Here is a 60,948-nt window from a genome sequence, read left to right as displayed (position 1 = left end):
TCAGAAGTTGGTTTCCCAAAGACAGGATGGAGGGAAAACCCTGTCCTCAGTGTGGGGTGCAGCTTGAGCCCAGGATGCCCGCCGAGAAGAGCCTCAGGACCTGACACACCGGCCAGGGAAACACTTGATGTCATCATTTTTATTCACTTTCTCTTTTTGAAAATAAGAGTAACATACAATATATATTTTCTATTTGTATATATTAGATATAGTTACTGCGGGGGTCAGACAACATCCCTGGCCACTTGGAGGCAGTTTTCAAATCTGATTTTTGGGGAGGGAAAGAAGTGTCCATGACTGCCAAAAGCAGAATCTCTTTATTATCAAACAGCAAAGACAGGAAAACCTAATGCGCTGTCAGACATTGAGACTGGGAGGCAGGGGAGGGCAGCCGATGCTGGAGAAGCCCCAGGAACCCAGGCAGGAAGCTCACCCGCAGGCCCGCAGCCCCATCCCTTGGCCCTGTCTCTGCCCTGCCCTGGGCTCCCCAAGAGGATGCCAAGGAATGTATCGAGGCAGTGACGGTCTTCAAGAGCAGGGGGTGGGGACGACATGGCTGCTGGGGGAGCAGGAGCCCAGGCAGGGGCTCTGGGGGCTTCTGTGTGGTCTTGACATGGGGGCAGTCACAGGGTACCAACTTGTGGACGGTGGGTGGGTGGTGCAGGCCCAGAGCTCACCTTGGCTAGCTCAGCTCAGCTCCTGTCACACCCATGAACCCTGGAGCCCCTGATCCTGATACAGCAGCTTTTCTGGTACCCAGGGGACCCTCCCCACATACCCAGGACAGGCTGCCAGAGTCCACGCAACTTGAGGCAGCAGTGGGAAGGCCTCTAACACCAACCCGAGAGACAGCAGGGCCTATCCAGCTGGGAGCCTGAGGAGAGCGCCACACTCATGCCCAGGCACAGGCGGAGGAGGGGACCCTGCAGCCTTGCATTAGCTTTCACTGCCACTCGGGCTGTTTCCTTCACTCCCCTCACCTGACCCCACGTGAGCAGCAATGGAAGAGGGGTGACCAGAGCATGGGGTACACTGAGCTCTCCCCCAGGAGGGGGACCACTCTGCCCCAAGGACCTGGTGGCCCCTGCAGTCAGGGCCAGGGAGCCCCCTGGATGGCCAGGAGCCCTGCCCCCTCCCTCCCATGAGGAGGAGGTGCTGCTACCCCCGGCGGCTCTTCGACAGGGCTGGTAGGAGGCTAGGTGGGTGCTGGATGCCTCAATTCTTGAGGATGGTCTCATAGGCCTGGTAGACGTGCTGGGACACCTCTGGTGCTCGACACTTCAGGGATAGCTGCAAGGGGAGAGGGGCAGAGGAGAGAGCACTCATCCCTAGGCTCCTCCGCAGGAGGAACACCAGGGGGGGGGAGAGAGCAGGTACCAGATGGATGAACGTGACATGCCCACGTGGCCTGGTGGCAGCTGCGGCTGGGGCAGATGTGAGGTAAAGCAGAGGGGGTGGCCATCACAGCCAGCTGGGTGGGGACCAAATATACTTGCAGCCCACACACCTGCTGTCAGCCTCGCCACCAGAGCCCTACCGGCAGGTGATGTGACTCATGAGCGTAAGCTACCAGGAGGGCCTGGCCTTCCACAGCCCCTGGAGATCTGGGGTCCTCAGGACAAAGACTGACAGGAAACCCTGAAGGGGCAGAGGGCTGGGAGGGAGCAGGTGAGGTGCCCAGGGCTTGTTCCTACAAAGACTGCCTCTGCGCTGACGGAGGAGTACGCCCCACGATTCCAGGCAGAGGAGGGAGAAACCAGCCACCCCTCCACTCAAAAGTAACAGTTCTAGAGGATGCAATTAGGAGGGGGCGGGGGAGTCGAGTTCTGGAAGCGGGCAGCAGTGGCCCCCAGGGCTCTTTGCACACTGTGTGTGGAAGTGGGGGTGTCGGCTCCTCAGGGGCTAGAAGCACGGGTACATGAGCAGCCTATCTGCACTTCTGCTTGGCTTTGGGAACAGCAGAGTGAAGTGAGGCCAAGAGATGGGGGTGCACAGCATGGCTGGGGAGGGGGGGTGGGAGGAGGAAGAGAAAAGCAATCTGCTAACCTCCAAGTCCTGCACCACGGCGCCAGCAGGGAAGGTGGACATGCAGCAACCAAACACAGGGAGACGGAAATTACCACCACCGAAGCCACCACCGCACCCTCTCCCACCGTAGTGCCAAGGCCACCAGCGGGGCCAGAGGAGGCAGTGTCTGCAGGTCTGCAGGGCCATGCCTGCCAAACCCAGGGGTGCAGGGAGAAGCAAAGCCTGGGGCTCCCCGTTCCCGGGAATAGCAGCATAGGCTCCAGGACAACCAGGCACACATGGAGGCCATCTCCCAACTAGGTCTGATTCTGAGGCTGGGGACCACAGGCGGCTGAGAATCAACATCCTCCTGGCTGGGCACTCAGGCACTGGCATGACAGCAGGGCCAGGGCCTGTTCCCAGCAATGCCACTGCCCAGGTGGGAGATGCCTGGTGTCTTACCTGATAACTTGAGGGGGTTCACTGTAAGTTTCTAGAAAGGTGTTTTCAGAGACAACCGAGTCTAATTCACACCAGGCTCCAAGGGACCCTCAGCACAACCCCATCAGAGCCACCCCACTGGCCTGGTGGCAGAGCTCCAGGACTTCCGGCAACTGCAGGGGTTCTCACCATGAAGCTGGTGTTGCCCGGCTGGATCCGTAGCTCTGCCAGAACCCAGATGCCGTTGGTCAGTTTCAGGGACTGGTAGAGCATGTCCTGGCCCTCCACATTCCTCTTGGCGATGGTGAAGATGTTGCTGCTCTGTAGCTTGCTGCTCACAGTCTCTAAGGAGTCAGACAGGGCCCAGGTCAGCGAGGGGGGGGCTGGGAACTGGCAAGGCCCAGCAGGAACCAAGAGGCTGGGCTTAGGTTTGGGGAGTCCTCACCTGCGTTGAGTGCACAGTCTCTGATCTGGAACTGGGCTTCATTCTCATTGGGAATATCTTTCCATGTGGCCAGGAACATTTGCCGATCTGCAGGGTGAGTGGGGTTGGGTAAGAGATGGGACCCTGATACATGGGTGGCCCCTCAATGGCATGTGGCAGGAAATGGGTCTGGTCTTTACTGTCTGAGGACAGGTACAAGCTCCTCCACAGCCCCTTCTGCTTCTCCAAGCAAATCCTTAGCTCTGTGATGAGGGCACCAGGGATGTTCCCAAATGACCCCAAGTTTCCCACCTCTCTCCCCCTCCCCACTCCCACCTCTTCCTCCTCTGGTTCTGAGCCACCTGCTTGTTAGTCATGGCCTGCCTCCCAGGGCTGCTGCAGCGAGAGATGACGTGGGCCCAGCACTCCCCACAGGCTGGGCAGGGCTGAGCCCCTACTGCACTGCCTTCTCCAGGTTCTGGCCCCAGCACACAGGATGTGGGCACCAAGCATGTGGCATGATCTGTTCCTCCTACAGCCTGTAGGACAAGGCTGAGGGGCAAGTAGGAGAGCCCACAAGCAAAAGATCTCCTGTGTGGCATAAGCCATCTGCCCAGCCAGGGCTAGGGGCCCCAGCTACGCCGCCTGCTACAGGCTCTGCAGAGGGATCCACCATGGGGCAAGGCCATCCACTGATCCTTGGCAAACGCCAGGTTCCCAAGCCAGTCTCTGACTGCAGAGACCCCAGGGACTCCTTCACGACTCACCCATTTTCCCATCCTCCACAAAGAGGATGTGCAGTGGGTATAAGGTGCTGAAGTAGAAGACATCAATGTTGTTTTTCACAGCCACCTAGGCACAAAGAGGTCCCCAGTCAGTCCCGGAGGCTCGACACCCTGACTCTTGGGCTGACACCACCTTTGAGGCCCAAAGGAGGGCATTCCCGAGCATGATCCTCCCCTTGTTCCCTCTGACCTGGGCCGCCCCTGGCACATATGTAGCCCAAACCAGGACTCCACAGACCAGCCCTCTGCTGCCACAGCTGGGTCCCCTGGGTCCCTGGGGCCAGCAGGCAGGGAAGCACTGAGGTGCCTGGCCCTGCTGGAACACACCTGGAGATTGTTCAGAGGCTCCATCTTCATGACTGAGCCCACTGTGTTAAGAGGCAGGGAGGTCTCCACCGTCTGGTTGGGGCTGAGCGGCGCATGCACCTGGAGGGGGGCGGCGGGGGCCAGGCCAAAGCTGGGGAGAGAGAAGCCCCCGTAGGGATGGCAGGGGAGCAGGTGCTAACACACGCCAGGTGGGCTCTTTAGGCCAGAGTGGGCACAGAGGTGAGCAAGGAGCCTCTTCACCAAGCTGGCCTTGCCCAAACTCTAGGCTAAGGGCAGGACGGGCTCCCGACCACTGCCACACCCCCATGGCTGTGGAGACAGGAGGCAAGAGCCTTGTGCCTGCCGCTCTGCCCCACTCTCGCTGCAGACTGAAGCACATCTCTTCCCTTCTCCTCTGGATTGGGGCCTGGGCAGGTCCAAGTTTAGTACAGCCTTGCCCTGCTCTGCCCTTGAGCAGCTCCAACCTGACACCAGACACTGATTCTTTTAACTTGAAAACTCAGTGGCTACCTAAGTCTCTGCTGCCAACTCCCAGCTCCCGGGAGGGGTCTGACTACCTTAAATGAAAGCCAGATTTCACTGGGCCAGAAATGGCCACAGAGATTCAGGAAAGTCTTGTTTATCTGTAGAGCAGTGTGGACAAGAGCAGTATGTGGGCAGATCCCACAATCAGGAGGACCAACCCTTGGTGTGAGAGACACCCCCACTGTAGGCTCTTGGTAAATTACAACAGCATGGACTGTGACCTGAACTGAGGCCGTGGGGTGGTCACGCTGGGCATGTGCTAGCACAGCAGTTTCTATCCCCATAAAAACAGGCAGATGTCATCCCATCTTCCAGGTGAGGACAGGGAGCCTCAGGGAGGCACAGACTCATGCCCAGACCATACAGGGTGAGTGACACTGCTAAGATTCAGAACTCAAGCTTCTGGATTCCCGCTGTGCTCTTTACCCACGAGGCCAAATTAGGCCTACCTAAGAAATAGCAGGAGGTGACATAGGAAACCCCAGGCCTGCATGGTGGCTCAGCAAGTCAGGCCTTCCTGGGACCTCTACCACTGCCACTGTGGACTTCTGCAAGGCCCTTGCCCTTTCTGAATCTATTAAAAAGGGAAAATGGCATTAAGTTTCTGGGCTGTCAGGTGATTCCATTAAACAACACTCCAAAAGCACTTGGCCCAGGTTCTGATACCCAGGAAGTCTTCAACATACAGGAGGTTTGTTATGAGCAAGTGTTGGGACGATCCCTAGTACTTGAGTGCATGTGTGGCCTCTAGGGTCCTCTGAAAGAAAGTGGCAGAGCTGCCCTCGCCTTCCTGGCCTGCCCAAGGGTGGGAGCCCCAGGAACTCCCTGAGGAAGCAGCCCCTTCAGTCAACTTCTTAGAGGCTCAGTTTGCTCATCACTGGAGCTGCTCAGGAAGAAGAATCATCAGGAGGGGCTGCTTCGGTTCCCCAGAGAGCCCTAGCCTCGCTGCCTCACCAATCCAGCATAGTGCCCTATGACATGCAGTGTGGGGACCTGAGTGGGTGAGGATCCTGGAGCAGCCACCACTCATTCCCAGAGGAATCTGATCTTGTGCCACTGGGGGGTGGGTTGGGGTAAGGAGGCCCGCTCTCCACCTGCTTTCTTAGAGTTGCTTCCTGACACAAATTTGACTAGGGTCTGGGAAAAGAGGATTGAGCTCCTGACAGTGGGGGGACAGTCCCCTCCTGGTATGGAGGAAGCCTGTTAAAGGGTGGTTGCTGGGTTGGAGCTGGGGAGCAGGTTTGCTTTCTTTTTTTTTTTTCTTTTGGTACTGGAGATTGAACCTGGAGTGCCTCACTGAGCTACATCCCAGTCCTTCCTTTTGTTATCTTTAAATTTTTTCTTGGTACCAGGGATTTGAACCCAGGGGTGCTTAAGCACTGAGCCACATCCCCAGCACCCCACTCTCCCACTTTTTAAATTTCGAGATAGGCTCTTGCTAAGTTGCTCAGTGCCTTGCTAAGCTGCTGAGGCTGGCTTTGAACTTGCGATCCTCCTGCTTCTGCCTCCCAAACTGCTGGGATTATAGGTGTGTGCCGCTGTACCTGGATACCTTTTGAGGCAGGATTTCACTAAACTGCTGAGATTATAGGCCTGTGCTTCATAGAGCTGGAATTTCTTTTTTCTTTCTTTTTTTAAAATATATTTTCTTAGTTATAGGGGGACACAATGTCTTTATTTTACTTTAGGTGGTGCTGAGGATCGAACCCAGTCACTGAGCCACAACCCCAGCCCACAGAATTGGAATTTCTAACAGCAACATTTCTCCAGCCATCAAAGGAAGGCAAAAGTAAGTGGGGGACACCCTTCCTGCTCCTCCTGGTACTCTTGAGTCTACATAAAAAGGTTGAGTGGCGTGGAGATCACTGTTGTGGAGTTTGGCCTGAGAGTGGTGAGGAACATTTATCTTCTCCAGGCCCCCTGTGGCTGCCAGCTCTGCCTGCAGGCCAACAGACTCTGGGCAGGCTGGCCTTGGGAGCTCACCTGTTGCGGTTGAACTGGATGGCAAAGTCCGTCATGACCTGCAGAGCCTTGTTGGTCAGCTGCAGGTCCATGGAGATGGAGCCCACCTGGCGGGTGAAGGTGCCTGAGATCTCCAAGCCCTTGGCCTTCATGGCTGGGAGCCAGACCTGCAGGGAAGACCGGGGTGGGGCTCTTACATGTCCCTTTCTCTGACCCAAGCTCAGTAGCCCACCTGGGGGCTCCTTTTTCTTTCTCCTGAAGGGACCTTGCAGACTGGCCACTCCTGCCATCTCAGGATGATAGTGATCCCGTGGTTCACCTAGGGCCACCGCATGGTGTGGTTGCCATCAGAATAGCTGGGGATGTGACTGGTGCACCCAAGGGCTTATCCAGGTCTTCAGAGGTCAAAGAAAACACTTAGCAAGCAGGGCTGGGGAAGGCAACCAGACAGGTGAGCCCTGCCAGCCTCCTGACAAGCCAAGGACAGAGCTTGGATTCTGGCCAGAACCTGAGTTCTTTCTGTCACAGTCTGTCCTCCCTTACAGGATGCAGGACTAGCCTTTCATTGTCAAAAGTGGCTAAGGACAGTACCCAAGAGGACCTCTTGTCTGGAAAGCCCTTGATGCCTGGCTGCAATTGTCAATGGAGTCTCAGCCCAAGAGCTGCTGCCTCCAGGAAGCCAGCCTCCAAGCTCCTTCCCTGTATTTATGTCCCAATGATGGGAAGGCAGATAAACTTGAGCCTGTGTGCCTGTCTCTCCTGCTCCCACAGAGCTCTTTGAGGGAAGGCTCGCTTTTCTGTTTTTATATCCTTGGCTCAGAGCCTGCTGTGGAGCTGGCATTCAGGGAGTGTTTGCTAAATAAACAGTAGGAATCACAGCAGTGCCTATTAAGAGTCACATAGGACCCTTGGGGTCACACAGATGCCTCTCAGGCTGTTAGTCTCCCATGGCTGACTTACTGACCCCTCAAAATCCTAACAGCTTCCACAAGTGTCCATAATCCTCATGCTGAAGTCATGCAGCCCAAATCCTGTCCATGCCACCTGCCCCTAGGATCTTCACTTCCCAATTCCTCCACTGAAGCCACCTATGTCTGTGCCAGCAGACCTCCCCAGCTAGGGCAGCACCACAGGGGTCTGTTCCATTCCCCTTCCGCCAGCAGCTAGAGGCATTTTGTGAAATTCAAATGTGATCATGGCATCCTTGAAGACCCCTTCTAACCTTGCAATGGCCTCAAAAGCCTGGGGCTGCTCCAGGCTCAGCGTGCCCCAGCTCCTGGGAACCCACACCTCCCCATCCCTCTGCTTGGAAGGCACTTCTCCACCCCCACCATATCTGGCTGACCCTGGGCACCTTTTGCATGCCCTGGACAGATCTGTGAGGGCAGAAAGGACCATTTCCAGTTCTAAGCTCTAGACTGTGACTGAGCACATAGGAAGCAGTCAGAGAGCGGCCGAACCTGGCCCCAAGCCCAGCTTCCTAGAGGGCTCCCCCCCAGCCCTGCCCCATAGGTCGCATGCCTCCTCTTTTTTTAAAAAATTCCTTTTTTATAGTATTGAGATACTGGCTGCTGGGCAAGCACTCTGCTGCTGAGCCACATCCCTATCCCTTTTTAATTTTTATTAAACCCCTCTGGGTTGCAGGAGTCTTTGCTGGTCTGTTTTTCTATCTTGCCTTATGCTTGTTATATGGGGCTTTCAAAGGGTATGGGTCAACCTCATGCCCTAGTGTGGACAATCTATGGAGTAATTAGTCAGCTGATGCAATTTACATCATACCGCATGCCCTCTGTTCTCTGGTCCTGCTGATGATTCTGACAACCCATGCATGACATTATGGCAGACACATACGTGGTTCTCACTTTGGGCCACAACGTTGCATTCAGTTTCAGACTGTCACTTACCAGTTATGAAACTGTAGACAAAAGCATTCAGATTTCTCAATCAAAAAATGGGACTCACTATAACATAAGGCTGCAGGAGGCCTCCGTGGGATGGTGGGTGCTGGGAAAGGCTGATGCAAAGCCTGGTAAAGAGCCTGGTACACCAGTGTGCCACTAGTGTCAGAGCTGCTGTCTGAGGGCCTCTTGGGGTCCAGACTCTGCTGGGGGGCTTGCCTGGGGGATCTGCAATGGCCCATTAAGAGTCACATAAGACCACCATCACTGCAGGTACAGCTGGCATATCGTGAGTGAGGTTACGTGCTGGCCCTTCAAAACAGGTCTCACTGTGTCCCCAAAGCCTACCTGCCTTCTGCTCCGGTGAGGGAACCTCAGAAGAGAGGGACTCTGGCAGTTACAGCTTCTGACATGAGCGTTGTGAGGGGATTAGGCCAGATATGTCCTTTTTAATGCTGATGATGTGCTCTCCTTAGTCCCAGACTCACATGTTCTCATGCCCTAAACCCAGTTCTCCTTTCCTTGGCACCCTCTGTCCTGTGTCCCCATCTCAGCACCTCTGGTCACCTGGCTGCTCAAGTGAGAACCACCCCAAGCCCTTAAACATCCTGATCTTCCCATCTCCCAGGGAGCTCTCAAGTCCAGCCTCTGTGTCTACCCCCAAAGCCACGCCCCTCACCCAGACCCTCAGCAGTGCCCATCCTCCCTGCCAGTCTCCTTGAGTGGGCTCTCTGCTTCTGCTCCTCCATACCTTCTCTGGAACCTGAGTATCTCTCTCAGGGCAAATAAGACCATTTCATCCCTCAGCTTAAATCCTTCCTGGATTTTATGCCTGGATCAAGAGTAAACACTCAGCTTGACCCCGTGGACCTGCCCTTCCTTGCTAATCTCCCACCCAGCCATGAGCCTTAGGGGATGTGCTGCCCTGGGAAGCACAATGGATACTTGTGAGGCATCTCCAGACTCTGCTGGGGGTCTGCCTGAGTGACCTGGCCACCATCACTTGCATAAGGGGGGTGCTATTATGATTTGTGGGTTGGAGTCAGGGATGCTGGACATGCTGTCCTGGGACAACAGTCCTGGTGACAAGCACCTATCCTGGGTATCTTTGCAGCATTTCCTGCATGGAAAGTTCTAGGACTATAACTCAAGGGGAGCCTGTTCTTGGTCTTTTTTAGTGGGATTCAGTCACTGTTTCAGAAATTAACAGTACTGTTGGCCACATCACTCAGGGTGCCCAAGCTTCTAATACCATCTACAGCTGTCACAGCCACAGGGAAACTTTAACACGTCTTTTTGGGGTAGGTGGGTGTGCCCAAGCATTTACATTGAAATATGGGTTTGTATTTTCATCTTTTTGTCTCCTTCACCCAGTGATAGTGTTGGACTATTTTTGAAATTCTATGTGTAGATAGGTTGAAGAGTCTACCAATTTTCTTTAGGGACAGAAAGGGGGCACTATAAAATGTCTTATAGGCCGGGCACGGAGGTGCACGCCTGTAACCCCAGCAGCTTGGAAGGCTGAGAGGAGGATTACAAGTTCAAAGCCAGCCTCAGCAATTTAGCAAGGCCCTGAGCCAGTTACAAACAGGCTGGGGATGTGGCTCAGCAGTTAAATGTCCCTGGGTTCAATCCCCGGTATTAAAAAAAGAAGTCTGTAACTGAAGCAGTGGGTCTGAAGCACTGAAAAAATACTGTGCCTGCTCAGTGCCCTGACAAGGTCAGGAGCACTCACCCGTCTCTCCCCTCCAGGCCTTGCTATGGGCAGCTCCCTGGCTTTGCACCCTTCCTGCATTTGCTTAGCTAATTGTGACTGTTCTGCAGGCCTATGCTCAGCAAGCCCTCTTCTAGGAAGCCCTCTTCTAGGAAGCCCTCTTGGGTTCCCAAGCTGAAGTTAGCTTCTCTTCCTCTGTGCAGCTATGGCCCAGCTTCTCTTGCCCTGCCAGCTTGAGCCAATTCCCCGGCCCAGGCCTTTAAGGAAGTCTACATACCGGTCTCTATAATTTTTCTGTGTTCCTGCTGTGACTGAAGGCAAGGTACTTACTGCTTTGGGGGCCACGTAGGATCCTGACAGGGTGCCCACACCACTGGTCAAGTCAAAGAGGTCACTAAGGCCACTGCTGATGGGTGCTCCTAGTCTGGCTGGTACTGCTGCTGCTGGGGGTGCCCCAAAGCTCGGGTCTCCAATCTGGAAAGGAAGAGAGAGAGATCAGAGGCAAGCATCAAAAGCAGGGACATCAGGGGCATGGCAAGAGTAGTCACTTGAGTTTAGGAAACAGTGGAGATGGGGATGGGACAGCTCTCCACATCAACTCTAAGTTGTAGAAACAAGAGAGTGAGATAGTTGAAGGAGAGATGATAAGCCCTCCCATGCCCTATAAGCCTTGAACCTCAGGGGGGTGACCCATGGATAAAGGAAGGACCCCAGACATACTACTGGGTAGGATGTACTAAGCAGACCAGAGATCCTCAGGATGACAAGGTAATTTGAAATGGGGTGGAAAAGAACACAGTGAAAAATTCATGGTATTCAGGGTCCAGTGGCAACTGGATGCCAGGAGGTCAAAGCAAAGGCTGGACCAAAGGCCAGGGCTCAGCAAGGAGGGACAGCTATGACATCACCCACCCCTTGGGATGCTGGGCTAGTGCTCTGAGGAGGAGCAGGGAAGAAGGCTTGGTGACACAGGGTTGAACCGTACCCCTTCAGGCTCATCCCCCATCTCCAAGCAGAAGCAGCAGGGTGGAGAGAACAGGCAGCAACATGCAGACAGAAAAGCAACACAGAAACAAGAAAAAGGGAAAGAGGAAGATTAGTCAACTGTGGCTCCAACCAAGATGAATTTGGTTTGAGGCCCAGAACCCTGTCTTCTTATGGGAACTACCCCCGTGGCTTTACCCACCACCCTAGTGGTGCTGACTGCCACACGCCTGCCCTTGTGTTGGGCACCTGAACTGAATAGGGCAAGAGAAGGGCTTGGCTGTCCCATACCACCTGGCTTTACCACCTACCTAAGAAGCCTGGGGAGACCCTGGGCTCCTCTAACCACCCACTCTTCCAAAGTGGAGGGAAGTTCTATTCTGATCTCTCATGGGCCTCTCTCAGAGCCCTGGCTGAGCTGATGTCCCCAGCTGGTGTAGCCTGAGGATGAATGGATGCTGGTTTGGTTCTAAAGCCCTGAATAAAGCAAAGGCAACTGAGGATTCAGGATCAAAGGAAGGGGCTAGGAGGGGCCTGTGAGCAGTCCAGCAAGGGGGCTGAATCCTATCTCTGCTGCTTAGTGCTGTGCTTACAGGGAAAGTTGTCTAAGCCTCAGTTTTCTCATCTGTAAGTAGGAGTGACACAATCACCTTCAAGGGCAGGCATAAAGACTAAATACAGCGAGCCTGAGGCACTTGGCTAGTGTGGCAAAGGGAGAGTATTCAATAGATATTCCTCTGAAGATCATTATCAACATCACCTGGGGTCGGGGTGGGGGACCCAGGACATACCAGGCTGTCAAGGCCACCACCAAGAAGATCCACAGCTCCCATCTGCACTGAGGAGGTGGCCAGGGGTGGGCCACTCACTGGGGGACCAAGGTCCAGGTTGAGGAGGTCACCTAGCAGGTCGCCCTGGGCGGGGATAACATCTGGCTGCTCACCAGCTGGGGCTCCAGCAGGGGCCGTCTCAGGGCTCTCTGTGCTCTCACTCCTGCCAGACAGAAGGGAGAGGGTCAGCAAGCAGGAGTGTCCAAACATCCCAGGGAAGTCAAAGAGATTCTAGTCTCCAAGATTCTCCCCAGGACAGGCACTGAGTCTCCTTGCTGCCCCAAGGGGGCTGTATGCAGCCCTTTGCCTCCCCATTTGTTCATGTGGTCCATCTCTGGGCTCTCCATGGGGGTGGATGAAGGGAGAGAGCCATGTGTGTTTACTCTTTGGCTCACACAAGAGAAAACTGTATGCCTGTTCCCAAGGACTGTGTCATCAGGCCAAAGCAGTCACCTGGAAGCAGCAGAGGAGGTGGTAAGAACAAGGCTCTGGAACCACATAGAACTGGGTCTGAGCCTCAGCTCTGCTAGCTGTTGAGTCCTTGACTGGCCACTCAAACTCTATGCCCACTGTCCTCATCATCTAAAGGGGGACATTTTCTTTTAGCTGTTGATAGGTCAAATGAGGTCATCTAGTGAATACCTCATGTGTAGTTAGGCATTGGGTAAGAGGTTTGTTAGAATCATAATTGCCTCAGACTCAGGCCCTGCCAAAGGAAGTCACATGAGGCCCCAGCGCCTGTGCCATTAAATCATTGAACTGAGAAGGCAGGTGGGCGGCGCAGCCCACGGGCTGGCTGCACTCACGAGGCGGTGCGGGGTGGTAGGCTCTTGTGCACCACGCCCCGGCCCCCTTCCACAAAGGCGCTGGGTGGCTTATGGTAGACGGAGGCCAGCGTGCCAATGTAGCAGATGAGCTCGTCCAGCAGTGTGGGCTCAATGAGGTCCGTCTCCTCAGAGATGAGTGGCTTCTCGGCCAACACCACTTCCTTGGCAGCCACTGGGTCCGTGGACAGCAGGCGCCAGTAGATGTAGCCACGGTCCCGCAGGTCCGGGTTATCTGAATCCTTAAGGGAGGTGAGAAGCCCATGAAGCCCCTCCCCACCATCCAAGTGTGGTCACAGGATTGGCCAATGACACCAATCCTGAGCACACCATGAGCCAACCCTGAACCACTTAAATGGACATGTCCCAGCCTCTGGCTCATTCCCTGTTTTTTTTTTTTTTTTTTTTGGGGGGGGGGTACTGAGAATTTAACCCAGAGGCAATTTACCACTGAGTTATATACCCAGTCCTTTAAATGTTTAGAGACAGGGCCTCACAAGTTGCTTAGAGACAGAGTCTCACAACTTAGCCTCACTAAGTTGCAGCTGGCTTTGAATTTGGACTCCTCCTGTCTCAGCCTCCTGAGCCACTGGGATTTACAAGTGTGTAAATCACAATCCCTGTGGTTTTCCCCTTCAGCCACTCCTGTCTCAATTCCCAACTGCTCTCTGTGTCTGCCTCCCTGCCCTCTGGTGGCCCCTATCCCCCTGATTTATATTCTGTCTCAGCTTCTTCACTTGATCCCCACCACTTGGATTTGTCTGTAACTCTGGGATCCCTGAAGCAGGTATCTTGGATCACTCAGTGACCAAACCCCCACAGATGCCATTCTCTGGGGTGAGACTAGCTCCCAGGCCTGGCTCCTGAGACACCCACCTGAGTGGCCAAACTGAGGACCTGCTGCACCAGCTCCTGGGTCTCTGTTGGCTTCTTCAGAAACAGCTTTACGATGGCCGTCAGCAGCTGCAGCTGGACCTGCAGGGAGACAGAGGGGAACAAGGGTGGGCTTCATGTGGGAGTAGGAAACCAAATGAGGGCATAGTAAAGGAAAGTAAAAGTAAAAGCCAGGAGCAGCTTGTCCAGGTTTGGTGCTGCCACTGAACACAGGCTGAGGCAGCTGGGGTGCTGATGATGCCGAGAGGCCGAGAATGGTTTAGTCACTCAGGAAGGAGCTGGGGATTAGACCATTTGGCCAACCTAAGCGGGATGGAAGGTGCTACCCAGCCTAGGCTCCTGAGCATCTGTCAGCTCCACCCCTAGGCTCACACTTCTATGGTCTCCTCTACCCACCTCACTGGTGCCACTGGCCATCAGGCTGTCATGTGGCTGTGAGCTCCCAGTGGGCAGGAATCATGTCTGTCTTACTCACTGCTGTGTATCTCTAGTTACAGTTCAGTCTAGTGCCTGATATGTAGTAGCCACTTAAGAAAAGAGATCCATGCAAGAGCAAGTCACTGTACATGGTCCTTCCTTAGCCATAATCTCATTTGCCAGTCCTGGGATAAGAGGGTTAGGAGTAGCAGTTGTAGTAGCCTCTCTTGGGCCTGTCCAGTAAGGCATGAATGGCTTAATTACTCTGGCTTGCAGGGGGGCTGACAGCAAGAGGCAGAATGAAGGACATGCAGTGTTTTTCTGGGATTAAGCAATCCAGAGACCCCGTGATCTGAGTACACTTGGGAGAATGGGAGAGGAGCAGTGAACTGGCAGTTTCTATGGCAGAAGGCAGCTCAGGACCTGGCTTCCACACTTGGCCTGAGCTCCTGGCCAGTGGCCTATAGGATGTCATTTACCCATAGTCTGTGAATAAGAGGTGGGAGGGAGTTCTTGTGAGCTCTGAAAATGGCAACTATGGCAGCTGACTTGGAGCTGGAGTCAGATTATACCTTATTTGGACTCTCATTCTATCATTTCCCAGCCAGATAACCCTGGACTTGTCATTTAACTATTACTACTACTTTTTTTTTTTTTTTTTGGTACCAGGGATTGAACCCAGGGGCCTTCACCACTGAGTCACATCCCTAGCCCTGTTTTTGTATTTTATTTAGAGACAGGGTCTCATTGAGTTGCTTAGGGCCTTGCAAAGCTGCTGAGGCTGGCTTTGAACTTGCATTCCTCGTGCCTCAGCCTCCCAAACTACTGGGATTACAGGCTTTTCTTTTCTTTTTTTTTAATATTTATTTTTTAGTTTTAGGTGGACACAACATCTTTATTTTTATGTGGTGCTGAGGATTGAACCCAGTGCCTCACGCGTGCCAGGCGAGCACGCTACCACTTGAGCCACATCCCCAGCCCCTTGAGTCATATTTTCTCATCTATAAAATGGGTACAATACCACCTCACTTTGTTAATGGGAACAGCCAATCAGACAACAAATGTAAAGAAGCTAGTGTGTATTCTGCTTAATATACAACAATTATCACCACTGCTGTCACTACCGCCACACAGGAACTCTTTACAAGCACTCCCCAACTCAGTCAGCTGGCTGTCTGGAACAATTCATCACTGTCAGGGCTGCTGACTTCTGGCTCAGGTCTGCCTTGTTCTCTGCTGCCAGAGGGTGCTCTGTCCATAAGGCTAGGGCCCTGCTCTGTTTTTTGGACACATTTATGCCCCATGAGCCTGCATATTCAGGACAGTCTTTTTGTCATGGTGCTATAGCCCTCGCCATCCAGCAAGGATGCAATGAATGCAGGCAGAACTCGTGTATCATCCTGGCCAAGATCTTTCTGAGCTCCTTCCCCTTCCATAGCTAGAAAAGCCCAGGAGCCAAGATGAGAAGATTGAGACAATCTAGGCCAAGTTCCAAAACTGTGCAGCACTAAACAGGTATTTTTTGTGTGTGTGCATGTGGGAGGTGATTACTGGGGATTAAACCTGGTGATTTACCACTGAGTGACATCCTCAATCCTTTTTGAGAGGGGGTTTCACTAAGTTGCTCAGGGCCTCGCTAAGTTGCTGCGGCTTTGGCCTTGAACTTGAATCCTCCTGCCTCAGCCTCCCAAGTTGCTGGGATTACAGGAGCACAGTACACCTGGCTAAACAAGTATTTTTGTTGTGTGTGCCTGTGTGTGTGTGTGTGTGTTTATGATGCTGGGGATTGAACCCAGGGCCTTGTGCATGTGAGGCAAGCATTCTACCAACTCAGCTATATTCCCAGCCCTAAACAAGTATTCTTAAAAGAGTGTTGAAATGTCTTGGGAACCCAGGGTGCAAACACCATCCCCACTCCTAGCTATGGTGTACTGAGCACTGGACAGGGCACTTTACACACAGCATCCTGCAATCTTTATGGTAGCACTGTGCTAGAGACAAGGAAATAGACTTAGCTAATTTTAAGTAACGCCCCAGGCCACACACAGGGAAGGAGCCTGGGTTCAATTTTAGAGCCCTATCAGACACCTGGCTCAGCTTTTCCTTTTCCTTTGGCTTCTCTAATCCTGGCTCTTCAGCAGGCTTAGCTGAGGGGGGAGAGGTCGGCAAAAGATTCACTGGAATATCTGGGCAAAGTCACTCCCTCCCCACAGGCCACCCGAGGTAGGACTTGGCTGCAGAGGCAGAAACCATCCTAGGCCATGCTAAGTGTCTCAGAGATAACGGACGGACAAGGTGCTGAAGTTAAGACAACCTGGAGGCAGGGAGCAGGAGTGACTATGTGCTAGGATTCTGTGAGGAACATCTACTGTTTTTGTTCACCGAGCATTTTCTCTGTCTTCTGGCAAAAGAAATGCTGGCTTTCTTTCAGAGAACTGCTTTCTCTCAACTCCTTTCAATCTACAGAGACGGAGATAAGCATCTACGGGACCTGGAGTATTGAAGCCACAATAACTGGCTTAGGATAATGCAAACAGGCCTTGGGGACTTTGGCTGGACTGTGGAGGGGGAAAACTCTCTTTTCATGGGCATCGTTAAGCTGTAAGGACAGAGACCAGAAATTATTGAACCCTGGTAGCCCGTCTCCTGGAAGCCTGTCCAAAGCTGAAGCCACCTGAGGGTTGCAGAGACAGCCCCACTTCCACCACTCAAGCATTTGCAGCCAGGAGTGTGGGAAGGGACTGTGCTGAAAGGACTCGTCAGCTATAGGAACCAGTCAGTCCTGTTTTTCCCTGGACCAGTTTACTTTTGAAAATAGTTCTTGCCCAAACCAATACTTTTATTAATGAGTGCTTGTTACAAGCTGGGTACGTTTGAAGGACACTACAGAAGACATCTCATATAACTTTTATAGCAACAGAATGAGGGAAAGTCTAATGATTCTCATTTTATAAAAGAGAAAACTGAGGCTCAGAGAGAAAAGCAATAAGGCATAAAAGCATCGAGCCAGGAAGGGGTAGACAAGAGATGTGGACCCTGGGATTTCCAATTCCAAGGCCTACATTTGGACCCACTGGGTTACACTGCCCCCACCAGGCGCACTATTTAAAGGCACATGTTCACAGAAATGGAAATACCATTGACAAATGGCCTGGCCTCACAACACAAATGCACACAAAACTATAAGGTTACTCTAGTTATCAATCAGACGGGCAGAAAAAGGTGTGAGGATGCACTCAGCTGGTCAGGAGGTAAGGAAGGGGCAATGTCATCATCTTAAGTGGGAAGTAAACCAGCACAATCTCTACACTAAGGGAAATTGGGCAAAAGTTATGAAAATCTCAAATGCACAAGCCCTTTTCTCTAAGCATTCTGCTTAAGGATTATTCTCCAGATTTATGCGCAGTTGTGCATCACACAGCCTAGCTGTCGCAGTACTGCTTAAAAGAGAGTCAAATGTCCAGTGGCTCAAGAGGCTTAGGCAGAAGGATCATGAGTTCAAAGCCAGCCTCAGCAAAAGTGAGGAGCCAAGCAACTCAGTGAAACCCTGTCTCTAAATAAAATACAAAAATAGGGCTGGCTTAGAGGCCAAGTTCAATTCCCAGTACTCAAAAAAAAAAAAAAAAAAGTCGTCAAATGGTCACCTTCTCTGCCTTCTCAAATTAAACAAAGTATTGATGAATAACAGCATGGCCTTCAAATATATTTTAAGGGGAAAAGGCAAGACACTGAACAACTTGAATTTTCACAGTGTGCTGCCAGTAGTGTTTAAAAAATAAATGAGAGGAAAATAAATTCACAGACAATACTCATTTTCTGCAGAGTCCATGTTTGTGAATCTGCCTGCTTGGCTAAAATCCACTTGTAGCCCCCAAATCAATGCTCATGGTGCTTTTGTAATCACCTGCAGATTCGGACAGAGCAGTGAGAACTCGGAACTGCTCAACACGCACACATTACAAATGGAGGTTGGACAAGGCAGCACTCTGCCTTCTCACTTCAGCTCTCAAGACTATAAACAAGGGCTGGGGTTGTGGTTCAGTGGTGGAGCACTTGCTTAGCAAGCCATGAGGCACTGAGTTCGATTCTTAGCACCACATATACATAAATAAAAGACCCATCAACAACTAAAAAAAAAAAAAAAGACTGTGAACAAGCATCCTTCCCAGGTTTAGTGCTTTTTTTCCCCCACATTTTTGAGTCTTTCATTTAAAATTTCCCCCAAATGCTGTGCTGAAGTATTTGCCTCATGTTCTTATGCACAAGAAAGCTGTGAGGTGCCTCATGCATAAAACATACATGCCAAATAAGTTCTGTTCAGGCACGAGTTACAGTGGTGTTGGCCATAAACTCAATGTTAAAGAATTGGTAATATATATTAAATAAGGTGTCTTTAAACAGAAATACAAAAACAATGTTATATATTGACTGACAAAAATGTATCCAGACACTCACAAAAACCTAACTATATTCCTTTTTAAAGCAAATGTTCAGTACTTACTAATTCAGCATCTGCAATGATTAAAGAACACAAATGCCAGCCAGGCACAGTGGTGCATGCCTGTAATCCTGGCGATTTGGGAGGCTGAGGCAGGAGGATCGCAAGTTCAAAGCCAGCCTCAGCAATGTAGTGAGGTCCTAAGCAACTTAGTGAGACCCTGTACCAAACTACAAAAAATTTAAAAAGCGTTGGGACGTGCCTCAGTGGTTAAGCACCCCTGGGTTCAATCCCTGGTAATGACAAAAAACAAAACAAAACAAAAAAACAAAAACAAAAAATCAATTGTGGGGACAAATGCATGGAGTACTGCATGCGTGGCATACGTTAAGGGTGCCTGAGTGGCAAACCACTCCCCTTGTGCTAGCGTGTGAGCAGCAAACCGCTCACCCCGCAGGCACAGCACTGGATATAAGACTACGTGTGTTGCAGTCACAGCGTTTGCTCTGCAGCTCGCTCCTCAATTGGTCGCCGCAAGGACAGTTGGCAAGAAACTGTATTGGTGGCTGCCTGTAATCTGCTTAGCTACTGCCCGAGTATATATAACTGCGCAATAAAATCAGACCTGCTTCCTGCTTGGTCTCCAGAGGACTTGATTTGTGACTCTGCAACCACACTCTCCTCTACCCTGTTCGTGGACTTCCTTGCTGGATGAGAGTAAGCCCACGCAAAAAAAAAAAAAAAAAAAAAAAAAAAAACTCACAAATACCATGAAAAGTGAGAATGGACCATGTGTGTGCATGTAGGGGTGTGTATCTGCTGGTGCGTTCCTAAACAACCTCTGCAAATATCCCCAAGACACCAAGAATACTAGTGGCTTCCGGAAAAGTGGTGGAAGGAACACTTTACTGTTTATTATTCCATATCTTTTCAATTTTAAACCAACTCAATGATTACCTATAGAAAGATAAATATGCAATTAAAACAAACCCAGGGCTGGGGCTGTAGCTCAGGGGCAGAGTGCTTGCCTAGCATGTGAGAGGAACTGGGTTCAATTCTCAGCACCACATAAAAATAAATAAAATAAAGGTATTGTCCATCTACAAATACAAAAAAATTAAAACAAAAAAACAAACCCAGAGACCTTTGCCTACCTGTCCTGCATGCCACTGTGGACTATCTCCCATGTTCACTGAGGCACTGTCATGGGTGAAGAAAGGTGACCACACCCAACCTCCATACATCCACTGTCGCTGTCTGTCCACATGGGCAGAGCAGTATGAGGGGAGGGTTTCAGGGCAGGATGGGCTTGAGCTGCTGGTCATGACTCATGTCCAGTTGGGCACTGACCACATGAAAGCTCACCTGGGTGCTCTCATCATGGAAGCCCTCAAGGAAACTCTCCAGTAGCTCGTCTGCATTGTCAATCCGCTCAGCATACTCGCCTACGATCCAGATCATAGCTGCTCGGGCCTCAGGCTCGTCCAAGGAGTCCAGGTTCTCACACAGCGTGGCAATTACACTTTCATACCTGGAAAAGAAGGAAGCAGGCAGCATGTGAGCACTGAGAAAGCCTGGCTTACCCTGTGGGGAGGGCCACTGGAGGCTAGAGACAGGCAACAAATCCCTAGGAGATGGTGAGGAATGGGAATTTGAGTTGTATCTACCACATTTTGGCCTGGGGAGCAGAGCAGGGCCAGCTTAAGGGAAACAAGAAAAAATAAAGTTTTCTTCCAAGAATACTTCAGCAACAACAGAGGCAGAAGGAAGAGGGGAGGAGAGAGGCCCCTCCTTCCTCTACCTTCCCACCACCCTGTCCACAGGCAAAGCCAGATCGCTCCATCACCAGGAGGATGGGTGGTACCTACTTGTTAGGGTACTTGCGGAAGATGTCCTTAATGACCACAATGGCTTCCTGGACCACGTAGTTGACCTTGGTCTGGATGAGATCAAGAAGCGTACTCACACAACGCTCGGCAGATTGCTGCGTGGAAAGAGGAGGAGGGTTGGGCAAGGTCCCTTTACCCCACTTCCAATAGAGCTGCTGGGCCAAAAAGCCCAAGTCACTCCCCACCCACCTTCCTCATTACAGCACAAGAATAAGAGGACAGACTCCTTCAGATAAGGGGTAGGGAACAAAGGTAGAGAATGAGTACAAAATGATGGTCCTGGGAGGGCAGGGACATGGAGATAGGATGAGACTGTGGAGAAGCCAGGGGAAGCACTCCTGAGAGTGGGGAGGACTTGGAGATCTTCTAGGCCAAGCCCTCTGGGCAGAGTGACTCCGCTTCAGCCTCACCTAACCACTCTTCCTTGTTTCATAAAGTGGATTCTTGTTGTCAAACCCACTCACAATCTGTGTGGGCCAGTCCTTCTGCCTTTATCCCCACACTCTGTGCTGACGACCCAGGATAAGAGATTTCTCAGGATGGCCGTCATGAGCATCAAGGGGAAATGCCTCCAAATGACTTAAGGGTCTGGCCTGGGGGTGACCAGCTAATCCGAGATCCTCTAGACACCACTGGGCTCATTTAAGGAGAGTCCAGCTTGGTAGTCAAAAAATACCTCTCTAAGCAGAGAATGGGAAGAGGTGAAATGTCAGTACACAGGGTCTGGAGCAGTCTGGGCAGCTGGGAGAAAGATCCATGGGTAGCTGAATCAGGATATGTACTGAAGTATCAGAAAGGCAGAGCCCCTGCTCCAATGCTCTGTGAAATGAAGTTAAGCCTACCAGGGCTACCACCAGCTGGTGGCTGCCCCATTGTCTTCGCTACTGCTACAGGTGAACCATGATATGATGTGTTAATTTTTCTTTTGTCTCTTTTTAGTTTTGGGGTACTGGGGATTGAACTCAGGGGCACTCGACCACTGAGCCACATCCCCAGCCTTATTTTGTATTTTATTTAGAGACAGGGTCTCACTGAGTTGCTTAGTGTCTTGCCATTGCTAATGCTGGCTTTGAACTCTTGATCCTCTTGTCTCAGCCTCCCGAGCTGCTGGGATTACAGGCGTGCACTACTGCACCTGGCTGATGTGTTAATTTAATCTGCAGCAACTGGAAGGCTTAAAGGAAACTACCAAGAAGGAACCCAAATGGATCTGTATAATGGGTGTCTTGGGGGCTCCTATGGTGACCCTGAGGTCTTCCTAGACCACAAGCAGTCAGGATCAGATTGGTTTCAGCTCTCTTCTCCTCGCTCAGCTAAGGAAGGAGTCCCAGAACCTCCTCACCTCCACCTTGATGGCACAGCGGCCAATGGCACGTACAGCCTTCCGTACAAAATCCACATCCACTTCTGTCGCGTACTCTTTTAGCTCTGCCAACACCTGTAACCCAAACAGAGAAAATGGACTGGGGAATGTGACAGGGCAACCATCTGGAACATTCCTGGGTAATGAGAATGCGAAGATCCCCAGAAGGAGAGGATTCTGTCTCCTACGCGAGGTGGAAGGAGAGACCCAGGTGCCCCAAAAGGAAGGCAAGATCAGACAATTCTTGTTGTAGGATGATCTAACTAACATATCCAACTACTACTTTGTTCTTAATTTTTGGTGCTGGGGGTTGAGGCCTGGGCCTCAGGCATGATAGGCAAGTGTTCTACCACTGAGATAGACCCTAGCCCTTTTTAAAATTTGTATTTTGAGATAGGGCCTTGCTTAATTGCCCAGGCTAACCTTAAACTTGCTATCCTCCTGCCTCTGCTTCCTGAATAGCTGGGATTACAGATGTATATGACTAGCTTGGGAGAACATTCTTTTTTTTTTTTTTTTTTTTAATATTTATTTTTTAGTTTTCGGCGGACACAACATCTTTGTTGGTATGTGGTGCTGAGGATCGAACCCGGGCCGCACGCATGCCAGACGAGCGCGCTACCGCTTGAGCCACATCCCCAGCCCAACATTCTTTTTTTTGTAGGAGGGTGGATACTGGGGATTGAACTCAGGAGCACTCAACCACTGGGCCACATCCCCAGCCCTATTTTATATTTTATTCAGGAATAGAGTCTCAGCAATGCTGAGGGTGGCTTTGCACTTCAATGCCCTTGTCTCATACTCCCCAGCTACTGGGATTACAGGCATGCACCATCATGCCTGGCTTGGGAGAACATTCTTTTTTTTTTTTTTTTTTTAATATTTATTTAGTTAGTTTTTGGCAGACAAACATCTTTGTATAAAAATATGGAACGCTTCACGAATTTGCGTGTCATCCTTGCGCAGGGGCCATGCTAATCTTCTCTGTATCGTTCTAATTTTAGTATATGTGCTGCCGAAGTGAGCACTGGGAGAATGTTCTTTAACAACATAATATCAAAGTTTTTAAAAATCTGCTTATGAAGGGGTTGGGGTTGTGACTCAGCAGTACTCGCATAGCACGTGCAAGGTCCTGGATTCAATCCTCAGTACCACATGAAAATTAATTAATTAATTAATTAACTAAAGGTATTGTGTCCAACTACAACTAAAAAATAAATATTAAAAAAATAAAAAATAAAAAATTTGCTTATGAAGCTCCAGGTCCCATGGTTAATATTCTCATTATTCTGAACTGTTCACAGAATTATCATCTGACCCAAAGACCAGAGCTAGTAGGTGAGGTAGCTATCTGATATGGAAGCCTGTGCCTTGCACAACCACACTATGCTCACCTGAGCAATGTTGGCCTGGGAGGCCAGGCGGATCATAATGTCCAGCTTCTCCAGCTTCACGTAGATGGGGTCATTATATTTAACAAAGAAGACCTTCATCTCATGCTTCAGGATCTCAGGCCTGGTGGCAGGGCAGGATGCCCAGAGAGCAGAAAGCAAGGCATGAACCCCATGAAAAAAAAACTCTCCATATATGCTGAGACATTTCTGGGGTCTGAGGTGGAGCCTGATGTTTAGGGAAGCAAAGGCACTGTTGTGGCTCTATATTCCCAGGGAAAGCCTGAGCAAAGTTCTGCCTGGTTATTGCCTGTCCATACCTCAGGAAGGGGAGAGGAAATACAGCAAGAGACAGTTCATATTCAAAGGCAGTAATTATTGGGCAAAGGTTCCAAACCCAGCTTGTGACCTCAGGACTCTATTTCCTCATTTGTGAAGTGGGAATGACACTGCAGGAAAACTCTATGCTGCAGGCTTGTGTCTGCTAATCTTAGAAAGGCCTGGCATGTGGCGGCAATTCTCTGAATGATAAAGGTGGTTGACTGTACCTAGGCCATATGTATGAACAATATAGTTTATGCCTAACACCTGCTTTCCTTCTTAGAGTCTGAAACTGGTGAGTGCCCCCAATGAAAACCTTGTGAACTAAGTCTCACTTAGGCTGCCCTTGGCAGAAATATTCCATGTCTTCCTGTATTTTTTTTTTTAAATACTGAGATTGAACCCAGGGACACTTAATTACTAAACCACATATATGTGTTTTTATTTTGAAAGAGGGTCTCACTAAGTTGCTTGGGGTCTTGCTAAGTTGCTGAGGCTGGTCTTAAACTTGCAATCCTCCTGCTGATCCCAAGTTGCTGGGATTACAGGCATGCACCACCACGCTTGGCACGTGTTCCTATACTTTGTTACTGGGGTGGAGTATGCTCTATCCAACTTGCCAAGGGAGGGAGGGACCAGGAGAAATCCCTCATGGATTCCTCCAGACTCTGAAATATTTATCCCCTTATGATCCAGCTGTGTGTCCTCACATGCCACTCTAACAGATCTTACCCAGAAGCATAACTATATGCTGAATCCCAGGAAACCTGCTGGTAAATCTCTGAACATGGTCTTGAGTGCCCTGTCCCAGACACCTACACAATCTGCTGGTTTTATGAGTCAGGAAGCATCTAACATGATGGACTCCTGCCTTAGAGAAGGCACTTGCTAGGCAGGACCTGTCACCAGCTGAGCACTTCCACTTTTTTTTTTTTGATACCAGGGATTGAACTCAGGGGTGCTTAACCACTAAGCCATATCCCCAGCCATTTTTTATATTTTAGAGACAGGGTCTCATTGAGTTGGTTAGGGCTTGGATAAGTTGCTGAGTCTGGCTTTGAACTTGCAATTCTCCTTTTGTAGGCTTTCAAGCTGCTGGGATCATAGGCACACTTCCACATTTATCATTGCTCCTCCCTCAAATGCAATGGTTTTTGGACCTCAACTGACACCACCCACTGCATTTTTTCTTAGTCAAGAGAACCTCAGTGAGGTTGTGAGGTTTATACTAGGTCACATGCTAACAAGGGCAGGGGCAAGATGAGAGTCACCACCCCAACGCCTACTCCTTTGCCCTTTCTAGAACAGAAACCAATACAAAAACACAAAATGACAACTTGAAAACAAAACCTTTTCTATCATCAGGAAAAGGGATGAGGACAGAAGGTAAAGAAGGGAGGTGTCGGGGCAGAAAGAGGAGCAGCCCAGGCACTCACTGCTGCCACACAGATCTTGGCAGGAGATCTTGGCCAAGCCAGAAGCCTCTGTCCTGCTACAGAGAGGAGGCAAGACTGGAGCTGGGCAGCAGGAAGATGATTTCTGTAAGCAGGACTCGGTAAAACCTGCCTAACCATGTGTCAGGGCTGGGCTAGGCCAGGTGTGCACAATAGGGACAACTTCTTAAGAGATTTACCATGTTAAATATAGCACAGGGAGCCCTTCATGCTGATCTGGATCTACAAGTCCCTACACCTTACTAAATCCAGTAACCCAAGGGCTCTGACAGGTAAAGACCCACACTGCAACTTTAACACCCTAGTCTGATGGCTATGTTTAGGTACTTGGAAAGCTTTCCCATATTTACTTCCCAAATCTTCACAAATGTCCCAGTTCCACTGATATCTCTGGATCCCCAAGAGTATACTAAGAACCAGATTCTAACTACAACAAAGAGGGTGTACCACCTTCCGAGAGAATGACTATAAGCCCTTGTTCTCTGTGTACCCTGCTCCCAGCAACGGGGCTACTGTAACATATGAATGCTTTGTGGTCATTTGCTACTGCCAAGTCCTGACTGTTGAGTAAATCATTTGACCAAAAGGGCAGGGGGAAGAACTCAGGAGGCCAATCCCACCCTTCACGGCTTCAGGACTCCTTCACTCACAGTCACTTCTCAGAAAGTAGATCATTCCAGAGACCCCTTCTGAGGGGTCTGCTCAATGTGTTTCAGCCCCTGCCAATCCCAGGTGGCAGACCCCTTACCTTGGGATCAGAGGCTTACTGCAGTCATTCTCTCAGGGAATAGAGAAAGAGGCAGCTAGGCATGGTGATGACTTTGCTCTGCCCCTTCCCCAGGCCTAGAGGCTGATGCCTCACCATCTCCAAGGCTTCTAAGCTCAAGAGAATTTGATTAGACCTGTGGATTCTGTCCCCAAGAAAAATGCACGCACGCGCACACACACACAGCAGCCCCATGCTAACCTCTACCAAGCCTGCTCCCTGAAGGGGCAAGGGCTTCAAGGGCTTGGCCCTGTTGACATTCTGGGCCAGATAGTTTCTTGTCATGGGGGACTATCCAGCACTGTAGAATGCTGAGCAGTGTTCCTAGCCTCTATCTACTAAATGCTAGCAGTATCCAGTTGGGACAACCAAAAGTGTCCCAGATACCACAAATGTCCTTGGGGTTAAACGTGCTCTGCTGATAACCCCTGGGTTAAGGGATTTTTTAGATTTCCTGCACAGTAACAGGTCAGTTTCGATTGAGAGCCCATTCCCAGGAGTGCACGCTGAACATGTGTGTGGTGGCATTTGTACCTTTTCTGCACGATAAGGTTGATGTTGCGCAGGGCCACATACTGCAGCTCTGGCTCAGCCGACAGCAGTGTGACCAGGGGCGGGGCCAGCTTCTTGAGCAGCGTGCTGTAATAATCTAGGTCCTTGGACAACATCTCCATGAACTTCATGAGCACCTTCACAGCAGACAGCACCACAGCAGAGTTGGCATGGGAGAGCCTGGGTGTGACCCGCTCACAGATGCTGAGGTCCAGCAGTTCCGAGAAGGCAAAGAGTAGAGATAGACAGGGGATATGTTCTGTTTAGTTATCAAGATAGCATGTCTTTTAATAGGAGGAAGATCTAGATCATGGTGCCTGCTAACTGAACCAAGCAGGCTCACATCACTCTAAGCCTTAGTTTCTTTATCTATAAAGCTGAGACTGAAGCTTGCTTCACAGGGTTGCTGGGGCCCTTACATGAGATAACACATACAAAGAATGGGCAGTGCCTGGCATACAGTAGATGAGACAAAAGTCAGCTCCTTCCTTTCCCCCCACTGCCAGGACATTCAAATGGGGCAGGATGTCATGCTGGTTGAGACCAAGGGTCAGATGAGTCCCAGCTAGGTACCTGCACCCTCTCTAAGCCAGAGTTTCCTCATCTGCAAGATGGCAGATGATAATAAGGTATCCTTCACAGAGTTGCTCTAAAGATTATCTATGTGTACAGAGGGTCCAGCATTGCCCAGGGCATCCTGTGAAAACTCAGTGAATGGCTAATTTCTTCACTCAAGCTAGCTCTGACGTTATCTACCTGAGGTGACTGAGGTTCTTGTCAGCTCCCAGGTCAGGCCCTTTCTGTAACCACAGCAAGAAGTGAGTTGACTGCCTGTAGCCACACTACTGAACGCCTGGCTCTGGAGACATGAAGGGTGGGCTGGCTCCCTCGAGGAAAGTGTACTTAGAGATGGTGCCAGGGGAAAAGCCCTGTGAAGGGGCCCACTTAGCTCATGGTTGGACCCTCCACAGGATCAAGTTCAGGTGGGCTGGCAAGGGTCATCCAGCTTACCTCTGGGCCTCACGGTCGTCCTTGGGTGTGTAGTTAGCCAGGCAGTCCAGGATGAAAATCTGGCCCCACTCAGTGCACTCATTCAGGGCTGTCAGCAGCTTGTTAATGGACTGTGGGTTCAGGTCAAGCAGGTTGCTGCTGGGGTGAGACTCGGCGATCTCTGAGAGGGCAGCCACGGCATTTGCCACCACCTGGTTGAGAGGATGGAAGGGCAGAGCCTGGGGACACTGTTCTTGGCCAGGGGTCAAAGGGGCTAATGACACTAGCTAGTCAGAAGTGGGACACCCTGAAAGGAATATGACCATGCAAGCAGGTCTGAAGTCTCATCAAGGCCCACTTCAGGCACTCAACCTGTTGATGCCTCTGCAAATTGCAACTAAAATAAAATAAGCATATTGCACAAAACAAAACAGAACAAGAAAGCCCCAGCTCCAAGTGCTTGGCGGTAGAAAGCATTCCAGCTACCTAACACAAGAGCCTGGTTACCAGCCACAGCGGCTCGTTTCAGTGGTTGTCAATTGTACTTCTCAGAAGATTCCTGAAGATCCCCTTGAGGCTGCTAGAAGTGATGGTAACAGGTAGGTATACAGAGGAGCTTGATAGGTGACCCCTGGGCCCTCAATCCACTTTACCAGGGCACCTGGTATGTGTGGTCTGTGTTGTTTTCAACTTTTCCCTCAACAAACAGTGCATTCAATGCCAGTCTCTATACTGACTGCTCAGTGCCCATGAGTGATCAGTGTTCCCGTGGGACAGACAGGAGATGGTTAGGCCAGAGGTTTGTGCTTTTGATTTACAAACTGCTCTGTGAATTGCTGCCATCACCACCCAGACACATTCTAGTGTTCTGTCTTCCACACTATGCCACTCCAAGGGCAACCCTCTACAATCCCTGGATGATATGTGGAAACAGAAAAGAACAGCTTATATATGGTCTTGGTGAGGAGATAGTGATGATGACAATGACTGGAAGGGAAAGAAGACACTAGTACCAACTGCACTACGTAGCAAGCCATGACCATTACCTTCCAGCATTCCTGCCATCATAGAGAATTAGATTCATTTTACTGATGAAGAGGGCTCCAAAACATTAGGCAGCTTGCCCAAATTCAGGCAGCTAGTAGAGGACACAGAAGAGAATCCAGATCTAGTCTCTTGCAAAGATGGTTCCTAAACCACCACAAGGTACAGGAACAATGGCACTCAGCAAAACTCTGATTTCTAAGAACAAGAGACTGCCCAGCAGACTGTCAAGCCAAGGTCTTCCCTGGCAACCCAGAAGGTGGCTCAGTGAGTGGCAGTTGACTTACCATGGGGTTGGAGTCAGAGATGAGGTCTTTAAGGGTGTCCAGGAAGCCCTGGTCCTCCACCAGCTGGGCATTGATGTCATGGAGCTTGGCTACACACACGGCTGCTGTCTTGCGCACATATGGATCCTCATCCTTCAGGCACTTCCGGAGTGGCTCACACAGGTACTCAGTGATCTTGTCAACTCGAATGCAGCCCATGGTCCGCACGGCCAGGGCCCGGATGAGGGGGTTGGGGTCCTCACAGTCCTGAGGGGAAGGAACCATTGGTCAGGGGCAGGAACAAGCAAGTCATGTGGCTTCCAGTTCTTCCTGGCCTGCAGCTCTGAGCCTGCAGCTGAGAACCATCTGGCAGTTGCTATGGGATAACTATGGGCTATCTATGGGTAATAACCACCAACCATAATCAACAGCACTGCAGGTAAACACCATGCAATAGACACCAAGCCCTTGCCAGATGCTGTATAGGAACTCTGCATACAGTCTTCTCTGATCCTCCCAGCAAACACACAATATTGGCTCCATTTCACAGGTGAAGAAGTTAAGGCTCTCAAATCCACAACCACTAGCACCATGACCCTCAGTCTTTACCCTGCCAGGAAACCGTCATTTTCCTGTATGTGTGCATACAGAGAGAAAGAGAGCCCTCTGCTGGAGGAAGAGGCCCTTAGCCTGCACAGGAAGGAAGCAGCAGTGTGAAGATCTGGGAAGGGGTTAGAATATTTCTATTCAGGGCCACAGGACCACACCCCAGAGATGGGGGACACGTAGCAGGGAGCACCCATTGTCACCAAGCTCCTGCTCACCTTTACAAAGGTGTTGACAGCCATAATGGCCATGTCAGGCTGACTCTTGGCATAGTTCATCAAGTACAGGTACACCAGCTTCTTCAGCTCTAGGTTGTCTGTTTGCATGCAGTTCACCACATCGGGGAAGAGGGCACTGAAAGGACAAACTGATGTCAGTATGGGGCAGGCTGAAGATAGGAAGAGCAAGAGGGAGACAGAGGGCAAGAGGGAAGCTGAAAGATAAACAGGACTTCTGATAAAATAAGGGTATTAGCTATGCTGGTCCCTGAACACTTGATAGGAGAAATAGAAGCCCAAGGGGTAATTTTATTTTATTTTATTATTATTATTTTTTTTAGTACCAGGGATTGAACCCAGAGGCAATTAATCACTGAGTCACATTCCCAGACCTTTTTATGTTTTATTTTGAGACAGGGTCTCCCTGAGATACGTAAGGCCTTGCTAAATTGCTGAGGCTAGCTTTGAACGCATGATCTTCCTGCCTCAGCACTGGGATTACAGGTGTGCGCCACCATGCCTGGTCAAAGGGTAATTTAAAAAAAATATATATTTAGTTGTAGATAAACACAATGACTTTATTTTGTTTATTTAATTTCTTTTATGTAGTGTTGGGCATCGAACCCAGTGCCTTATGTGTGCTAGGCAAGTGCTGAGCCACAACCACAGCCCCAAAGGGTAATTTTAAAAGCAAAAAGTCCTCAAACATGAGCTCTGGAGCCTGTTAAACCTAGGTCTATATATATTTTTGTTTTCTTTTTAGTACCGGGGATTGAACTCAGGGGAGCTCTACCACTGAGTTACCCCCACCCTTTTTATTTTTTGCGACAGGGTCACACTAAATTGCTAAAGCTGGCTTTGAACTTGTCATCCTCCTGCCTCAGCCACCTGAGTACCTGGTATTACACCATACCCAGTTCTAGTTCTGCCTCTTGCTTTGTGGCTTTTTATTCTGGTGGCACGGGAGATTGAACCCAGAGTCTTGGGGGCATGCTACGTAAGTGCTCTATCATTAAGCGACAGCCCTAATTTTTTCCCCCCAGTACTGGGTTATCAAACCTGGAGTTTTGAGCATGGAAGGCAAGAGCTCTACCACTGAGCTATATCCCCAGCCCTCAGTTCTGCCTCTTGCTAGTTGTATGACACTAGGAAGCTTCCTTCAGCCCCTGGACTTCAGTTTCCTCATTTGCAAGAAAGGTGCAGCAGAAATTCTCTTTGGGGTTGGGGATGTAGTTCAGTGATGGAGAGCTTGCCTAGCACACTGGAGGTCCTGGGTTCAATCCCTAGCATTGCAACAACAACAACAACCACAACAACAAAAAGCTCATGACCACAAAAAAACAAAATAATAACAACAACAACAAAAACCCCATCTCACATTACAGGGCCCTAGTGAATTAAATGAGACAATGTACTTACCGTATCTGGTCCTTGGTATCTGGGAGGTGCTATGTAAATGAAAACACTTATTTTCCCCTCTGTACTTAACAGGGCCCCTTATATTGGGCTGCTGGTTCTGGAGGGTCATAGGGAAGCAGGGATGAATGTGCTGCTTTCACAAAGGCCAGCTCTGGCACCCACTAAGAAAGAACCAGCAAAGCATGAATGGAGTACATGCTACATGCCAGGATTAGTGCTAAGGTTCTGACATACTTCAATTCATTTAGCGTCCCAAGAAGCCAAGGAGTGTCCCATTTTACAGACAATAATACTGAGGTTCATAAGTGTTAACCTGCCTAAGGAGCCAGGTCTAACTCCAAAGTGTGTGCTCTTGATCCCTGCTATACTGGGTGGAGCCCTTCACAACAAGGTGCCAATGGTTCCAGATTCACAGGCCCTTTTGAGAATGAAATGTGGTTAGAGATCAATTTTCTGTCTCTGGAACCACCACCTTCCCTCTCATTTCTTATGCTTTTACTGACAAGGACATGGCAGCACTGAGACATAAAAGGTCAAAGAGAACTTCCTCAGCCCCCACAGGCAGGAGTCCTGCCAGGCTAAAACTGATGCTACACCACCTTGGGAGATGACACATCAGGAAGAACAGGGGGCAAGGAGAGGAGGGGGGAGTGCCGATGAGCCTGGCTTTCTCTCTTTGGCCCATAACATCAGCAAAGGAAGCTCTTCGGAGGTGGAAGAACAAAGATATTTCCTCCGAGAGGAGGTGACAATAGTGTTCTAGTTGAAGGAGAGCAGCTTTGCTCTGAAACAAACTGAACCTGGAAGGAGGCCCAGTTTTCCAGCAGAAAAATATATACGTCCTCCTCAAGTCTCTGGGTAAGTGTTTTTGAGTGTTGGCAGAAGGGCCTTGTGGAGGATAGCAATGGGATAGGCAATCTGTGGGGGAAGTCCAGGGCAGTGTCATCATGTTGTGGGACCATTATGCCAGGGAGCTGCTCCACATCAGCACCAGGCCTGAGACACAAGCTGGGCAAAAGCAGCCTGGATTTGAATTTCAGAAGGGCTGGGTTTCAGTTCTAGTTCTGCCACTAACCACATGACCGTTAGATGGTCATTTTCTTCCTTCTTTATATTGTTTCTCTGACAGTAAGAACATCATTGCCTACAATGAAAACTGTAAGGAACTATTGAGAAATCATATCCAAAAGTGTTGTGCAGACTCTCAAGCACCGTACAAATATTAAGTTGTTATAAAATCCATCCCTGTCTTTGGGGACTTCACAATCTGATGGGCAGGTAAACACAGGTGCATGCAGTAATAAGAATAGTCAAGAATCAGTGCTGGGTGATAGGAACAAAGAGCAAATGTTGAATTTATAACAGGACGCTGGGCGATAAGGGAAGGCAACAGGGAAAAGGTAGATCTTGCACGGGCTTTAAAAGATGGGAAAACAAGCTGAGAAAACAGGCATTCCAGGCGCTGGAAAATCTGGAGCAAAGGTGTGGCACTATTTCTTTTATTTTATTTTATTTTATTTTATTTTTTAGTTTTCAGCAGACACAACATCTTTGTTTGTATGTGGTGCTGAGGACTGAACCCGGGCCACATGCATGCCAGATGGGCGTGCTACCGCTTGAGCCACATCCCCAGCCCAATGTGGCACTATTTCTACATGAGATCTGTTCCAACTCAGATGCAAACCAGAGGTTGCGCACTGGCAGCAAATTAGAATAATCCAGTCTGTAGATGTGCTTTGCTTGAACCACACTATCGTCTGGTGATTTAAAAAATGAAAACATCCAGACTTCCTGTTCTTTTTAAAACCCAGAAGACCTGGCCACACTGGGTTCATCTTCCCTGGCTAGCAACAATCCTCTGGAGCTTCTGCAAATGTTCACGTCACACCCACTCCAACACCTGCTGCCTTTTCAACCCAGTACACTTCACTCATTCCATTATCACCTGACCCATCAGCATCTGAGCTCACGACTCCTGTGCAAACAAAACCCTGTTTGGAAAGAAGGTTCACAAAAGGAGCTGTATGAGGGAGACATGGGTCTCTAGGTACACTAAAGGAGGAATCTGACCTGGACCCAAGCTCTCCATCCTCCCGTCAGCAGCACCTGGCTGCCACCCAGCCTACTCCTGCACACCTGACATCTTTGCCCACAGTCATCGATGCGATCACTTTCTTTACCGCCTCCTTCTTCTTCTCCTTCTTGTCACTGTTGAGCTCTGCCTTCAGCTCGAAGATCTCCCCTAAGAAAAGTAGGAAGGCATGAATGATCCATCCCCAGGGGATAAGTTCCTGTCCCCAAACTCCCAAGAATGGCAGGGAGGCAGAGGGCAGCTTTAGGCCCCTGGCCTTAGGTGGGATAGGTGACAGTGAGGAGTTTGACAGTTATTAAGATGGAAGACTGGAGGGTCACACTGCACCAAATGATAGAAACTGTGGAGACTACAATGGTCTTGAGGGGGACAAAAAACATGCAAGCAGGGTCTGTTCAGCCAGACTGCGAAAAATGAAAAGGAAAGCAAAGTTCTCCTCAGTTCCCTCACTGAACCAGACGCCCTCAAGACTGGGTGCTCAAGGACTGGGGGGAGGGGGGGAGAGGGGAGGAATCGATCCCACACGTAGGCTTTTCCTGTTTTCCTAGAATCTCGAGTTCAAACAGCTTGCTCAGGGTTTCACTTCCTGAGCTACAAGTGATTGCTCAGCTTGGAAAATTGGAATTCAGCTGCCCCAACATGTAATCAATTGTTCTTAAGAACTTGATAATACAGAAAAAGGAAACAAGGAAGTAGGGCTGTTTCAGATCTTCCAAAGAGAGCCAGTCAGGACCTCCTTACAGGTTAGGAGGACAGGATATATTTCCTGAGCCTTTCTCTGAGCCCTGTACCACACTTACTTTTTCCCATGCCTTTTTCATTTGTCTTCATGCCAACTCTTCATTCCAAACTCACACTCCATTTTACAGGTGGGTGTAATAGGTATAGTAACTTACACACAGCTACCAGATAGGAGGGCCGGGCCAAGATTTGAAACCAGGTCTGTCCTAAGTCTGCTCTAAACCCCTATGTTTGGGCCTAACTCAAGACACTCCTTTTTGCCCCTCTGAACCTGTTTCCTGGCCTCTTCTCTCTCCCTTGAATAGGGTGCTGAATTCTCCCATTTAACACTCAGAGGTGAAACACTTGCTGGGTGCCTTGCTGGTGGTCTGTGCTAAAGGTGGCAGCTGTTGTTATTCTGCCACATGACCCTCTGCCTTTAGATCCCTCTTTTGTAGAGTAAGAGTCCTGGGCTTCCTTCTCAGGATTCTTACTGAAGCAGGAACTATAATGTGGAAGAAAATGCTGAGAAAGTTCTAGGTGGGTTTACAATGAGAAAAAGGGAAACCAGTAGGTTCTGTATCATGACTGGACAATGCGGTGCTCAGAAGAGAACCTGAGATGAGAGACAGCAAACATGGTTAATTAAGAATAATCACATAGCACAGCCCCGGGGCAAGGCTGCACTGAGGATATTGCTCAATGGAGTGGGAAGAATCTGCAGATCCTGCAGTTCAAATTTATCAAGGAACATGTGCCTTTCTCCTGCAAGAGAGTGAGGGGAGGGTTTCTGGTTGTTCTGGGATCCAACAGACCATGATGATTTTGATCCTAGTCTATTCTGCAGGGCTGCCCCTGCTTTTCACTCAAAGTGGCCAGATATAGTACAACCGCCATTAATTAATGGGTCTCAGCCCTAAGAAGGCTGATGGGGTGACCCTGGGATCTGACTGCCTCTGAAAGTATCCTTTGTCTATTGGGTCCCTCAATCAAGTCTAACTCCTCAATCACATAAAAGGCATTCAATTCTCTCTCCCCAAAGCTATTCCCCACCACTGCCAGGCTCAGGTGCCATCAGGTCTCATCAGAGCTGTGGTCCTTGTCTCCCCACCTCCCTCTAATCCTTTATTAGAATCTGCCTTGGACTTTACCTTGCTTAAAAACAATCACTGGGGCTGGAGTTGTAGCTCAGTGGTAAAGTGCTTGCCTAGTATGTGTGAGGCACTAGGTTCGATTCTCAGAACCACATATAAATAAATAAATATATTATGTCCATCTACAACTAAATATATATATATATATTTAAAAAAAAACCCATCACTAATGGTTTGGGGATATAGTCCAGTGGTAGAGTGCTTACCTGGCACATGCGAGGCCCTGGGTTGGATCTCCAGCACTGCACCACACACACCCCAATGATGTCAAATTTGAAATCTGAACCCAGGAATCTCTCTCCAGACATTCTCCCCAGAAGAAAACCCCACCATTGATACTCTGCTACACATGGTGTGAAGCTCTCTGATTTCTGCATGCCTCTCTGGCCCCTTCTAGCTCCTCAGCAAAGAAACTGCTTTCCTTTCCTGGATGAATCACGGGTAGAGCATTTACTCCCTCCCCTTCCCACACCCTTTTCTACCTGGAGTACTTCCACAGCCTTCTGCACCCCCACCCTTCAGTATGGCTGCTACTTCATAGACTATCTTCCCAGTTCAACCTCAAGCAAAGCCAGGTCAGAGACTGCCTGTCTCTTTCCCTCCACATGGGAGGTCCTCAATAAAAACCAGCAAGTAAGTAGTTTCAGCTTTAAGGAGGCTGAGGCTGGAGGTCACTTAAGCCCAGGACGTCAAGGTTAGCCCGGGCAACATAGTGAGAACCTGTCTCTTACAACAAAACAGAACAGGCTGGATCAATAAATAAAATGCTTGCTGAGGGACAGAGTTTAGGACCTGGCTCATGTGATTCAATAAGAGACTATCTGGGGCTGGGATTGTGGTTCAGCGGTAGAGCACTCATCTAGCATGGTGAGGCCCTGGATTCGATCCTCAGCACCACATAAAAATAAATAAAATAAAGGTATTGTGTCCAACTACTTCTAAAAAATAAATGTTAAAAAAATAAAAAAGACTATCTGGTCAGTAGGTATGTGTCAATCTCACCTGCAAGGAAGGAATGGAGAGGAAGGGCCAGCCAAAGAGATGCTTACAGGGTTAAAGCACACTTGCCAGCCACAACAACATCCTCCATTTCCTTAAAAACAGGGGGAAAAAAAATCTCCAACAACATAAGCCTAACTTAGCATATTTTAGTGCAGCAACTCCATTGCCTTAATATTGAGTCATTAGAACTGTTGGGAAATGTTTATGATAACATTATATGAAAAACAGGATGGGACTCTGACTACAACCATGGAAAACATGTGCCCATGGATAAGGACCAGACACACAAGGCCCCCCACCCCCAAATGGGATTGCTGATAGGATTGTGTGTCCTCCCCCCACCAGAAGCGAAAAAAATATATATTTTAAGTATTTTAAGCTGTGGGGAACAAAGAGGATTTTTTTTCCCCCATACTTGGAGCTAATGCTCTTTCCTTCCTGAGTTCTAAAAGAAGCAATCAATTTCTTAATACTCTCAACAATTTAATTTTCTGACTCCACAAGGTAAAGAAATTCTAGGCCACTCCCACCAATATCTCCAGGCTTCCACCCTGCCCCTGTTCCCCAGTCCCCCAGATAGCAAGCAGAAGAGGCAAGCAGGCAAATAACAGGGCAGGCCCATGATGAAACACATCATACCTTTCTTGGTCGTGGTGAAATATTTCGAATCGGTCATTTTGGTCCCTTATCTGTGGTCACACTCTGCAAGACAGAAAAGAGACGAGTGATTCTGAGTTGTGTTCCATTCCATTTTCAGTTAGTGTGTTCAGGGGAGGAGGAAAGAAAGGATCCAGCACACATATGGTAGGGAAAGATAGCTGCTGATATCCTCTTCTGCAGTATCAGGGACTGAACCCAGGGCATGCTGGGTGCATGTGCTCTACCACATCCCCAGGCCTTGTTATTTTGAGACAGGGTCTCACTAAGTTGCCCAGGCTGGCCTTGGACTTACCCTACCTCAGCCTCCTGAGTCACTGGCATTACAGATGCTCCACTGTGCTCAGTTAGCTGCTTATCTCTTTATTGGGCCAATGAACTGTTAGACCATGGCGAATCAAATTTTGGAGGGAAATTCTGAGGAATCAATCACATTTTAAAATGTGCTTATCTTCTGATCCAGCAATTCTATTTCTAGGAATCCCTCCCATGAAGTACCTCCTAGTAAGGATACCTTGGGTTTACTGCGTCACTATCCATATAGTACAGCACTGGAAAGAACTTAAATGCCTGTTAATAGGAATGATTAAGTACCCCGGAAGAGTCCACAGGTTAAAAAGCAATATGACTCCATTTCTGTATGATGCACCATAGTGCAATCTACTGTCATATGTAACTAATTAGAACAACAACAACAAATGGCAACGTGAAGTCCCTTCATGACACTCACCAAACCTATCAGAGTTCTTCTTCTTTTAAAAAAAAACAACATTTATTTATATATTTATCTGAGGCGCTGAGGATCAAACCCAGTGCCTCACACATGCTAGGAAAGCGCTCTACCACTGAGCCACACCCCAGCCCCCTTCTTCTTTTTTTTAATTAGATCTTTATAGTTACCCATAGTAGTTGGGTTCATTCTGACAAAATCATACATGAATGGAATTTGATTTTGGCTCATGATTCCACTCTTTTCCCCGCTGTCCTCCCTGCCTTCCCCCATTCTCCTTTCTCTACTAGACTTCTTTCACTTGTCTATATATTTCTATTTGATTGGTTCTTTTTTACTTATAAAGGCGAAATTCCCTGTAGTATATTTATACATGCACATAACATGATTTTTAAAGAATTCATTCTGTATTGCTCTGTATCGCCTTCCCCTTCCCACCCTTCTATCCTGCCTCTCGATCTCCTTCTACATTACTGATCTTCCCTTTATCTCTATAACTTACTCTTCCCTCTCCCTTTCCTTTACCGGCAAATGCTGTAATTTCGTTTTTCTTTATGGCTGAGAAAAATTCCACTGTGTGTGTCTGTCACAATTTCTTAATCCATTCATCTATTGTCAGGCACCTGGGTTGATTCCATATTTTAGCTATTGTGAATTGTGCTGCTATAAACACTGAGGTAGCTGTATCACTATAATATGCCAAGTTTAGATCTTTCAGAAAAATACCAAGGAGTGGGATAGCCCAGCACAGTTCTTTCTAAATGCTTCATCCACATATGAAGGGTACTACCATTACCCTATACATAAAAATAAATTTGGGAAAAGCCAAGTTTAAGAAGCTAGGGAAGAGCCAGATACACTGGCACATGCTTGTAATCCCAGTGGCTGGGGAGGCTGAGACAGAGGATTGCAAGTTCAAAGCCAGCTACAGCAACTTAGTGAGGCCCTAAGCAATTAAGCAAGACTATGTCTCAAAATAAAAAAAATAAAAAGGGCTGGGGATTTGGCTCAGTGGTTAAGTGCCCCTGGGTAATATCCCCAATGTCTTCCACCACCGCCTAAAGAAGCTACGGAGGATTTTTCTCTCCAAAATTTTCCCCAAACTTCTAAATCAGTAATATGTGTTATTCATCTCTGGAAAGGGGTAGAGTCTACAGACTTTAGATTCAACAGCATTCTCCAAGTTTATCTGGCCAGTTTTCTTAAAGAACCTCTCAGAACATCTCCCAATGCAAAAGAGACAATGTGAAGTACTGTTATAAGGCAACAGGACAAGTACCAAAGCTTCCTGATTCACTCAGGTATTTATTAAGCATGTACTATATCTGAACATTTCCTTACTGTTTTCTTGCATGGCTAGGGATCAACATAGAGCCTTGTACAAGCTAGGCAAGTTCATTACCACTGAGACATACTGCCAGCCTTCTTGACCAATAAATGAAAGATAAAAGAAGCTTCCCAGAAGCCACGTCATCCTGAGTACACGGCAGAGGCTTCTGGGATTGTTCTGAGATTAAAAAGTGATTATTTAAAAAAAACAAAACAGTAGTTGCCCTATTTCACAATAAAAAAAAGAAAAAAGTGATCATTTCCTGAGTCCTTGTTAAACCTAGGGATTTACAGACATTATCTCATTTAATCCTACTAACAGGGTAATAGCTTTTAACACTACTTCACAAAAGAGGAATGAGGCTCTGGAATATCATGTAACTTGCTCAAGGTCACATGGCTAAATGGCTAGACTAGGAAACTATCCCATCTACCAGAGCTCAGTGCTTTGTCTCAACAATGAAGAAATTCTGCTTTGCTCATCTGAGAGGGAGGACAGGGCCCTGATAGTGACTAAGAACTCAGTACAAAAAAATCTAAGAGACTTCCAAGGGTAACTTTCCAATCAACTTGGTGGTGTTGTTGTGGTTGTTGTCTAGAAAAGCACAAAACCTCCCAAAAAAACAAATGTTTTCTCTAATATAAGGAGGCTGATTCATAGTGGGGTAGGGAGGGGGAGCATGGGAAGAATAGGGAAGAGGGGTGGGAAGGGTAGGGAGGGGGAAGGGGGTTAGCAAGGCTGGTGGAATGTGATGGACACAGTTATCCAAAGTACATAATTTGGACACAGTTATCCAAATTATGAAGACATAAATTGGTGTGAACATACTTTGTATACAACTAGAAATATGAAAAACTGTGCTGCATATATGTAATAAGAATTGTAATGCATTCCGCTGTCATTTATTTTTAAAATATCAATTTAAAAAAATTTTAAAAATCAATTAAAAAATTTTAAAAAGACCATAAAATATCACATAGATTCATCACATTGATGATATTTTGCTAATCTGACCTACTACAAAAAAAGAAACAATAGCAATAGGTAACATATATTATCCATAAGATATTTTCTTGTATCAGACGATTGAAAATAAAATCTGGAAAAAACTCAAAAAAAAAAAAAAAAAAAAGAAGAAGAAGAAGAAGAAAAGCAGAAAACCCAACAAATATTTGAATGGTAAAAACTCACTTTACTTTGTGTCCTCTGTTGCCTCTATGGAAGGGAGTCAAATAGTCAAATATGTAACCCACAAACATTTCCTTTCCAATCATTACTATGCAGGAGGCAAATGAAAGGTAACGATGTGCTGGATGTGAGGGATAACAGATCATTTCATAGCCTCTGAAAACCAAGCCAAAGCAGCTGTTCTCCAGCCCAACTGTATTTTTCCAGGTTTAGCTTGTACTTACAATAGAATGGCAATGGAGATGTTCTCCAGATGAGATTTTGTTTCAGCAATCAACAGGAGACAAGTAAGGACTGTCTCAGGGTTGCCTTAAATCCTTCGTGGACACCTTCAAAATACCAGGAATAAAGGCTTTGCTGACAAAAGTGGTATAAAAAAAAAAAAAGACACAATTCTACTCTCCTCTTGCTTTGCATAGTTGAAAGGGGATGATGTCCCTTTTCTATGGGAGCTGGGGGAAAGAGCAGAAGAGTCTGTCACACTTGATGATGCAAGTCCCCCAGCGGGGCCTCTACCTTGCTGGTCTTCACAGTATGCGCCAGGGTTATAGATGGATCCACAGAGGACTCACATGGGCCTGTTCACAGCTCCATCCACCCTCACCTTCATGGCCGGCCCAGGCCTCTGCATAAAGTGTTTACTTGATAGTTGTTGAAAGAAGGGGCCACTGGAAATCCCAAGAAGCTCAGCCTGCTGACTGCTCTGTTATGTAATTCTCAGTTTTTGTTTCCAAGAGTAATTTACTTTACATTCAACATCTCCTTCCCACTTGCACACATACAAAACTGTTTTATCAGAGAAATATCACTAACCTAGAGGTTCTTCCTGGAGCTCTGAGAATGGGCAGATAAATAAGATAATGGGTTTTTCTTTTTTTATATTTTTTTCAGTTGTCAATGAACTTTATTTATTTATATGCTGAGAATGGAACCCAGTGCCTCACACATGCTAGGCAAGCATTCTACCACTGAGCTACAACCCCGGCCCGATAATGGGTTTTCTGCTATACAATAATAGGTTGCAAAATTCCTGAAGCTACAGATTTCAGAGTATAACTGGCTGAAGTGTCTAAAACAGGGGAGTGCCCTGTTCCTCAAGGCTGAATCAAGTCTAAGAAGAGGGATAACTGAGGGCAAAGAGACACAGACAGTAACATATAAACCACTCCAGTGTGAAATCTAGAAGGAAGTAAAAGTGAACAAAACAAAAACTCTTGGATGTCCAACTTTGGGCTACTCAGGCATTTGTTCTTCTCCAGCAGAGGAGACTGTCAGGGGCTTTCCCTCATCTGCAACACAGCTTAGCATCTGAGGGCCCTGAACTCCCAGGATACAACCTGCTGGGGCAGACTGGTGTTGATGCAACTGATCAGGATGAAGAAGTGGTAAGACAGTTTCTCTTTCTTTCTTTTTAAATTTGAGACAGGATCTCACTAAACTGATCAGGCTGGCCTCAAACTTGTGATCCTCTTGCTTCAGATTCCTGAACAGCTGGAATTACAGGTGTATACCACCTCTCCAGGCTATGCTTCTCCTTTTAATGATTTAAAAATAGGCAAATCCTTCTGGGAATGGTGGCACATGCCTTTAATCCCAGCTGCATGGGAGGCAGAGGGAGGAGGATTACCAAGTTCAAGGCCAGCCTGAGAAACTTAGACCTTGACTTAAAAATAAATAAATAAAGTAGAAACCAGGCATAGTGGCATGCAACTGTAGTGGAAGCTACTCAGGAGGAGTCTGAGGTGGGGGGGGGGGCGGTCTAGGGAAAACCTCTACATTGGTGAGGTTACTCTGATAAAATAGCTTCATATATGTCATAAGGTCAGGAATTTGAGGACAGCCTGGGCATCACAGTGAGACCCTGTTTTAAAAAATAATTTTAAAAAGTGCTGATAGCCCTGCAGTTGAGTTTTCGGTGACATTCTTCCTTTTATAGGTGCTAAGCAACTAACTAATCATAAACTTGAACTCCCTAGTGTGCTGGCGCAGGCTGATGCTTATTTCTGCAGTTATCTATTTTGCAGATCCATCTGCAGAGGGCCCAGCGGGACTAATGATGCTGAAATGCTATCCCTCTGAAGTTGATCATACACAGGAAATTAGAGGAGGAAGGGAATGCCAGGGAAAGCAAAAATGCTCTAGAAAACCACCAAAGCACAGATGAAAAAAAAAAAAAAAAAAAAACCACCTCATTTAGAGCTCACCCACAGCTTGGTGATTTACTGAGGAAGGCTATCTTCTTTTGTCTTTTCTCTATGATGAGCTTCCTCACCTGGTACCAGGTCCTCTTAGATGTCTGTAGGAGGGGGATTTTGTATTCTCTCTGAAGGAATGGAAAAACCTCTATGGTTCAGTCCCGAGGAGCTGGGACTTGCAGATGCCATGGGAAAGACATGCTTTTCCTGGCACTGTCCAGCTGTCACCATGGAGGCCAAAGGAGCTAAGACTTAGCTCTTTTTTAAAATCCCCCACCCTCTGCTCAGGGCTGAGAATGAACTCAGGGGTGCTTTACCAGTGAGCTACATTCCCTTTTTAAATTGTGAGGCAGACTTTTACTAGGATGGCAAGGCTAGCCTTGAACCTTTTTTTTTTTTTTTTAATTTTTTTTAGTTGTTGATGGACCTTTATTTATTCATTTATTTTTACTTATATGTGGTGCTGAGAATTGAACTTAGTGCCTCACACATTCGAGGCAAGTGCTCTGTCACTGAGCCACAACTTCAGTCCTGGCCTTGAACTTTGATCCTTCTGCCTCAGACTCCCAAGTAGCTGGGCTTACAGGTAATATGTCACCATGCCCAGATTCTCTGACAAATCTGATCAGGAACATAGGCTATATTTGAAAGTAGGTGGCCAATCTGGGCAGGAAAAAACTCAGGGTTTGGATTTTGTCTTTGGAAGTAGCAGGGAATGTTTTAAAAAGCAGTAATTAAAGGGAATTTTTGGTTAGAAACTGCTTTGGGCAGTATGATGAGTCACTTGTGCTAAGGAGAGAGCATTCTGGGCTAGGATCCCCCTCAATTTTAGCATTTACAGGCTGAGGAATACCTCAAAGGAACAGCAAAGTCAAAATTAAAAGAGGAGCAGTCCTGGAACAACTGGTTTTGCCCTTGAGGAACCACCACTGCTGCCCCTACCTCAAGTCTACCTTCCCACACTCACAGATTATGACTTTGAAAACACAACTCATTTTTAAAATAGGGAGGTGGCCAGGCATGATGGCACATACCTATAATCCCAGTTAATTGGGAAGCTAAGGCAGAAGGATCACAAGTTCGAGGCCAGCCTGGGTAAAGTTGGTAGACCTTGTCTCAAAATAAAAAATAAAAAGGAGTAGGGATGTAGCTCAGGGATTCAAGCCCCAGTACCAAAAAATAAATAAACAGTTTAAAATTAATTAAAAAAAAAGAGACATTACCACCTGTCATTCTTTTTTTAAAAATATTTTATTTATTTATTTATTTATTTTAGGTATAGATGGACACAACACAATGCCTTTTTTTTTATGTGGTGCTGAGAGTCGAACCCGGGTCCCACCTGTGCTAAGCGAGCGCTCTACCGCTGAGCCACAATCTCAGCCCCATACATACCTGTCATTCTGTTATTTCACATATTTCTTCTGATAGAGAATAATGTGAGAATGAAAGCTCACTGACAAAAATAAATATAAATGAGGGCTGGGGTATAATTCAGCAGTTAGGTATAACCGTAAACACCATAAACATCACGGAATTTCATCTGTATGAAGTTTTGGAATAAGCAGAAGAGGCAAAACTAATCTACAGTGATAGCATCAGATCAGTGGATGATGATCTGGAAGAGTGCCCAAAAGCCCTCTGGAGGTAATGGAAATTACCCCATCTTGACATAGACACTGACCATACTGTATATTCAAGAGTTGAGCACTTCACTTGGTGTGAGTCATACAAACATTAAAAAAAAAATGTTTTATTGCCAGGTGCGGTGGCGCATGCCTGTAATCCCAGAGGCTTGGGAGACTGAAGTAAGAGGATCAAGAGTTCAAAGCCAGCCTCAGAAAAACCGAGGCACTAAGCAACTCAGTGAGACCCTGTCTCTAAATAAAATACAAAACAGGTCTGAGGATGTGGCTCAATGGGTGAGTGCCCCTGAGTTCAATGTCTAGTACCGAGAAAAAAAAAAAAAAGTTTTATTAAAAAAAATAATAAAATAACAAATGTTAGAGAAGGAAAAGGGAGAAGGAACACTGATAATCTAGGGAAAATAAAACCTTTTCTGAGAGTGACATAAAAGATCCATGAATTCAATTACATGAAAATCAAGTTTTCATGGATGGCCAAGAACATAGCAAAAATACAAAAGACAAATGACAAACACACACATGTAAATTTGCATCACAGGCTGGTGTTGTGCTTAGTGGTAGAGTGCTTGCCTGACATTTGTGAGACACTGGGGTCAATCCTCCACACCACATAAAAATAAATAAATAAAATAAAGGTATTAGGTCCATCTACAATTAAAAAAAATAAAAAATTTTAAAAAAGAAAGAAAATTTGCATCACATTGCAAAGTCTATTTTCCTTAATGTATGAAAAGCAACTACAAATAGGAGAATGGTAAAGGATGTGGACAGTCCACAGAAAATGAAATACAATGGTTCACACCCATAATAAGAGAATCAGAAATTACAATTAAATACCATCTATTAGCTGCTGGACTAATAAAGTCTGATAACACCCCTTGTTGGTGTGGATGTGGGGAAATAGGCATCCTCATTTGATGCCAGTGAGAGATTAAAGTGTAAACTCAAAGCAATTTGACAACACCTATCAGAACAGCAAATGTACATACCTTTGATTCAGCAGTTCTGCTTATAGGACTTTATATGTTTTTTTAAAAAAACTATGTAGATACACAATTATTCATGCAGCATCCTTTGTAATAGCAAAATACCGTGAAAACCTTAATGTCCATTAACATGACTATGTAACCGGAGGAAAACTATGTAACTCTGAAAAAGAACAAGGCAGCTGTACATGCATTTTTATGCATCACTCTCCAAGATAATAAACAAAGCAAAATGCAAAACTAATGTACTATGCTACCATTTGTATTTTTAAAATATGAATATTAATGAAACATAAATACCAAAAGTTTACAAATGCACGGACTACCCTTAAGAGGACAAACAAGTTAATAGTGGTTTCCTTCAATAAGGAAGCGGGGTGACTGAGGAATGGTGAGATACTGACTTTTCATCATTCACATCTTGATAACTTTGAAATTTTATCCTGTGTGCATGTATTACCTATTTTAAACATAAAGAAAAAATAGTACATCTACCCCCAACATTTTCTCCACCCCTGTGTTCATTCTTGTCTCAGTTTAAGCTCTGCTGCCCCAGAGGAGCCTCTTTTGCATCCAAAGGGCCTGAAATTAGACCCAATGGTGTCCCAGACTTCTCTGCTGCCCTCCATGTTCCTCTAATGTGGGATATGTCCTGTTTAATGTTGTCAAACGAGTGAATGGCACTATACCTGGCACACTCCAGAAGCTCACCAGATGTCTTCTGACATAATGAATGAAAAGATGGGTTCCAGAGAAGCTAGAAACCAAGGGCCCATACAGATCAAGATAAGAGACCTCGGTGACAAGCACCAGACAGTGAGGACTGGGGCAGACCTGGAACATATGGCTTTGCAATTAACTTTCAACAAACATGGCAAGGTTGATCCAAAGCCAAGATGACCTCCAGGCAGTCTGGCTTTGCTACCAAGGGCTGTGAGACCCTGGGAAAATCTCCCCATCTCTGGGCCTTACTTTTTCCAATTGTCAAATGAAAATTCAACCAGATCAATGGCTTTTCAAGTCCATTCCCACTCTTTGTAACTACTCTGGTTGAGGTATAGATGGGGAGCTTAGAGCCTGGTCTCGTTCCATTCATTATGCCCACCTCTCCCCCTCCTCATTGGGAGCCCTTCATACATCCCATGGTTCCAAGGCATAAAGTTCGAAAACAAGTTTACTAAATGACAGACAAAAGTCCTCCTACATTTCATATGCTACAATTCTCTACTCATTGAGGAAAGCCGTTCCCCACCAATAAGTGTTCTTTCCAGGTATCAAACAAGAGGAAGTCCAGCATGATCATTCTAAGAACATAAGACATTTCCAATGGAACAAAAGAGAGTAAGTTCAGCATGCAGCCAGGACCAGTAAAGGAAATCTTTTTTCTTTCTTTCTCTCGCTTTTTTTTTTTTTGTACCAGGGAATGAACCCAGGGATGCTCTACCACTGAGCCACTTCCCCAGCCTATTTTATTTATTTTGAGACAGAGTCTCGCTAAGTTGCTTAGGGCCTCACTGAGTTGCTGAGGCTAGCTCTGAACTTAGATCATACTGCCTCAGCCTCCCAAGCCACTGGGATTACAGGTGTGAGCCACTGCACTGGGCAGGGCCAGTAAATCTTACTGAGTCTTTGGCAGGAAGGAAAACAGTAACAAGACAAGCAAGAAAGTGTTTTAATTTCCCTAAAAGCCAGACAATGGCTTACTCTGTGCTATACCCTGATCATGTACCTGCCCATGGAGCTCCAAGTTTGACAGAAACGGGTCTGTTCACCCCTCCTCACCTGTCTGACAGTATCCTTTATTTTGTTTGTTTATTTTATTTATTCTATCTCAGGGTACTGATTCCTGTCAGAGCGGCCCATGCCCTGCAAACAGATGAGAAACATGAGGCTGGCTGTGCTTGCACCTGCAGTGCACGCCATCAGCACCTGGTGAATCAGAGAGCCCCCAGTATTGTGAGATCAGCTAGAAAAGCAGCTTTAGGAAAAGAGGGAAGAGACAATTAGACAAGGTCTGATCCACCTGCCATGACCCATGTCTGAATGCAAGGATATTCAGGCCAGGATCTGTGGAGGTCTGTGTTGGTGGCTTCCATGGTTAAACCCTTCCCTGATGAACAGAAACCTGTTCCAAGGAGCACGGAGTCCAAGGGCAGTCAAGACTAAGTTAGAAAAAAGTGAATAAAAGGGACTAGAGTGAGGGGCTGGGATTGTGGCTCAGCGGTAGAGCATTTGCCTAGCACATTCAAGGCCCTGGGTTCGATCCTCAGCACCACATAAAAATAAATAAATAAAATAAAGGTATTGTTTACTCAGCAGTAAAAGAGAATAAAATCATGGCATTTGCAGGTAAATGGATGGAGTTAGAGAAGATAATGCTAAGTGAAGTAAGCCAATCCCAAAAAACCAAATGCTGAATGTTTTCTTTGACATAAGGAGGCTGATTCATAGTGGGGTAGGGAGAGGGAGCATGGGAGGAATAGATGAACTCTAGATAGGGCAGAGGGGTTGGAGGGGAAGGGAGGGGGCATGGGGTTATTAATGATGGTGGAATGTGATGATCATTATTATCCAAAGTACAGGTATAAAGACACGAATTGGTGTGAATATACTATGTATACAACCAGAAGTATGAAAAATTGTGCTCTATATAAATAATAAGAATTGTAATGCATTCTGCTGTCATAGATAAATTTTTAAAAAATTAAATAAATAAAGGTATTGTGTCCAGCTACTACAACTAAAAAAAAAGGAACTAGAATGGTGTTACCATTTCTTCTTCACCTGGAACAAGAAAGCCACAATTTGATCATTTTATTTCTGTCTCAAGGACAGAGAGAGATTCATCTCACAAATAGTCCCCTACTCTGTGCCACGCCCTGATCATGTTCCTGCCCCATGGGGCTTAGAGTTTGATGGAGATGATAAGTCTACTCACCCCCACCCTCCACCCAGGTCTGACAGTATCCTTTTATTTTATTTTATTTATTTTTCTGTAGCACTAAGGATGGAACCCAGGGCATCACACATGCTAGACAAGTGCTCTACCACTATGGCCCCAGCCCAACAATCTCTTAAAAAGGAAAGGATCCTCCAGTAAGTACTAAAGTTCACTTTAAGACAGGGAAACAAGGCCAAGTTCAAGATTAAAAGGTGAGTCAGCAGTAGAGAAACTAGATTTCTGACTTTCTCTGAGACAATGTGCTCACCAAACTCAGGCTCTTTCAAGTCAGCTAGTAACTATGAGTAGATAAGCTGTGTGCTTCCTCAGGCTCAGCATGAAAGTCAGAACAAATGTGGCAGCAGTAGCAGCAATGGCAAGTGCACAGGTGCACCATGGGCCAAGACACTCTGTAAAGAGCTTTAGATTTAGTCCTCACAATAATCTGTGAAAAAGGTTTTAATAATATCACAGGTTACAGATGAGGAAACTGAAATCCAAAGAGGTCAATGCTTTTTTTGTGTTTGAGTCACCCAGCTAGAACATGGTAGTGCCAACACTTTCCACCACTGTCCCACAATGTGATCACAAGTCCTACTCCAACCAGTGAGACAACAACTCATCTCTAAATGAAGCCCTGGAAGAAACGCACATGCTCCAAGCTAAAGGGTATGTGAAGTAGATTGCCACATATCCTGACAGACTCCCTCAGATGTTGAACAGAAGGTTATTTTAAGGCCAGCCCATCTACCTTGGACAACATAACATCTAGTTTGGTAATATGCCTAGCAAAAGCCTGTTGAGAAGAGCTTGCCAAGTTATGGGTCTCCTGGGATTTGGATGAAAACTGATTAATCAAAATCAATCTCCTGAAGCCCACTAGAAATCGAAGGCTTCAAAATGAAAAGGAACCAAAAGCAAACAAATGCCACATGCAAACAAAGGTTCTTATCTCAGACTCTAAAACTCCATTCTAGAATCACTTGATTCTAGAATCAGTTGTCAGTTCTCAATTAATCTACAAGTAGTAATGTATGGAAAGGTCTGCTGCCAAGAAAAAGGAAAGTTCCTAGGGATTTGGAAAAAAATTAGCAAGGTCATCTTCTGAACAATACTTAATCAATGTGAGGAGGAAAAAGGACAAGAACTATAGAATAAGACTTGTGATCTCTGTTTTTCCCACTTATACCACAGGAACACTTTCTGGAGAGTTGTCCATTTTCATTGTCTTCCATCAGCAAGTATAATGTGGTGCGTCATCTGCTGCAAACCTGGGTCTGTGCCCCACCAGGAGCATGCACACAATAAAGGTCAGCCTTTTCCCACAAGGCTTTTACAGATTCAGAAGCCAGGGAAAGGACTGCAGAGGAATAACAGAGTGATTCTGAGCTCTAGATAACTGCCACCAAAGCTTGAGGAGCAGGGTTCTGAGACAGGTGGAGGGGCTCTCTTTGATGAAGATGGACTTGGATGAACATGGAAAGACAGGTCAGATTCAGAAAGGGAGGAGCTGGGGTGACAGAAGACCCACCAGATCCTAGCATAACAAGGGAGGTAAATGAGAACAGCAGAGTCATTGCCGATGCTAGCTGGAAGCAGGCTCCATACTGAGTAACTTACAGCCTGTCTCATTTCATCCTCACTTAAAAGCAAGGCATTAAGGACACTGAGAGAGAATCGGCCTATCCAAGGTCAAAACCTGTGTGTTTAGAAGTCTGTGAGACTTCCTCCTTGGCTGGAGGAAAGACTTGGAAGGGGGAAAGAAGCATATTAGGTTAGGTAAGGTAAAATGAGATTTAAGAGCATGTTGGACCTTTCCAGCAGAAGACGCAGAGTTGTCAAATGACAGGTCTCCCACTGATAAGCTTTTGATACTACTGATCCTTTCCTTCTTCCTGAAATATTTTCTTCCTTTAAATTCCCTCTTACCACACCATCCATTCCTTCTTGGTTTCCTCTGCTCCTTCCTCTTCTTCCTCTCTTTCAACTCTTCTCTTCTCTATCTACACTATTTCACCTCTCTGTTGATCACATCCAGCATCACAGCTTTAAGTATCATCCACAAGTGGACAACTCACAACTTTACATCCCCTGGTCCAACCTCTTCCTGAGTCCCAGGTTCCTACAAACAAACCATCTAATTGACTTCTCTTCTTAAATGTCTATATGACTAGCAGGGAAGTCAAACTGAACATGATAAAAACTGACCTCTGGCTTCCTTCCCTCTCCCAACAGGTTCACCTTGCAGTCTTCAGTTACTCCTAACAGGTTCTCAGGCTAAAAATCTCAGTTACCTTTGACAACATACTCATACCCCACATCTCATCTATCAGCAAATTCTACTGGGTGTACTTCGAGATTAAGTCCAGAATCCATGAAGTGGCTTCTCACTAGCTCCATTGCTACAACCTGGCCCCAGGTCACCATCACTTCCCATTGAGATTGCTACCAATCTGCATCCACACTGTTTCTGACAACCCAAAATGATTCTCTTACAGTCTAAGACAATGACACCCCTCTGCTCCAGTCCTCCAGCAGTTTCCTATCTTACTCAAAAAAAAAAAAAAAAAAAAAAACCTAAATCCCTACCACCCCTGGATGAGATGCAGCCCCTACCCCACCATTTCCTCTCTGAATTCTTCTCTCCATTACTTCCTCAGCTCCAACCACATGAGCCTCTGTGCTGTTCCTTGAACACAATAAGCATTTTTCTACTGCAGGGCCTTTGCATATACTGTTTACTTTATCAGGAAGGCTCTTTTCCTAGATAGACTATGGCTCAGATCCTAACCTCTTTTAACTCTTAGTTCAAATTATCACCATCTCATTGAGACCTTCTCTGACCACTTTATTTAAAACTGTACACCCCTCTAGCCAATCACCATTATTTCCCAATCCTCTCTCCTCTTTTTCTTCCCCTTCAGATTATTTATCACCTACATACTATAAAAGGTACTTACTATTTTTCTTCCTGGAAAACATAAATTCCATGAAAACAAGGATTTTATCTGTTTCATTCACTACAGTTTTCTACCTATTATTTGTATACCACGCAAAATGTTTTAATGACTAGTGCTTAATTCCCTTCTTGGGGAAATTTCATATTTTGTAAACCAACCTCAGCTGGACTGGTTCTGACAGGATCAGAGATACATCTTACTCTTTCAAGCTATTTTGACCATATTGAAATTGAAAATGCCACCACCTCAGCCTATTTTATAGTCAATAAATGGAAAGTAAGTGTATAAATGATCAGAGAGAGAAGAAAAGGCAAAGGGTAGAAGAACAGATGGCAACATCTAAAATGGTAAAAATGTTCAGGCCACTTCCCTTCAGTGAAGCCAGGTTGCTGGTACCTGCTCTCACAAGCTTCTATAGGCTCAGAGAGCCAGCAGACTGAGGAAGGCAGTGGGTTTTGACACGGGCTATGATGGAAGCATGGTCAGACCCTCCTCCCCCCCATAGCCCTTCAGGCCCACAAGCCTTCTGAGTTCCGTTAAGTGCCACATGCTCATTGCCTCTGCACCTGCTGATCCTCCTGCCTGGATTATCCTTTCCTGCTCTAGCGTGGCTGCAAAAACTTATCCTTCACATCTCAGCTAAGATGACATCACTTCAAAGACACCTTCCTCACATCTGCTGTAAGAAGGTATTTCTCTGCCCCATCCCCCAGAATTCTTATACATTTTCCACACGTTAACTCTAAGTGTCTGCCATGTACTAGAAGCTGTTGCACACGCTGCGGATGCCAGCAGTGAAGGAAACAAAATTCCTCCCTTCATAGGTTTATTTACATCCTAATGGGGAACAGAGACTTTAAGTGAGATAAATAAGTGAAATGTTTAGTATCTCATAGAGTAGTAAGTCCATTGCAAGGAAGGAGGATAGGAAGCATGGAGTGAAGGGATGGAAGGTTGAAATTTAACTAGGGTAGACATAGAAGGCTTCCTTGAGAAGGTGACAGGTGATATCATGGCGGGTAGGGAGCCTTCCAGGCAAAAGAAATAGCTAGAGGGTTGGGGAGAGTACTTGCCTAGCATACCAAGTGCTGGGTTTGATCCCCAGCATTGCAGCATTGCAAAAAAGAAAGAAAAGAGAAAGTGCCAGGGTAAAGGAGTGTGCCTGGAATGTCTAAGGCAAATATGGCTGAGTGAGAAATGAGGACAGCAGTGGGTTATGAGGTCAGAGGAGAATATGGGGGCTCTATGGTCAAGGTCAAGACTCTGGCTGTTACTCCGAGGGAGCTGGAGGGTTCTGAGCAGAGAAGCCCTGAGATCTGACTTACATTTTAACAGGCTCTGGCTGCTATGCCCTTTTGTTTTCTCTCATGGCTTATCAGTTCTCTTAATCATTGCATTTTCCCCCCTGTTTCTACTGTCTCCCTCCCCAACAAGAAATGGCAGAAATTATGCCTGGCTTGATTACCTGTCAAAAAAGGGCCAGTGCCAGGCACTAGCAGGTCTCAAAAAACACCGAATAAATGAATGAGTGTTGGATTTATGAAGTCTCTGTTCCCGGTGTCAATACCCAACAACTAATCCTTCAAGATTAAAGAATGAAGATGACAGAAAGTGGCTATTCTCAAACTGACATTCAACCCTCAATGTGCTTAAGATCCTAAAAGCAATGAGGTGGGGTTAAAAAGAACCTGCCACTCAAATCTACTTTTCTACTCTACTACAGAACTCAGCTGTTGAAGCGCTGAAATAAAACACTGAAGGGTTAGTTTTAAAGCTTTTGAGATCTGACCTCTAAATCTACCACTTTGCAGTTTAGTGTCCACTGGGAAGATAGATGGGGATCAATGATTACAGCATCCTGGGTGGTAATGAACTCTGGAACTTCTGGAGTCAACCAGTGACACTCTAACCTTAATTAGAAGGCGCCTCTCAACTTAGAGACCCTCCTGGTAAAGGTCAAGCCCAAGGTTAAAGATAAGAAGATCATAATGCTCTGGAGTCTAAAACCACAGGGAAGTCCCTCAGCTCCACCAACAAATAGGAGACAATCTAAGAGGCTAAAATAAGAGAACACACACAAAGCCCTTGTAGTACACAGCACCCTAAGGGAGCTAGGCAATTATTAGCCACTATTATTTCTACAGAGGGGGAGTGTTTACCCTCTCCTTGGGGACCTGAGGAACTCTGGTGGCTGGAGGCAGCAATGATAAGTTTGAGAGTAATTAATACCACTACTAGTCAGATTTCTCCCTATCCCCTGGGGTGATATGATAATGGACAGGACATCATCTAGGAAGTGCTTTGAATGCCATAGATGTCAAGAAACCCTAACAAGTCAATGTAATATTCACTTACTAAACATTTGTGGTGCACTGCACTGACTCTGTGCCAGACAGAGTCACAACTGGAGACACAACACAGTTAAGACAGGTCTTATGAAGGATTGAGAGTTTGTTTGTTTTTTCCCTAAAAAGACATCCAGCAGGGCATGGTGGTGCATGCTTGTGATCCCAATGGCTGGGGAGGCTGGATCACCAGTTCAAAGCCAGCCTCAGCAAAAGCAAGGCGCTAAGCAACTCAGTGAGGCCCTGTCTTTAAATAAAATACAAAATAGGGCTGGGGATGTGGGTCAGTGGTTAAGTGCCCTTGAGTTCAATCCCCAGTATCCAAAAAATAAAAAGATATCCAAGTAAACAGACACACCCACTGTGTCACCCATTGTGATCACAGAACACCCAGCAGGGGTATCTAGCTCAGGCCTGCAGGATGGTGGTAATGATCAGAAAGGCAGCACCAAGTAGTGCTCCAGTAACAGAGGTTTGGTGCAGGGAGCAGGAAATGGTGTTCAGACAAAGAAGGAAGAGCATGAAGCAAAGGTAGAAAGGCATAAAAAAGTATCTAGACGTGGAAGCAGCTTGGGAGGTAGAAGTATGGAGGAGGGATGAGGAGAGAAAGCCAGGCAGGAGTCAGAGCCCAAAAGATCTTGGATACCAAGCTAAGGAAGTGGGTGAGTTTAGCCTGCAGGCAATAAGGAACCACTGATGGATTTTCTTTTTTTTTTTTTTCCACTGATGGATTTTCAAGCAGGACTTTTTTGTTTTAAGGATCCCCCAACTGCTCAGGTGATATCTTCTCTCTGGTGTATTTATTCTTCTATGTGAGAAGGGATAAAGAACAAAAAATCTCTTCTGGTCTGTGAAAATAAAAATACCTGTCCAGAAAAAAAAAGACCTTCAAGGACTAGATGCCCCTCAGAAACAGAACAAAGGGCCAGGTGCAATGGCACACACCAGCAGCTCGGGAGGCTGAGGCAGGAGGACTGCAAGTTCAAAGCCAGTCTTAGCAATTTAGCAAGTCCCTAAGCAACTTAGTGAGATTTAAAAAAAAAAAAAAAAAGGGCTGGGGATGTAATTCAGTGGTTAAGTCCCCTGGGTTCAATCCCCGGAAAAAGGAAAAAAAGAAAGAAAGAAATGAAATAGAGCAAAGCATAAAACCATACATAAGCCACGCTTGCTTACTGTCAGCATATCATACTTCCATGCCAGACATGAAGGTCTTCTGGGAAGTAAGCAGTTTAGAAATGCAAGTTTTGAGGATGGCTAGAAAAAGATCAAAGTCCAGAGCCAGAATCTACAGGACCAACAAACTGAACATATTCTGAAATACTTTTAGGAAGTGAAAGAAGGGTGGAAGAAGCCCTAAGTACACAAAGGTCTCTATTTGCACAAGGAAGCAACACCCCACAAGCCACAGCTGCCAGTCTTCCTCAGACACAAGCCCTGGCAAGCATCAACTGTTTTAGGGTCAAAACACCCACCAGTGTAACAGGCTCTGCACAATTTCCTCTTTTAACAACTCTAAAATGGGTGTGGGGGAGGGGTGATCAGTATTATTTTGCAGCTGAAGTAATGAACTCAGCCCAAATAATCTGTTCAGGTCACACTGCGGAGAAGCTGCTGAGCTGGGGCTGAGAGGAGTCAGGAATGCTGTTCCCATTATACCTCTGAGCCCTTCAAGTTGCTCAGGGTAAAGCTTCTGGTGGACCGACACTTAACAGATGATCTCAACCCATGCAACCTTTGAGAGATCTGTTATTTAAGAAACAGTGAAGCTGCCCCTCATGATGGTTTCTAAGAGGAGCTTGGTGGGCTAAAGCCAGGACAGGGAGCCAGATGCTCTGAGCTATGTCCTACCATCTGTGACAAGTTGCTTTATCTCAAATCCTCTCCTGGAAGGATGGGGATAAGGTAACAGTATTAAGTTTCTGTGAATTCAATGAACTAGGAGAACAGACCACAATTTAAAGAAAAAAGTAACAAGAGTAATATTTTTTAATCATATCTTTCTTCAGAAGTATGTGGAAACCTTCTTGGATTCATTAGGGCTTAAAGCACCTGTGTGTAGGAAGATGACAGGTCTTCACACTGTGGTCAGGGAAACTGAGGCAGACCTGGAACAAATGACTTCTGCAAAGGAGTGAGGCTCCAACTCACAGAACCTAGCTCCCTGGCCATCAAACCACCTCATTCTTTCAGCCAAGATATATATTCATCCCAGGCAAGATGGCACAGGCCTGTGCATTTTTCAGAGAGATAGAGTCTTCCCTTGAATACATTAGGTACATTCTTCCAGAACCTAGCACCAAAAGATCTCCTTTCTCTTTACTGAAAAAGCAATGCAGCTCAGCCTCTCTCAAGAGACATCTGGATGTTAGCTGCATGGATAGTCTGTTTTGTGTCTCACAGTTCCTAACCGGGAAATTTTAAGCTCTTGTCCTGAAAGATAAATCACTTATATCGACAGCCTGCAGGATTGTTTCACCCTAAAGAAAGTGAATTAAATGCCCTTTATGATGATCAGACAAAAAGCAATAAGGCTACATCTTGACACAGATCCAAATAATATACCAGCAGCTTGAAATATTAAATAGTTCCTACACCCTAACCCTACTCCAGCTTCTCCTTTGTCTCTGCACTTTGCTGGTCTCTAAAAACCTAGGTAAGAACCCCAGTGCTTCTGCCTCTTCTACCTGATTGACTTTATATGTGTGATTTGACTTTTGTGCCTGTGTGTCCTGGTGGATAAAATGGGTAAGGTATCAATAGCTACCCTACAATATGGCATTGTAAGTAAAGTGTTTAGCACGGTGCATCGTTTACAGCAGGAGCTTAATAACTAAGATGGAATTCTTGTTAGTGTTTTCTAGCATTATTACAGGTGTCCCCATTCTGTCAACTCGTCCCAAAGGACCCAAAGGACAGACCAAGCCTTAGCCTATCAAGGAGCGGGAGGCACAGAGCCATTTCTTGACCCCCCTCCCCCCATCATTTGGAATTTTGGCAAAGAGATAAGCCCCTGTAAGAGGAGGAGGCCCCAGGACAGCCATAGGTTGAGTGCGAAGGGGGAACCCAAATCCGGAAGAGTTTTCCCTCGGCCAGGGACAGGCTCCATGGGGCCTAAGTCTAGGAGTCTCTCCGGGCGGGCGCCCCATGAGGGGCTGCGGACCTGGGACTAGCCCGGTGCTGGCCAGCAGTCAAGTGGGCGCGAATGAATGAACCCGCAGTCCTTACTCCTGGTCTCGGTCGGGAACGCCGCTCGCGCCCCTCTAGCATGGCGTCCTCACCGTGACCCCTGACCCCGCAAACCCCTCAGCTCGACCCCCGACTAGCCGCCCCACTTCTTTCCGAGCCTCGTCGGTCTCCCTGTTTCCTCACCCGCAGGTCCAAACGGCTCCCGGGGCCACGACTCGATTCGGCTCGGCAGCAAAATGTCCGCGGCCTCCTCCTCCCCGTAACCCGGTGCGTCGGTGCAGCCGGCCGCTCCGAGCCCCGCGGCTGTCACCTGCCGGGCGGAAGTGAGCGGCCAGCGCGCGGGCACTTCCGGTGGACGCACGGCCTGGGGGCGGGATCAAGGGTACAACCCGAGCAGGGGTGGTGCCCGTGGGCGTGGCGACTGTGGGCGGGACCGACCGCTATTAACCTCTCTGCCGCCGAGCGCTGATTTGCCACTGTACCCTGCAGAGCGCAAAGAAAAACTAGTCGGTCAACAGCTAAGTAATTAGGGTGCTGAGGCCCTGAGAAGGGTAGGATTTTACCCAATGGGAGAGTCAAAATTAGAACTGTAAATCTAGTCAAACGCAAGACTGAAGCTTCTCTGCTAGTCTGAAGCTGGACTGTTTCAGGACAGCGTCAGCGCCCTAGGGGAAAACATCATTCCCTCCAAGGAAATTTTATCCCCTGGGATCTTAATAAAGTGCCATTTCTCCTTTTGCCAGGACCTCAATTGCTATTGTCACCTTTCCCAATTCCATTAATTTTCTCTTCCTTCTAGATAATTTCTGTTCATTCCCTTTAAAACATTATGTAATTTCTACTCTTTAAAGGTGCTTTACTGAACAAATAATATTTACATCGCAGAGAAATGGAAATATACTTGAAGCAAAAAGAAAACAAGCCGGTTGCTCTGGCCCAATCCTGTAATCCCACCTATTCGAGAGGCTGAGGCAGGAAGATCACAGATTCAACAATTTTAACAGCCTCAGCAATTTAGCGAGAGCCTGTCTCAAAATAAGAAATCAAAAGGGTTGAGGATGTGTGACTCAGTGGTTAAGCGCCCCTAGATTAAATCTCTGACACACACACCCCATCTCTCACACAAACACACACACACACACACACACACAATCATGTGTGATCCCATTGCCGTGAAACAACCACTTTTAATATTTTGGTAAATATCTTCCTGGACTTGATTTATTATCTGATATTTTTATCTCACCAAGATATTGGTAAAACTTCCTCAAAACAATATATTAATTTCTACTTGTGCTTACCAATACTTTCATAGTACTCTAATGTTTGGCTCATATTGTGATTTTCTTAAACAATCCCCTAAAATTGTACATAAGGTTGTTATAAATCTTAATATTATAAAAACATTTTGATAAATAAGCTCTTGCACAGCCATAGATAAGAAAATTGTAAAAAGAGCATGAAATAGAGTCCCACATACCCTTCACTCAGCTTCCTTTGATGGTGACTCTCTCTCTATCTCTGTAGTATGACATTAAGCCCAGGAAATTGGCATTAGTAAAATGCCATGATCTCAACTACAGACAGTATTCTGTTTTTAAATCCATTTTCAAAGTAGGCAGGGAAGAAAAATATTTTTTCTTTTTTGCTGCAATGATGGAAATTTATTTTTCTACAGTCACGGAGGCTGGAAATCTAAGATCAAGACCAAACTGGTTTCTTCTCCTTGACTTGCAGATGGCCACCCTTTTGTTGTATCTTCACATGGTCTTTCCTCTGTGCACCTAGAATAATCTTATATCTACATGTCAAATCACATATCTGGAGGAAACTTTTCTAATGATAAATGTTGGCAAGTGCCATCAGTCTCATTGGAAAACAAATTGGGAATGTGACCCAGAAAAAAAAAATTTTGTTCAACAAAATGAACACACCTAAAGGTACCAAGCTGGAGAACTTATGTGCAAGTGACAAGGTAGTAGCAGAAAGCAGAGCTTTAAGATTTCCAAGGAGACCAAGGTCGCTGGGCCCAGCTGCTCAGGAAGGACTTCCTGGGGAAGGTAGCATTTGTTGTAGGTCTTGCTGAATTAGTACAAAGTTTCACAGGCTGCAATGGCAGGAAAGGGCAAACCAGGGAGGATAGTACAGAGGCAGGAAGGCTACACAGGGTCTCCATGCAAAGGAGCGAGGCAATCAAGTACTTCAGAAAGCTTGGGAAATCAGGGCTGGGGATATGTCTCAATGGTAGAGTGCTTGCCTGGGTTCCATCTCCAGCATGGGAAGGAAAGAAAGAATGGGGGGGGGGGAGAAAGAAAGAGCGAGCCAGGTGTGGTGGCACATGCCTATAATCACAGAGGCTCAGGAGGCTGAAGCCAGTCTCAGCAAGAATGAGGCGCTAAGCAACTCAGTGAGACACTGTCTCTGAATAAAATACAAAATAGGGCTGGGGATGTGGCTCAGTGGCCCCATGACCTTGAGTTCAAACCCCAATACCCCTCCCCCTGAAAAAAAGAAAGAAAACAAAGCTTGGGAAATCACAAGCCCCCTACTCTTCACCAGGCTCTGGGCTAACTGTTGGATAATCAGATGGTTGAGGGCAAAGGTCCTGCTCTTGCTGAATTTACAGTTTGTCTAGGGAGGTGACAAAGCAGCAGACCCAAGTTTCTTCCAAAGCCTCTCTCCTTGACTTGTAGATGGCTGCACTTGCAGAAGTGTGAGATTAGTGCTACGGTAGGGGACATCCTGAGGGCTTTGGGAATCCAGGACAAGAACAGAAGCTCCCTAGGGTTGGAAGGACCAGGGGAAGCCTGGATAAATGGGGGGGGGGTATTTAATCTGTAACTTTAAAACAATGACTATTTATGGAGCCCCTCTGTTGTGCCGAGTGGTTTGCAGGCCTCATTTGCTCTCTCCATTGGCCCCAGAAGGCAGGGGCTGTTTTAATTCCATTTATCTGGGGAGCGGGAGGGGACACAAATCTGAGACTTAAGTCAAATAGCATGTGAGTGGCAGAGCTTGAAGGCCTGGTCCCAGAGCCCCAGCTCTCATTAGTCCCAATAATTTCACCTAAAATACATTGTCACTCCTACCTGAGCTAGCCATGTTGGGGATGCAGCAGTGAACAAGGAACAGCCCAATCCCTACTTGGGGCTCACTGCTGAGTGTAGGAGCAAGACAGATAATGGGACAAATTATAAGTGAGTGATCAGCAGCACCAGGGAGGCACAGGAAACTTGGACACCAAATGAAGTGATGTCCAGCTTGAACCATGAAAGATGAAGATACAGAACACCAATGTGAGGTAGGAGTTCAGGGACACCAAGATGGCAGAGGCAGGTAGAAGAAAAATGCCACTGGAGAGTAAGACAGAGAGTTGGGTCATCCTGTCCCTGTTTTTGATAAGTCCCATTACCATGACAACTCCTGTCACTAAGGACTTACCACCCTTGATAACTCCTGCCACAGTTCGGTATTTTAAAATGACCTATGATGGTAAGTGGACAGTATTCTAATTAGGTATTCTAAAGTAACCAATGGAGGGAAATTGAACACTCTTCTAATCAGGTATTAAAAGGTAATCAGGGGTTGGGGTTGTGGCTCAGTGGTAGAGCATTTACCTAGCATGCGTGAGGCACTGGGTTTGATCCTCAGCACTCCATTAAAAAAATAAAAAACAAAGTGATAAAGAGTAATGTTTATTTTTTAAAAAAGGTAATCAATGGAAACAAATGAGGTGAGGTTTTTCATTTGGACCACACAGAGAAGAGATAGCCCAGCATATAGGACGCTAATTTCTAGACCTCAGGACCTTGAGCTTCTCTCTCCTGCTCAGTCCACTTTGCTCTACCTTACCGAGTGGTAATTTAACCTTCAACTTCAATAAATCTGCACTTTGCCTTTTACTTCTCTGTGTCTTGCTCAATTCTTCTTCTTTTTTTTTTAACCCAGTGCCTCACATGTGGGAGGCAAATGCTCTACCACTGAGCCATAACCCCAGCCTCTGTCTTGCTCAATTCTTTGTTCAGGACACCAAGGACCTGGACTTTAGCTGGACACCTCAGTGGTAACACTTAACAGTTACCATGATCCAGGCACCACCTTAGCCTCTTCTACATATTGATTCACTGAACTCTTCCAGTAATTTAGGTTCCCTGACAGTCCCTAAGTAGAGATGAAAGGGCTGGGGATGTAGTTTGGTGGTGGAGCATCTACCTAGCATGAGTGATACCCTGGCTTTGATCCCTAAAAATGGGTTTGATCCTTAAAAATATGTATAGAACCAAGCAGAGATGAAAACAGGTTGGTGGGCAGAACTGATTTCTCCTCTACTTTCCTATAGGTCTGGACATTTCCTCCCATAGTTCAGACTGGAAGGAGAGCTAAAATTATAATACTAATAAGAGGAGGCACAGGTCAGTGCCATAGGCTGGGTAATTATAGCTTGCAGAGTCGGGAGACAGAAGCTGGCCACACTGCCTGAGCAAGTCATTCTCATTGTCAAATGCTGACAGCTAGGTTGGGGATTTAGCTCAGAGGTACAGTGCTTGCCTGGCAGGCGTGAGGCAAGGGTTTGATTTCTAAAACAAAACAAAGAAAAAATGCTGACATCTACAACAGGAGCAGCCATACCTGTGGCATTCGGAGCCTGCCTGGCCCCCTCCTCGAGGCCCAAGGGAGCTCCTTGCTCCAGAGTGGATGAAGCAAAGCCAGTGATGATCAAATCTACCTACCTGGAAAGAGAAAACCAACTTCCCCCAGCAAATACATTCTTCCTAAAAATTATATCACCTTCTGGTTAGAGGGAGAAGCTTTATTAGCTTTTCTCGGAGTCCTGGTCATTTTGTCTTATTATTTTTTATCTCTTTTTTGTTGTTGTTAGTTATAGATGAACCTGTTTTATTTATACGCAATGCTGAGAATCCAACCCAGTGCCTTACGCTTAGCTAGGCAAGCCCTCCACCACTGAGCTACAACCCCAGCCCTCGTTTTTGTCTAATTGAGTGAGCTCTTTAGGCCTAAGTTTCTCCTCCCTGGGTACTCTGCCAACACCATGGGCCAAGCACCATT

At 46.9% G+C, this 60,948-nt stretch overlaps 1 protein-coding gene and 2 non-coding genes across 5 annotated transcripts; all 3 read right to left on the bottom strand.

Moving 5' to 3' along the window:
- Nucleotides 1-298: 298 nt before the first annotated feature.
- On the bottom strand, nt 299-56,221 carry Ap1b1 (adaptor related protein complex 1 subunit beta 1). Of its 3 annotated transcripts, XM_058573573.1 has the most exons (22): nt 56,065-56,221; nt 36,357-36,419; nt 32,886-32,991; nt 29,331-29,466; nt 28,528-28,773; nt 27,218-27,408; nt 26,189-26,410; nt 23,117-23,237; nt 21,702-21,797; nt 20,339-20,454; nt 19,836-20,001; nt 13,598-13,696; nt 12,704-12,963; nt 11,859-12,060; nt 11,069-11,089; nt 10,414-10,557; nt 6,493-6,638; nt 3,985-4,114; nt 3,640-3,724; nt 2,894-2,980; nt 2,638-2,792; nt 299-1,290 (listed from the first exon to the last, which is right to left on the bottom strand). In XM_058573573.1, exons 2-22 carry the CDS (start codon nt 36,391-36,393, stop codon nt 1,216-1,218), a joined length of 2,841 nt encoding a protein of 946 aa, XP_058429556.1. In that variant the 5' UTR covers nt 36,394-36,419; nt 56,065-56,221; the 3' UTR covers nt 299-1,215. The 3 variants fall into 3 exon arrangements, with proteins under 3 accessions (XP_058429556.1, XP_046283179.1, XP_058429557.1); XM_046427223.2 differs by lacking the exon at nt 11,069-11,089; XM_058573574.1 differs by lacking the exon at nt 32,886-32,991 and having other exon boundaries at nt 56,065-56,210.
- On the bottom strand, nt 5,337-5,433 carry LOC124081149 (small nucleolar RNA SNORD125). The gene has a single exon (XR_006847970.1). It is a non-coding gene; the product is annotated as a small nucleolar RNA SNORD125 (small nucleolar RNA).
- On the bottom strand, nt 22,644-22,750 carry LOC124081147 (U6 spliceosomal RNA). Its single transcript, XR_006847968.1, has one exon. It is a non-coding gene; the product is annotated as a U6 spliceosomal RNA (small nuclear RNA).
- Nucleotides 56,222-60,948: the final 4,727 nt, after the last annotated feature.

This window comes from Marmota monax, unplaced genomic scaffold (genome assembly GCF_021218885.2).
Source record: "Marmota monax isolate L192 unplaced genomic scaffold, Marmota_monax_Labrador192_F-V1.1 WCK01_AAM20220418_F8-fsc00177, whole genome shotgun sequence".
NCBI classification, from domain to species: Eukaryota; Metazoa; Chordata; class Mammalia; order Rodentia; family Sciuridae; genus Marmota; species Marmota monax.
This window is presented reverse-complemented; position numbering and strand designations above follow the sequence as displayed.

What these genes read in the sequence shown, in the direction of transcription:
- Ap1b1 (XM_058573573.1), bottom strand. Translation starts at nt 36,393, where the DNA reads ATGACCGATTCGAAATATTTCACCACGACCAAGAAAG. An exon ending in CTGTCAACACCTTTGTAAAG is followed by an intron (nt 28,774 to 29,330) that starts GTGAGCAGGAGC and finishes CCTTCCCCTCAG; the next exon opens with GACTGTGAGGACCCCAACCC. An exon ending in AGACTGTGCACTCAACGCAG is followed by an intron (nt 2,793 to 2,893) that starts GTGAGGACTCCC and finishes CTGACTCCTTAG; the next exon opens with AGACTGTGAGCAGCAAGCTA.